We start from the raw sequence: 72,089 nt of genomic DNA, 5'->3' as shown, positions 1-72,089 counted from the left end.
AGAAGCTTCCTTAGGCAGTTATTTGCATAAGATTCCCCAAAATACCCTTTAAACCTCTGAAAACTACCCCTCCAACCCAAGTATAGGTCACACTGACCCGACTCAAATTGGTAGGGGTATGCAAACCCAAATTAAATCCCCACGTGGGCTTTCTGATTTTCGGAGTCCAATTAAAATCCATCAGGGATTCCAAACTCGAAAGACTGACCAAAATTTCCCTACAAGAAAACTTGGAACCCCTTCTTTAAAATGCAATCAAGCAAAGACAAAGATGAATGAGCTAATTAACAGGAAATCGACTAAATTAAGACCTAATTAAGTGATTTAATGAACCAGAAACTTAACCTGTTTAGCAAACTAAGAATTTCACAAAACGGAATTCACGAAGAAAAGGAGAGAAAAGAGAAAAATAACGAACGGAAGAACAAACTTGGACTCAGAAGATGAATTGAATTTTCGACCAAATTATTATAAGAAAACTAGTTTTAAGAAAGGGAAAGATGAGGATGATAGAAAGGAAACCGGAGAGGGAAAGGGACTCACCAAATCGAACCTCGAAACCTGATGGGGACAAAGAACTTAGCCAAACTTATGTCGATCCCTTGTTCTTTGTCAAGAACAACTGAATGACATCAGTTTCGCCGAGTCCAAACCTCAGAGTTTGAAAGAATAGTGCTCCCCGAACGTGCATGCTACCAGGCTCGATGAAAAATGACTTTGAACTTTTTTGGGGTTTGAACTCGGATTCAAGATTCGCGGAGCTCGGGGAAAATTTGAAGGAAAATAGTTGTGGATTTGGTATGAGGGGATCATGGGGGTTGTAGGGTGCTAGTTTGGGGCGGTTCGGGAACAATGCTTCCGGCGACAAACGGTGGAAATTAGGGCGTCGTCGCTAGGGTTTCGGTTGGGGACGATGGGGTCTGGGAAATGAGACGGGGGGGGGGGGGGGGGTACAGGGTTCAGACAATCTTATATCAAACGACCCCCAACTTTCTAGCCGTTAGATCAAGTAACCTCGACGGCTGGGATCACATTTGCACTAAACAGTGTTGTTTGGGAGGTGAGGTATGAGGACCGGGTAATGGGGCGGGTTTTGGGCCAGATCGAGACGGGTTAATGGGGAATGACTTGGGCCTGGGCGGATTCAAGGGTTTTGGGAGGGGAAATGGGATTGGGCTTAGGCATATTAGCCCAAAATCAAGGCAGCCTTTTTTATTTTAATTTCCTTTCTTCTTTTTTTTCCAATTTTTCAATTGTTTTCTTTTCTATCTTTTCTTCTCAAATTAATTTAAATCCTAAATTAACTCTTAAACTAAATTAATTTATCAAATTAAGCTAATTACTCAACATAGTATTTTCAATAATTAATTAAATCCTAAATTATAAGAAAAACTATAAAATTCAAAATTAAAAGTTAAAAATGCAAAATGAGCTATTTTTGTGCTTTTTCTCTATTTTTGTCAAACAAATTAATTTACTAATTAATCTAAAATATAAAATTAAGTCCTAAATGCAAATGCAATGTATTTTGTATTTTCATGAATCAAGCAAAATTAAACATGCACAAACAAATGCCAACAATTAACAAAATGCTACAAAAATCTACGAAATTGTAAATAATGGGAAAATTTATTTTTCTTGAATTTGTGGGAGTAATTCATATAGGGAAAAAATCACGTGCTCACAATAGCCGCCTCAGGAAACGGAGTACCTCCAATCAACCTCGATGGAGCTCCGGCCGTGGACCCAATCGATGTCAGCTCCCATATTGCCATTAAAGGTAATTTGGGCGTCGATCCTAAAAATAGCGTCCGCAGAGATGCTTGAACAACCGATCAGAATGCGTAAGGCAGTGAAGAAGGCGAGATTAGCCTTCGAATGATATTCGAAATGTTGCAGACTCAACAAGCTACAATAGAACAACTCTAAAATCAGAATCGTACACCAAGCAGGGTCGAGCTCGAGCCATCACAAGAAATTGTTCATATAGCCGAATCGATGCCAAAGAGATTGAATGGAGGAGAACCGGAGATCAATCCTGCTATCGTAAAGATGCTCGAGGAACTAACAAAGTGAATTGAGATAGGGGAAAAAGATCGAGGAAATGATAAGAAAGTGGAAACTTATAATTCCAAGGTCGACCAAATCCCGAGGGCACCACTGGTATTGAAAGGACTTGATTCTAAGAAGTTTGTCCAAAAATCTCCCCCCCCCCCCCCGAGTGCGGATCTAAAGCCAATCCCAAAGATGTTCCGTATGCCTGAGATTTTGAAGTATAACGGGATGACAAATACAAACGAACATGTCACCTCATATACTTGCGCCATTAAGGGAAATGACTTGGAAGATGACGAGATTGAATCTGTGTTGCTGAAGAAATTCAGGGAGACTCTATCGAAGGGTGCTATGATATGGTACCATAATTTACCACCTAACTCTATTGATTCATTTTGCTATGCTTGCAGATTCTTTTGTAAAGGCACACACCGGAGCCGTTAAGGTCGCTACTAGAAAGTCGGACCTCTTCAAGGTAAGACAGAAAGTCAACGAGATGCTTAGGGAATTCGTATCTCGATTCCAAATGGAGTGAATGGATTTGCCACCGGTAATCGACGATTAGGCTGTTCAATATTTTACTCAAGGTCTCAACTCTCGGAGTTCCGTAGCTTCGCAGCAATTGAAGCAGAATTTGATCGAATATCCAGCTATCATTTGGGCTGATGTACATAACCGGTGTCAGTTGAAGATCAGGGTCAAGGATGATCTACTAAGGCCTCCAATCGGTTCGATTTATCCTAACATGCCCGTGGACAGAGTTAAAAGGGACGTCGACCAGAAAACACAGTCAAACAGAGATTAATATCAACCATACGGTGGATCGAAGAAATAATGTCCTAGACGCAATCCCGTTCGAAATGATAGAAGAAATGATCAGTAACAAAGCTCATAATGGCTCATGAGCTAGAGTGATTTCGATAGAGATGTCGGGTCCAAAGAAGCACCGCGATTGTTAGAATATATCTTCAACGTAGATTTTTTCGCCATAGTATCGGCCATTGGACGTATCAAAGATACCAGGTAGCCCCGACCTCTGGAGACCGATCCTTCTAGAGAAATTCAAACCAAATATGCAAGTATCATGGTACCCATGGCCACAAAATAGAAGATTGCAGACAGCTAAGGGAGGAAATATCTCGATTGTTCAATGAAGGGCACCTTCGGGAATTCTTAAGTGATCGGGCGAAGAACCACTTCAAAAACAGGTATGCGAACAGATAGAACGAACAAGAAAAGCCATAGAACGTGATTCACATGATCGTTGGAGGGGTCGATGTTCCCCAAGGACCAATATTCAAATGCACCAAGGTGACAATCACAAGAGAAAAAGGGACTCGAGACTACTTACCTGAAGAGACCTTGTCTTTCAACGACGATGATACAGAAGGGATCGAACAAACTCACAATGACGCACTAGTAATATCTATCCTTATGAATGAAATTCAAGTTAAACATGTTCTGATTGATCAAGGTAGCTCAGCCAATATTATTCGATCGAGCGTCGTAGAACATCTCGGCCTACAAGATCAAATTGTGCCCGCAACCCGAGTACTTAACGGCTTCAATATAGCGAGTGAAACCACCAAAGGTGAGATTATTTTGCCAGTGAACATAGCCGGGACCATTCAGGAAACGAAGTTCCATGTAATCGAGGGTGGCATGAGGTACAACACCCTGCTCAGAAGGCCTTGGATCTATAACATGAGGGCAGTGCCCTCTACCCTTCACCAATTTCTGAAGTTCCCGACATCTGAGGGAATCAAAATAGTGTATGGGGAGCAGCCCGCCGTCAAGGGGATGTTCTCAATCAATGAGATGATACCAGTGTCAGCACTTTCTTCAGCAAAGGGATCAGATTCGAAGGGAAAACAGGAGGCTAAATAGCAACCACAGACATGTGATGACCCAAAAGGTCATCACTTATTTTAAAAGTAAATTTTACATTCTGAGGCCTCAAAAAACTTTTTCGGCATTACCTCAATTTGCGTGCGTAGTCCGGACGCGTAGCCGGAAAGCTATTATGTGAAAATCTGTGAAAAATGATGAATTTTGACTTTAAAATGGATTTAAGTTGACTTCGGTCAAAATTTTGAATAAACGGACCTGGACCCGTGATTTGACGGTCCCGGAGGGTCCGTAGGAAAATATGGGACTTGGGCGTATACCCGCAATTGAATTCCGAGGTCCCAAGCCCGAGAAATGAATTTTTAAAGAAAATTATTTTCTGGAATTATTTATGAGTTTTGGAAATGAAATGTGTTTAAAACTTGATGGTATCGGGCCCGTATTTTGGTTCTAGTGCATGGTACAAGTTTTATATGTGATTTAAGATAAGTCTGTGAATTTTGGTAAGAAATGGACTTGAAATGACGTGAATCGGATTGTCTTTGAGAAAAATTGGAAAATTTGAAGGTTTTAAGAAATTTCATGATTTTGATGTTAAATTCATAGTTGTTGATGTTATTTTTGTGATTTGAATGCACGAGCGAGTCTGTATGATGTTTTTAGGTTGGTGTGCATATTTAGTTTGGAGCCCCGAGGGCTCGGGTGAATTTTGGATAGGCCACGGGGTGGATTTTGGACTTGGAAAATTACAGGTTTTCAGCTGGTGTGATCAGGTTTGCAGGCTTTGCAAATGCGAGCTCGTACATGTGACAAACCTTCGCATTATGCGAAGAATGGACCTGGCAGCCTGAGTCGCAAATGCGACTGTTTTCTCGCAAATGTGATTTCGCATTTGCGAACGGTCTCTCGCAAATGCGATGATGACTGGAAAGCTGAGTAGATCGCAAATGCGAAAGTCCAATTTTCTGAGGGGTTCGCAATTGCGAACCCTGGTCGCAATTGCGACATCAGAGACCTGTAAATTCATAACTTAGACACATTTCAACCATTTTTCACACTCTTTCAAAACCAAAACACTCTTGGGCGATTTTTCAAAGACAACTCTTCTTCCAAATCGATTGTAAGTTAATTTTAACTCATTTCCTTCAATCATTAACATCTTTTAACATGATTTCAACTCAAAATCAATGATTTTCATGGGGGAAATTGGGTGTTTTGGGTAGAACCTAGGTTTTTCAAAAATTGGGGATTTGGACCTCAATTTGAGGTTCGATTTCAAAACAAATTATATATTTGAATTCGTTGGGGAATGGGTAATCAGATTTTGGTTCGAACCTTGGGTTTTGACCACGTGGGCTCGGGGGCGATTTTTGACTTTTTGGGCAAAACTTTAGAAAACTCATTTTCATGCATTAGAATTGATTCATTTAGCATTTATTGATGTAATTAAGTAACTTGTGGCTAGATACGAGCGAATTGGTGGTGGAATCAAGAGGTAAAGCGATAGTAGAGACTTGAATTGTGTTCGTGGCATCAAGGTAAGTATTTGGTCTAACCTTAGCTTTAGGGATTAGGAGTCGAGTCATATTTGCTATGTGGTATTTGTCGAGTACGACGTATAAGCATGGTGACGAGTATCTATACGTTGGTGTCCAGCATGCCCATGAGTCTTATATTGAGATTATTATGACTTCGTTGTATTATTCATGCTTTGATGATGATTTCTATTGTTGGGCAAAGTTTGTGGAAGTAATTGAGATATTTGAACATTGAGGAGCATTAGCTCAAGTTGTACAATGAAATGTAAAAGTATAATTGGTAATTGAACCTTTTGGAGCATTGGCTCAAGTTGTGAAGTGAGTTGTGAAGTAAAAATGAGAAAATAAGAGAATTATTACGTGGCCTCCCTTGTCGGGATATTGTTGCTTTTGATGTTGTCTCCCTTGCCGGGATGTTGATGTTTCTTTTGATGTTGTTCCCTTATCGGGACTTGATTGTTGAACTATTGTCCCCCTGTCGGGATTCTTATTGTAATTTCATTTATTTCCTTACCCTATTGTTTGTGATTGTTGTTGGGGTGAGGAATAGTGTTAAAGCACGAAGGGTGATGCCGTGTATTGTTTTGGTGAGAGAGTGTTAAAGCACGAAGGGTGATGTCGTGTATGATTTGTGAGGAAAGAGTAAAGCACGAAGGGTGATATCGTGCCGCACTATGTACAATTCCGTACCGATTATATTGATTATATGGTGAGGACGAGAGTAAAAGCATGAAGGGTGATGTCGTGCACATTTTCATTACTTGATTGTTTTGGTGAGGACGAGAGTAAAAGCACGAAGGTTAATGCCGTGCAATTATTGATTTCTGATTCTTTGTTGATATCTGAGATATGTTATTTCTTTCAATTACCTGTTGTCTTTTTATTCTAAATTGATAGTTCCCCCGCAGCATGTTACCCCTCCCATACTTGACTGTATATTATTGTTCTTCTTTTCCGTTGTATATAGTTAAATTGCACATGTTTATTTGGTAGTTTGGTCCTAGCCTCGTCACTACTTCACCGAGGTTAGGCTAGGCACTTACTAGCACATGGGGTCGATTGTGCTAATACTACACTCTGCATTGTGTGCAGATCCCGGAGAAGCAGCTTTTGGACCGTAGAAAGGGTGGCTGCCTTCAGTCCACGCGGAGATCTAAGGTAGTCCTGTAGGAGTCCGTAGGCCCTGGCGTCTCCCTCTATCCCTTTACTCCTGTTTCATTTACTTAGTTCAGAAACAATGTATCTTTTATCTTTCAGACTTTGTATGTAGTATTCTTAGATACATATTTTAGATAGTTTACTGCATTTCTTCCGTTTATCGAGGATCAAACAGTTGTATTAGATACATATTTCAGATAGTTTACTACATTTCTTCCGCTTATTATAATTTTCGTTGTCTACACATTATTGCTTTATAATTATTAAAGAATATAAAATTTGTAAAAAGGTGATTTGTTCAAATAGTCGGCTTGTCTAGCTCGCATTAGTAGGCACCATCACGACTCCCGAGGGTGAGAAATCCTAGTCGTGACAAGTTAGTATCAGAGCTCTAGGTTACATGGGTCTCACAATTCACAGACAAGCTTAGTAAAGTCTGAGGGATCGATACGGAGATGTCTGTATTTATCCCGCAGAAGCTACAGAGTTAGGAAAAACTTCACATTTATTCTTTCTTGTCGTGTGGTTTGGTTTCTCAATGCTAATTGAATTTCTACTCTGTTCTTTCGCATATGGCGAGAACACACGCTTCCTCATCCACTAACCAGTAGACCGAGCCCCCAGCTGCAGCTCCTACAAGGGGCAGAGGGCGAGGCCGAGGTATGGGCAGAGCTCATCCCAGAGCAGCAGCACCAGCGGCGGAGCCTCAGGTTGACTTTGATGATGAGGTTCCGGCCCCGACAGTTCTGATGGGCCCAACTCAGGTCCCAGAGGGGTTTATTGCTACCCTAGTACTCCAGGATGCTCTGGTCCATCTAATGGGCCTTATGGAGAGTGTCACCCGGACAGGCTTGCTTCCTATTGCCCCAGCCATCTCTCAGGCTGGAGGAAGAGCCCAGACTCCTGCTACTCGCACTTTGGAGCAGGTAGCTCCCCAGTTTCAGACTCCAGCAGTTCAGCCAGTTGGAGCAGTTCAACTAAGCGTGGTAGCTCAGACCGGTGATGGAGCAGTTATGTCTGCCGATGCTTTGTGGAGGTTGGACAAGTTCACCAAGCTCTTCACTACTACTTTCAGCGGTGCATCTTCTGAGGATCCCCAGGATTATCTAGACAATTGTCATGAGGTTCTCAGGAACATGGGGATAGTGGAGACCAATGGGGTCGATTTTGCTACTTTTCTCTTGTCTGGATCCGCCAAGACTTGGTGGAGAGATTATTGCTTGGCTAGACCAGCCGGATCACCAACTTTGACTTGGGAGCAGTTTACTCAGCTATTTCTGGAGAAGTTTCTCCTTATTACTCAGAGAGAGATCTATCGGAGGCAGTTTGAGCATCTCCAGCAGGGTTCTATGACTGTTACTCAGTATGAGACTAGATTCATCGACTTAGCCGACATGCTCTTATCATACTTCCTACCGAGAGAGAGAGAGAAGGTGGGGAGGTTCATTAAGGGACTTATTCAGCCGATTCGACTTCAGATGGCCAAGGAGATTAGGAGCGAGATTTCTTTCTAGGAGGCAGCCAATGTGGCCAGGAAAGTTGAGATGAATCTATCGCAGGGAGGTGGTCAGGGGTCTGACAAGAGGCTTCTTCATTCAGGCCGATTCAGTGGTACCTCATCTGGAGGCAGAGATTCGTATGGTAGAGGCCATCCTCCCAGGACTTTTCAGTCAGCACTTTAGGTTTCTCACGGTGCATAGGGTGGTCGTGGTTCCTATATGCAGTATTCTGATTAGGAGTCCTACAGTGCACCACCAGTTCCTATCAGTGCACCGCCGCTTCAATGTTTTTGGGGTGGTCATTTAGGTCGTCAGGGTCAGCAGTCTCAGTAGCCGAGGGCTTATTACACTTGTGGTGATATGGGTCACATTGCTAGGTTTTGCCCTCGAGCACCGAGTAGCTCTCAGCATTAGGGTTCCCGTGCCATGGTTCAAGCACCGAGCGTTCCACAGCCCGCCCATGCAGCTAGAGGTGGGGTAGAGGTTCTAGAGGTAGAGGTAGAGGTATTAGAGGTGGAGCTCGGGATGCTAGAGGTGGAGGCCAACCAGTAGTAGGCCGTCCCAGAGATATAGTTCAGGGTGGTGGGGCCCAACCCCGATGTTATGTTCTTCCAGCTAGGCCCGAGGCTGAGGCTTACGATGTAGTTATCACAGGTACGGTTCTGGTTTGTGGCAAAGATGCTTCAGTTTTATTTGATCCAGGGTCTACGTACTCCTATGTGTCATTTTATTTTGCACTGTATCTGGTCATGCCTAGTGATTTTTTGAGTGCTCTTGTTTATGTGTCTACACTGGTAGGTGATTCTATTATGGTAGATCGAGTCCATTATTCATGTATAGTTGTGATTGGGGGTCTTGAGACTCGTGTAGATTTGCTTTTTCTAGACATAGTTGATTTTGATGTCATATTGGGGATGGACTGGCTATCACCTTATCACGCTATCTTGGACTGTCATGCCAAGACTGTGACCTTAGCCTTGCTGGGTTTACCATGTTTAGAGTGGAGAGGGACTCCTCGTCATTCTACCTGCAGTGTTATCTCTTATATGAAGGCTCGACGTATGGTCGAGAAGGGATGTTTGGCCTATTTGGCCTATGTTCGTGACTCTAGAGCTGAGGTTCCTTCTATTGATTCTGTGCCCATTGTTCATGAGTTTCCTGAGGTATTCCCTTCAGACCTGTTGGGTTTGCCACCCGACAAGGATATTGACTTTTGCATTGATTTGGCTTCGAACACTCAGCCCATTTCTATCTCGTTGTATCGTATGGCCCCGCATGAGTTGAAAGAGTTGAAGGAGATGTTACAAGACTTGCTTGAAAAAGGTTTCATTAGACCTAGAGGTGTTAATCGGGTCGGGCTGACCCGCTAACAACCCGGTTCAACCCGGGTCAGCCCGTTACTGTGCATATTTTTTCGGGTTGGGACGGGTTGGACGGGGGGCGGGCTAGTAACATTAAGTTTTCGCCAAACGGGTACCCGAACCCGCCACAACCCGTTAAGCCCTTAACGGGCCTCAGCCCGCGACAGCCCGCTAAACCGCCTAATTTCAAAAATGACGTTGGCCAACGGCCAAATCTGTCAAAAACAGCCAAAATTTGGTATTTTATTTATATTTAGCCCCCCCCCCTTTATAATTTGTAAATTGCAATTGAATCCTTTTAAAAAACTATAAATACTCCCTTTCTTTTTCATTATTCCTCACAATTATCTCTCAATTCTCTCAAATTATCTCTCAATTCTCTCTTGATAATATTCTCAATTGCTCATTATTTCAAGCTTTCAAGTTTCAACTTACAAGTTTCATACTTTCATTACAAAAGTATTATTATTATAAATTTCTAATTCAATTATTCAAGTGAAGTGTGACATTAATTATCAAGTTATCAAATATCAATTGAAGATTTGAAGTTTGAGTTTCTACTTTCTCGTTTCTATATCAAATTTAGTGCGGCATTCGGAATCCCGGTACACTCGTTCCATCCTTTTCTCTTTATTATTTAGAATTATTATTTGAATTTTTTGTTTTAAATTAGATAATGGATTTACTTAGAGCGGCAAAAAAAGCTTGCACTAGTAAAGGTGGTAGTAAGAAAATTCCAAAAGAGTAAGAGGTGGTTCTTCTAGTAGTGCAACAAATGTTTTTGAAAGTTCACCCGAAAACGTAAATGTAGATTATGAGCTACTTCAAGAAAATTTTGGTATTGATGATGATTTAGATGATATTTTAGATGATATTCAATCACCCGATAATCTTGAAACACCACCACCTACACCCGGTAATGCTAGTCAAAATATTAGAGGTGGAAGTGTAAGTAAGTCTCCTTTGCCTATTAAGAAGAATAGAAGATTAAGAAGTAAGTGTTAGAATTTTTTTGATAGACTTGAAAATGAGAAAGATTATGTAAAATGTAAAATATGTAATGAAGTTTATAAACACGAACCCGGTAAGAATGGGGGAACGAGTCAACTTCGTAGGCACATGGAAGAAATTCATCCTATTGATTGGGGAGTAGGCGATGAAGCTGGGCAACCAAAACTTAACCCGATCACTGGGGGGTTAATGGTTAAATACGATATTAAAAAAGGTCGAGAAGAATTAGCTAAAATGATTGTTTTAGGTTGTTTACCTTTTAGTTTTGCTTCTTCACCATATCTTGTTACTTATATTCAAAGAATTTATAACCCTATGTTTAAAGGTATTCCTAGAAGTACTTGTAGATCTGATATCCTTAGGCTTTATGGACAATATCAGACATATATACGTTATTTGTTCGCTAGTCTTTCTTGTAAAGTTTCTCTTACTTCTGATATTGGTCGTGCTGTAAATGGAAATGATTATTTAACTGTTACATACCATTTGATAGATGATAATTTTTGTATGCAAAAATGTATTATTTCTTTTAAATATGATGAAGATCAAAGTCATACCGGTGCATTTATAAGTGCTACTATCCATGAAGTTGCTTTATTTTATAATCTTTCTGAAAAAGTTTTGTGTATGTCATTTGATAATGCTTCTAACAACACTTCTGCTATTACATTACTAAAATTGCATCTACGCCCACCACTTCCTGAAATATTTCATATTAGATGTGCATATCATATTTATAACTTGATTGTGAAGAGTGGCCTTGACTTATTTCACAATGACATCACTTTAGTTAGAAGAGCTGTTGGTGTAATTCAAGGAGATAATAGAAGTGCTAGATTAAATGCATTTAAGGAAAAATATGTACACTATGGACTAAAACCAAGACTCATGCCTGAAGAAATAGTTACTAGGTGGAAAAGAAAAATATAAGATAGTTTAAAAAAAATGAAAGTCCGACCCGCCAGAACCCGCTAGGCCCGAACCCGTACGGGCCCTATAGAACCCAAAAAATCCCAGCCCGCCACCAGCCCGTTAACTTCAGGACACTAACAACCCGCACGTAACCATAACGGGCTGACCATTTTTGTGTCCAGCCCGTCCCATCCCGCCCGATAAATACCTATAATTAGACCTAGTGTTTCGCCTTGGGGTGCGCCAGTATTGTTTGTTAAGAAGAAGGACAGATCGATGAGAATGTGTATTGATTATCGGCAGTTGAACAAGGTTACAATCAATAACAAGTTTTCGTTGCTGAGGATTTGTTTAATCAGCTTCAGGGTGCCAAGATATTTTTGAAGATTGACTTGAGATTCGGCTACCATCAGTTGAGGATTAGGGCATCCGATGTCTCTAAGACAACTTTCCGCACTCGGTACGGGTATTATGAGTTCCTGGTGATGTCATTCGGGTTGACAAATGCCCCAACAACTTTTATGGATTTGATGAACCAAGTGTTCAGGCTTTAGTTGGATTCTTTTGTGATAGTCTTCATTGATGATATTTTGATCTATTCCCGTAGCCGGGAGGAGCACGAGCATCATCTTAGAGTGGTTCTTCAGACTTTGAGAGATAGTCAGTTGTATGCTAAGTTTTCGAAGTGTGAGTTCTGGCTGAGTTCAGTTGCATTCCTTTGGGTCATGTTGTATTTGTAGAGGGTATTCAGGTTGATCCAAAGAAGATTGAGGCAGTCAAGAACTGGCCCAGACCAGCATCAACTACAGAGATCCGGAGTTTCTTGGGATTGGCAGGCTACTATCGTCGGTTTGTGGAGGGGTTTACATCTATCGCAGCCCCAATGACCAGGTTGACCCGGAAGGGTGCCCAGTTTAGATGGTTGGACGAGTGTGAGGCGAGATTTCAGAAGCTCAAGACAGCTCTGACTATGGCATCAGTGTTGGTTTTGTCCACAGGTTTAGGGCCTTATACATTTTATTGTGATGCATCTCATATTGGACTGGGTACGGTGTTGAAGCAGGATGTCAAGGTCATTGCCTATGCTTCACGGTAGTTAAAGATTCATGAGAAGAACTATCCGGTTCATGATTTGGAGTTAGCAGCCATCGCTCAAGCGTTGAAGATTTGGAGGCATTATCTGTATGGCGTGGAATGTGAGGTGTTCACGGATCACAAGAGTCTGCAGTATTTGTTCAAGCAGAATGAGCTAAATTTGAGGCAGAGAAGGTGGTTTAATCTATTAAAGGACTATGATATCACCATCTTATATCATCTGGGAAAGGCCAATGTGGTGGCCGATGCTTTGAGTAGGAAGTCAACCAGTATGGGCAGTCTTGCTTATATTCCGGTCGGTGAGAGACTGCTTGCCTTGGATGTTCAGGATTTGGCCAATCAGTTTGTAAGGTTGGATGTTTCTAAGCCCAGCCGTATGTTAGCTTGCACAGTCGCTCGTTTTTCTTTATTGGAGCGCATTCGTGATCGGCAGTATGATGATCCCCATTTGTGTGTCCTTAGAGACACGGTGCAGCACGGAGGTGCCAAGTAGGTTACTTTAGGTAATGATGGATTTTTGAGATTTTAGGGTCAAATTTGTATACCTAATGTGGATGGGCTTCGAGAGTTGATTTTAGAGGAGGCCCATAGTTCTCGGTACTCTATTCATCAGGGCGCCGCGAAGATGTATTAGGATTTGCGACAACATTATTAGTGGATAAGAATGAAGAAGGACATTGTTGCATATGTGGCTCGGTGTTTGAATTGTCAGCTGTTTAAGTACGAGCATCAGAGACCTGGTGGTTTTTTCCAGAAGATTGAGATTCCTGAGTGGAAGTGGGAGCATATCACTATGGACTTCGTTGTTGGACTCCCACAGATTCATAGGAAGTTCAATGCAGTGTAGGTTATTGTTGATAGGCTAACCAAGTCAACACATTTCATTCCTGTGGCAGTCTCCTACTATTCCGAGAGGTTAGCTGAGATATATATCCGGGAGATTGTTCGTCTTCAGGGTGTGCCCGAGTCTATCATTTCGGATCGAGGTACGCAGTTAACCTCCCATTTCTGGAAAGCAGTTCACCGAGAGCTGGGCATACGGGTTGAGTTGAGCACAACATTTCATCCTCAGACGGACGGGCACTCCGAGCGGACTATTCAGATTTTGGAGGATATGCTCCTAGCTTGTGTCATTGACTTTGGAGGCTCGTGGGATCAATTTTTTCCTTTAGTAGAGTTTGCCTACAACAACAGCTACCAGTCGAGTATCCAGATGGCTCCATATGAGAATTTGTATGGTAGGCGGTGTCGATCGCCGGTTGGATGGTTTGAGCAGGGGAAGGCTCGGTTGATGGGTACGGATCTGGTTCAAGATGCCTTGGAGAAGGTCAGGATTATTCAGGATAGGCTTCATACAGCTCAGTCCAGGCAAAAGAGTTATGCCGACCGCAAGGTTCGTGATTTGGCATTCATAGTCGGTGAGCGGGTATTGCTTCTAGTGTTGCCTATGAAGGGCGTGAGATTTGGGAAGAAGGGCAAGCTTAGCCCTAGGTTCATTGGCACGTTTGAGATTCTTGATCGAGTGGGAGAGGTGGCTTATAGACTTGCGTTGCCGCCAAGCTTAGCGGTCGTGCATCCAGTGTTTCATGTATCCATGCTTCGAAAGTATCACGGTGATCCATCCCACGTGTTAGATTTTAGCACTGTTCAGTTGGACAAGGACTTGTCTTATGAGGAAGAGCCGGTAGCTATTCTAGACCGGTAGGTTCGTCAGTTGAGATCGAAAAGTTTTCCTTCTGTTTGTGTTCAGTGGAGAGATCAGCCCACTAAGGCATCGACCTGGGAGTCCGAGTCTGATATGCAAAGCCGTTATCCCTATCTTTTCTCTGACTCAGGTGCTTCCTTCTTCTGTCCGTTCGAGGACGAACGGTTGTTTTAGAGGTGGAGGATGTGATGACCCAAAAGGTCATCACTTGTTTTAAAAGTAAATTCTGCATTCCGAGGCCTCAAAAACTTTTATTGGCATCACCTCGATTTGCGTGCACAATCTGGGCACGTAGCCGGAAAGCTATTATGTGAAAATCTGTGAAAAATGATGAATTTTGACTTTAAAATGGATTTAAGTTGACTTCGGTCAACATTTTAGGTAAACGGACCCGGACTAGTGATTTGACGGTCCTAGATGGTCCATAGAAAAATATGGGACTTCGGCCTATGCCCGGAATCGAATTTCGAGGTCCCAAGCCCGAGAAATGAATTTTTAAGAAAATTATTTTCTGAGATTATTTATGAATTTTGGAAATGAATTGTGTTTAAAACTTGATGGTATCGGGCCCGTATTTTGGTTCCGGCGCCCGATACAGGTCTTATATGTGATTTAAGATAAGTATGTGAATTTTGGTAAGAAACAGACTTGAAATGACGTGAATCGGATCGTTTTTGATAAAAATTGAAAAATTTGAAGTTCTTAAGAAATTTCATGATTTTAATGCTAAATTCATAGTTGTTGATGTTATTTTAGTGATTTGAATGCACGAGCGAGTCCGTATGATTTTTTAGGTTGGTGTGCATATTTGGTTTGGAGCCCCGAGGGCTCAGGTGAGTTTTGGATAGGCCACAGAGTGAATTTTGGACTTGGAAAATTGCAGGTTTTCAGCTTGTGTGATCAGGTCTGCAGGCTTCGCAAATGCGAAGAATGGACCTGGCAGCCTGAGTCGCAAATGCGACTGTTTTCTCGCAAATGCGATTTCGCATTTGCAAACGGTCTCTCGCAAATGCGATGATGACTGGAAAGCTGAGTGGATCGCAAATGCAAAAGTCCAATTTTTTGAGGGGTTCGCAATTGCGAACCCTGGTCGCAATTGCGACATCAGATACCTGTAAATTCATAACTTAGACGCATTTCAATCATTTTTCACATTCTTTCAAAACAAAAATACTCTTTGGCGATTTTTCAAAGACAACTCTTCTTCCAAATCGATTGTAAGTCAATTTTAAACCAATTCCTTCAATCATTAACATCTTTTCACATGATTTCAACTCAAAATCAAAGATTTTCATGGGGGAAATTGGGTGTTTTTGGTAGAATCTAGGTTTTTCAAAAATTGGGGATTTGGACCTCAATTTGAGGTTCGATTTCAAAACAAATTATATATATAAGTTCGTGGGGGAATGGGCAATCGGGTTTTGGTTCGAACCTCGGGTTTTGACCACGTGGGCCCAGGGCGATTTTTGACTTTTTGGGCAAAACTTTAGAAAACTCATTTCATGTATTAGAATTGATTCATTTAGCATTTATTGATGTAATTAAGTAACTTGTGGCTAGATACGAGCGAATTGGTGGTGGAATCAAGAGGTAAAGCGATAGTAGAGACTTGAATTGTGTTTGTGGTATCGAGGTAAGTGTTTTGTCTAACCTTAGCTTGAGGGATTAAGAGTCGAGTCTTATTTGCTATGTGGTATTTGTCAAGTACGACATATAGGCATGGTGACCAGTATCTATATGTTGGTGTCAAGCATGCCCGTGAGTCTTAATTGTGATTATTATGACTTCGTTGTATTATTCATGATTTGATGATGATTTCTATTGTTGGGCAAATGTTGTGGAAGTAACTGAGACATTTGAACATTGAGGAGCGTTAGCTCAAGTTGTACAATGAAATGTGAAAGTATAAGTAGTAATTGAACCTTTTGGAGCATTGGCTCAAGTTGTGAAGTGAGTTATGAAGTAAAAGTGAGAAAAAGAAGAGAACTATTACGTGGCCTCCCTTACCGGGATATTGTTGTTTTTGATGTTATCTCCCTTGTCGGGATGTTGATGTTTCTTTTGATGTTGTTCCCTTGCCGGGACTTTATTGTTGAACTATTGTTTCCTTGCCGGAATTCTTATTGTAATTTCATTTATTCCCTTGCGCTATTATTTGTGATTGTTGTTGGGGTGAGGAAGAGTGTTAAAACACGAAGGGTGATGCCGTGTATTGTTTTGGTGAGAGAGTGTTAAAGCACGAAGGATGATGCCGTATATGATTTGTGAGGAAAGAGTAAAGCATGAAGGGTGATGCCGTGATGCACTATATACAATTCTGTACCGATTATATTGATTATATGGTGAGGATGAGAGTAAAAGCACGAAGGGTGATGCCGTGCACATTTTCATTACTTGATTGTTTTGGTGAGGACGAGAGTAAAAGCACGAAGGGTGATGCCGTGCACTTATTGATTTCTGATTCTTTGTTGATATCTGAGATATGTTATTTCTTTCAATTACCTGTTGTCTTTCTATTCTAAATTAATAGTTCCCCCGCAGCATGTTACCCTCCCATACTTGATTGTATATTATTGTTCGTCTTTTCCGCTGTATATAGTTAAATTGCACAGGTTTATTTGGTAGTATAGTCCTTGCCTCGTCACTACTTCACCGAGGTTAGGCTAGGCACTTACCAGCACATGGGGTCGATTGTGCTGATACTACACTCTGCATTGTGTGCAGATCCATTTTAGACACACCCACATAAAACTCTCTCTCTAAACGGTAACACCCAACGGTCAGATTCGAAGGCAATGTTCACCGCCGACTACATAGGAAAATTTCCCGGTCCTCCCCCAACTCCACCGGACCCTACTAACATGCAAAATTCCTCTTTCCCTCCGCTAGCTCATCGAAATATATCTACAAATCAAACAAACAATTCCCAAAAAGGGAGTAGCTCCAAGTACTGAATCCTTCCTGGCAGAAACTATTCCCCTGAACTTTGCATCAAGACTTGGAGGCTCTAGCAACAATGGAACCTCAACTAAGAAAAAAATCCAACTCAGGCATAGACCATATGAAATTGTCGATGGGAAGTCGGTGGTAAGTTTTACAAAGGAGGAACATGATATGTTAGTAGAGACATGCCGACTCACTATTGTAGGCAAATTCCCAAGAACCATACCCTCTATTGAAAGGGTGCGCTCTGAATTTACTCGAATGATCCCTCTTAAAGGAGCAGTCAAAATAGGTGCGTACAGTTTGAAGAATTTTTTTCATTGACTTTGATTCAGAAGAAGACCATCGAAACGTTTATGGAAGGACCTTTCTAATAATTGGTGGAATGCAAATAAAATTGCAAAAGTGGACCACTGATTTCAAACCTGAAGTAGAAACGACTATAGCCCCGGTATGGATTAACCTACTAGATTTACGGTGGCATTTCTTTGAATGGGCAGCTTTATGTAGAATTGTGGAGCTAATTGGTATTCCTATTATCACTGACAAGGTAACTCTATCAAAGACTAGGCCAATTAGTGCAAAAATTAAAGTTGAAATTGATATAACAAGACCTTTGCTTCAAGAGATTTGGATAGATATTCTCAATGAGAAAGGACAAAAAGAAATTGTTCTTCAAAAAGTGGAATATGAATCTATACCAGAATATTGCAACCACTGCAAAATGCAAGGTCATAGTGACCTTAAGTGTGGAATTCTTCATCCTGAGCTGAGACAAAATGTTAACAAAGTTAACGAGAGGAAAGATATAGATCCTAGTCAAAAAGAGAAGGAGAAGAGAGAACTGGGGGGAGTTGTGCTAGTGAAATGCAAGTCGACAATAAATCTAAAACAAATATTAGTAACAAGCTTAAAGATTCAACTTCCATGAATGTGAAAAATATAGAGGATGAGGAAGGTTGGACTACTGTGTCTAATGGTAGGGGAAAGAAGAAAGGCAAAAATAACAATAGCAATGTTCAGCCCACCATGATGTTAGCTGAAAGTCAGAAGGTCCCAAACAAGCCACAAAATGAGGGCACAGAAAGAAATGAATCTTGGCCAATCCAAGGTCCAATCAAATCGAGATGGTTACTGAAGTGATGGATCATACAAAGAACTCTAACTCCATCGACATCCCTCAAGGTAGTAAAGATAATCATGAAAAGCAAAAGAAGGTTGAATCAATAAAGAATGGCAATAATAAAGAAATCAATAAGAGCATATCAATCAGACTTCAAAAAATGACGTTCACTTCTATGGGAATTGAGAGTGTCGATCAGATGAGACAGAGAAATACTATGGTGAACAAAGCAGGAAGCCAACCTAAACAAGGAGTTTCAGGAAAATCAAAATCTCCAAGAAGAACAATTTTGTTGAAAAAGTGAAACATCCTGATGAAATAGAGACAACACGTAAGAAAAGGAGATTTAATAGAGATGATGCTAAGGAAGACAAAGCCAAGCTCACAGATCAAGATCAAGGATTAGATCACAGTAAGAGTGTAGAAGGTCAGAAGATGTTGAATCTTGAAATGTGGAAGCTTTCTAAACCTCCAGATCTGGAGATACATCCTAATATAGAGGAAGATCTAAAGAAGGGAAAGGATCAGACTAACAATACAGATCTTATTCATCTCCCTAACGCTATAACAAATTTTTCCAGGGAATTTGATATAAGGAACGAGACCCACAAATCAGAGAAAGAAGACAAAGAGAAGGTAAATGATGATTATTCTCATTATGAGACAGAATCTGAGGAAGAAGTTGAGGAAACTCAATTCCAACCTAGGAAGGAGTCTATCTCAGATACTGAATTAGAAAGTTCAAAAGGTATACATACTACATTGCATGAAGATGTGGATATGTAAATAAGTCAAGACCATCATACCTTAGCAAACAACAACAACCTATCCCCAAGAGGGCTTTACATTGGAAAATAGAGGGCTTAATACTATGAAGAACAATGCCAACTGAAGGAAATCATAGCTCTATCACCTTTTGCCTACAATGATTAACACAATCTCTTGGAATATATGGAGCGTTAAATCCCAAAGTGCTTTTGAACGACTCAAGACTCTTAAAAATCAATACAAGGTTAGTTTTATTGGACTGCAAGAACCTTTTATGAATGCAGACCAAATAGAAAGATACATAAGACAAATTGGGATGCATGGTTGGCACTCAAATGTTAATAACAAAATATGATTTTTTTGGTCCAATGATTTTGAAGTTGACATAGTGACTGACTCTGAGCAATATGTCACTTGCAGACTACATCACATAATTTCTACTACAGTGCTTCATATTACAACTATTTACGCAAAATGTAGAACTTTGTTAAGAAAAGATTTATGGGGTAAGCTAAATGTTATGTCTAATGTCCTGAGAGGCCCCTGGGCTATCATGAGCGATTTTAATATTATAGTTGATCCTGAAGAGAAAATGGGGAACTCCTTATAGAATTGATAAAAGTTTTGACTTTATTTCTTGTATGAGAGATTGTGGTATGCAAGATGCTGGCTTTACTGGAAACATTTTTACATGGTGTAATAATAGAGATGCCCCTAATACTATTTGGAAGAGGCTAGACAGGTTTCTACATAATTGTGAATGGTTTGATCTGTATAGCAGAACCACTATCACTCATTTGGCAAGGGCCTATTCTGACCATTCGCCTCCACTCATTCAATTTGGTAATGGCAATGAGAGCAATATTAAGTACTTTAAGTTTCTAAACTTGTGGATTGAACATGCAGAATTTCAGGATGTGGTAAAAAATATCTGGGAAGAGGAATATCTAGGAAACCCTATGTGGACCCTACATCAAAAGCTTAAGAAGGTTTCTACTAGATTAAGTTCTTGGTCACGGGAAACGTATGGGGATATTTTTGAGGATCCTAAAAGACTGAAAAAACAAATTGAATTCCTTGAACAATTGCTGGTGGAAGACAATAATGAGGATAATCGAATTAATCTTAATAAAGCCAAGGCTGAGTATACTTAATATCTGAAGTTTCAAGACAACATCCTGAGGCAGAAAGCTAGAGTAGACTGGCTGACTGATGGAGACTCTAATACTTCTTATTTTCATGGGGTTATTAAAGATAGAAGAAGAAGGTTGAGCATCAATAAAATTAAGAATAAATTTAACCAATGGGTGGAAGGCACTAAAGAAGTCTCCGAAGCTACAATTAGATATTTCAAAGGCATTTTTTGCCGGACTCCGGAGTATAATGATTTTTATGATCTGGAAAGTGTTGTTCCTATGGTCTCAGCGGATAACAATCAGTTTTTAGAGAACATGCCCTCTGAAGAAGAGATGAAGGAGTGTGTTTTCTCCATGAATCCTAATAGTACTCCAGGTCCTGATGGTTACACAGCGAAGTTTTTCCAAGCCACTTGGACATTTATAGGTTCCGATGTGACTAGAGTCATACAAGCTTTTTTTTGTGGTGCTAATATTCCTAAATACTTTACGCATACATGCATAGTGATGTTTCCCAAGGTTAATTCACCGCAATAATTCACTGATATAAGACCTATTAGTCTATGTAATATTATTAGCAAAATTTTTGCTAAACTATTGAGCTCTAGACTAAATAAAGTGCTTCATAATCTTATCAGTAGGAACCAGAGTGGGTTTGTAAAAGAAAGGTCCATTACTGAAAATATTCTTTTAACTCAAGAGATTATTCAAGACATTGGTAAACCAAATACCAATGGTAATGTGGTTATGAAATTAGATATGGCCAAAGCCTATGATAGAGTTTCATGGCCATATTTATGTATTTTAATGAGGAAGATGGGGTTTAAGGAAAGGTAGATCGATATGATCTTCAGGAACATATCAGGAAATTGGTATTCTTTAATAGTCAATGGTATAATACATGGGTTCTTTAAATTAGAGAGAGGTCTTAGACAAGGGGATCCTTTATCTCCATCTTTATTTGTTCTATCTGCTGAGTTTTTATCTAATAAATTGAATTCTATTGCTTGTAGAGAGGATTTCAAAGGCTTCTATATGAATAAAAGAGGTCCTTTGATTAACCACCTAGCATTTGCTGATAATATTATTTTATTTTCTAGTGGGTGCAGGAATTCTCTTAACATGCTCATGGAGACTCTAGCTACATATGAGGCGGTGTCTGGACAATTAATCAACAAAAACAAGTCTTGAGTGATACTAGCTCCTACTACACAACCTGAAGAAATAACTAGAGTGGAAGAAATCACTACCATGAAAAATAAAACTCTTCCTTTTAAATATCTGGGATGTCCCATATATGTGGGAAAGAAGAAGATCTCCATCTTTTCTGATGTGATTACTAAAGTACTAAATAGGATTGATGGTTGGCATGCTAAATTTCTTTCTATTGGTGGCAGCGCAATTTTGATCAAACATGTATTAACATCACTCTCAATGCATATGTTAACGGCTATTCACCCACCAATAGGAGTCCTCCACCAAATAGAGAATGATGGAGAGATTTTCTGGAGCGGCACAGCTGAGAAGAAAAAATGCCATTGGGTAGCATGGGATAAATTATGCATTCCATACTCTGAAGGAGGTGTTGGTTTCAGGAAACTAGAAAATACATGTAATGCTTTTACAACTAAACTATGGTGGAATTTGAGAACAAGTCAGTCATTATGGAAGGAATTCCTTATGGCTAAATATTGTCAAATGTCGCACCCTCTGGTGAAGCAATGTTATTCAGGGCAATCACAATCATGGAATTTCATGTGCAAGATTAAAAGGAGAGTGGATCACTATATTTTGTGGAAAGTGCAAAAAGGTGATATATCTATGTGGTATGACAATTGGACCAACTTAGGACCTCTAAGTGACTTTCTACCTGAAGGAATTAAGCCAAAGAACCTCAAGATATGTGAGATTTTAATTGAAGGGCAATAGTGTTGGAATGGTTGGGACATTTACCTACCAGAGAGTGTTAAGAACACCATAAGTAGCCTAAATATTCAATTGATCATGGAAGGAATGGACATGCCAGTGTGGACAGAAGATACTAAAGGCATTTTTTCCATTTCCTCAGCTTGGCAAATCCTCCGGAACAAGAAGAGTAAAACATGGGTGGATACTATGACTTGGCAGAAAAAGGTACCATTCAAGATAAACTTTATAATGTGGACAGCTCTAAGGGACAGGATACCTATGGATAATAGAGTAACAAGATTTCGTTTTGCCATTCCATCCAGATGCTTATGCTGCAAAATACCTGGCATTAAAGATATAGAACATTTATTTTGTGGTGGCAACTTTGCACAAGAACTATGAAAAATACTATGTAACCCTCTAGGTATTCCATACACTAACATATCCTATAGACAGGTTCTGATCAATTGGTGGAGCAAAAAATATTTAAATCCTGTCTCAACTATGATTGCTAACCATTTACCAGCTGTGGCTTCTTGGGATATATGGAGGTCCAAATGCAATGCAAAATACAATACTGAAAGGACTAGTATTAAGAGATCCTTATCCTTAATAGCCTTCACTATTTCTCATCTAGTAATGGCTCAATTTAGTAGCGTCCATTTGAATACAACTTGGGATAACATATCTCAATTACTTGGAAGCACTATTTTTTTCAAGAAAATCTCCCTAGTGAACTGGATAAAACCTGCAGCTAGTTATGTGAAAATTAACTCTGATGGAAGTTGCAAAGATGGCATTTATGGAGGGGGAGGAGCGATTAGGAACAATGATGGCCATCTAATTTGTGCATACACCCTCCCTTTGGGGCCTGGAACGAGTAACTGGGCAGAAGCACGAGCTCTGTTATTTGGTATTAATTGGTGTATTACTAACATGTTGAATTATTTTATAGCTGAAAGTGATTCAAAAATTTTCGTAGACTGTGTAAATGGATTCTACAAAAGTCCTTGGCGAATATTTCAGGAAGTGGAAGAATTAAGAAGACATAAAGAATAAAATGGGTTTGTCTTGACACACTGCTTCAGGGAAGTTAACTATGCTGCTGACAGGATGGAAACATTGAGCTATAATCTCTGTCAAAATGAAATCTTTCACAACTTTACGTCCCTTCCAAGTCACATTAGAGGGATCCTTAATGTTGATAGATGGAATCTGCCTAATTTTCATATATCGAACAAGAAAAATACTGACATTGTTTCCGATCCGCCTTGATTGAAAGTAGTGCGTCTGGCGGTAATCCTTAAACACTTCCTTTGTATAAAAAGATAGAATTATCTATCTTTCAAACTTTTCTTAGGGAGTTGATAGGTTTTGGCTTCTCCCACAACCCAATGTAATATGTTGTCGAAGATGAATAAAATACCTATTTGTCGTTAAAAAAATTATGTGCAGATCCCGGAGCAGCAGCTTTTGGACCGTAGATTGGGTGGCTGCCTTCAGTCCACGCGGAGATTCAAGGTAGTCCTGCAGGTATCCGCAGGCCCTGGCGTCTCCCTCTCTCCCTTTACTCCTATTTTATTTACTTAGTTCAGAAACAATATATCTTTTATCTTTCAGACTTTGTATGTAGTATTTTTAGATCGTCTGTGAAACTGTGACACCAGTTCTGGGTGGTCGAAGCTCAAACAGTTGTACTAGATACATATTTCAAATAGTTTACTGCATTTCTTCCGCTTATTGTAATTTTCGTTGTCTATACGTTATTGCTTTTATAATTATTAAAGAATATAAAATTTGTAAAAAGGTGATGTGTTTAAATAGTCGGTTTGCGTAGCTCGCATTAGTAGGCACCATCACGACTCTCGAGGGTGAAAAATTCGAATCGTGACAAGACACCAGCCTCGACCCAACCAGAGATGTGGGGGACCGATGAGGACGACGACTATAGGATACCTCGATCTTTCATAGTTCCCAATGACTCTGACGCCACCAAAACAATGGCCGAAGAGCTAGAACAAGTCGTACTGACCAAACATCAGCCCGAACGAAAGGTATACCTGGGCACGGGGCTAACGCCCGAGCTCAGGAAAAACTTATTCCTTTCCTTACAGGACCAGGAAAAGACTTCGTTCGGCACCTACTGTTATAATGTAATGCCATTCGTACTAAAAAATGCTGGTGCAACATATCAACGCCTAGTAAATCGATTGTTCGAAGAACAAATAGGAAAATATATGGAAGTTTATATTGATGACATGCTAGTTAACTCTGTGCGGAGCATAGGACCATTTAAAGCATTTGCAGGGAACCTTCGATATACTGATGAAGTACAAAATGAAGCTCAACCCGGAAAAGTGTGTATTCGGGGTTGTCTCGGGCAAATTCCTTGGCTTTATGGTGTCCAATCGAGGGATTGAAATCAACCCCGATAAAATCAAAGCTATCGAAGACATCACGGTCGTGGATAATGTAAAGGTCGTGCAAAGGTTAACGGGGCACATAGCCGCCCTAGGGCGATTCATCTCGAGGTCCTCAGATAGGAGTCACTGATTCTTCTCACTACTTAAGAAGATGAGCAATTTTGCATGGACTCCGGAATTCCAACAGGCCTTGGAGGAACTAAAGCAGTATCTATCTAGCCCGCCACTACTTAATACCCCGAAACTGGACAAACAACTTTACTTGTACTTGGCAGTCTCGGAGATAGCGGTAAGTAGAGTCCTGGTCCGAGAAGAACAAGGTACGCAATTCCCTATCTATTATGTTAGTCAAAACCTTAGGTGAGGCTGAGACTAGATATCCACACTTAGAAAAATTAGCGTTTGCCTTAGTAAGCGCCTCTAGGACACTAAAGTCTTACTTCCAATGCCATCCAATATATGTTGTGACAACTTATCCTCTTCGAAATATTTTGCACAAACCCGAACTGTCGGACTTGTTGGCCAAATGGTCCATCGAAATCAATGGGTACGATATTGAGTATCAACCCCGAACTGCCATAAAGTCTCAAATCTTAGTAGACTTCGTGGCTAATTTTTCACTGGCCCTCGTACCCGAGGTTGAAAAGGAACTACTGATGAAATCTGGTACATCTTCGGGAGTCTTGACCCTCTTTTTGTATGGTGCTTCGAATGTGAAGATGTCCGGACTAGGCATCGTACTAAAATCACCCACGGGTAATGTAGTTATAAAATCTATTAGAACTACGAAATGGACTAACAATGAGGCCGAATATGAGGCCATTATTGCAGGTCTCGAACTAGCTAAGAGTTTGGGAGCAGAGGACATAAAGGCCAAGTATGATTCCCTCCTCGTGGTAAACCAAGTTAACAGGACTTTTGAAGTCCGAGAAGACCGAATGCAAAGATACTTGGAAAAACTACAGATAACTCTACATCAGTTTAAGGAGTGGACCTTGCAGCATGTACCTCAAGAACAGAACAACGAGGTCGACGCTCTTGCCAATCTAGGCTCATCGGTCGAAGACGACGAACTCAACTCCGGGATTGTCGTACAACTCATGAGGTCGGTGATCGAAGAAGGCCACCCAGAGATAAATTCCACGAGTTTGACGTGGAATTGGAGAAACAAGTATATAGAATACTTAAAGAACGGAAAGCTCCCATCGGATCCAAAGGAATCAATAGCTTTACGCACAAAGACAGCACAGTTCACTTTGTCCAAAAACGGAATGTTGTTTAGAAGGACTTTCGATGGACCAGTGGAAATATGTTTGGGACCGGGAGATACTGCTTACGTCCTACAGGAAGTTCACGAAGGCACTTGTGGAAATCATTCTGGTGCCGAATCATTGGTCTACAAAGTAATCAGAATAGGATACTACTGGACCGATATGGAGAAGGACGCAAAGGAGTTCGTTCGAAAATGCGATGAATGACAAAGATATGCACCAATGATTCACCAGCCCGAAGAGCATCTCTATTCGGTCTTATCCCTATGGTCGTTTATGAAGTGGAGAATAGACATCGTTGACCCTCTCCCATCGGCCCCAGGTAAAACTCAATTTATTTTATTTATGACTGATTATTTTTCTAAGTGGGTTAAAATATAGGCTTTCGAGAAAGTCAGAGAAAAAGAAGTCATAGACTTCATCTGGGACCACATCATATGTCAATTGAGGATGCCCTCCGAGATCGTATGTGATAATGGAAAGAAATTCATCAGCAACAAAGTGACTAAATTTCTCGAGGATCACAAGATCAAGAGAATCTTATCGACGCCTTATTATCTCAGCGGAAACGGCAGGCCAAATCGACCTACAAAACCATCATTCGGAACCTTAAGAAGAGATTGATCGATGCCAAAAGGAAGTGGAGAAAGATATTGCCCGAGATTCTATGGGCGTACCGCACAACGTCAAAATCTAGTACCGAAGCAACACCGTTCTCATTAGTTTATGGCGCTGAGCCTTAATCCCTATTGAAGTCGAAGAACCCATATGCAACAGAAAGTCAAATAACGAGGCCATGAATACGAGCCTAAAATTATTGGACGAAAGATGTGAAGCTGCCCTCGTCTGATTGGCTGGTCAAAAATAGCGAATTAAAAGGTACTACAATCGAAGAGCCAATCTTCGACATTTTAACTTCAGAGATTTAGTGCTAAGAAAGGTCACCCTCAACACCCAAAATCCAAATGAAGGGAAGTTGAGTTCGAACTGGGAAGGACCATACTAGGTTATTGAAATCATTGGGAAATGGTCCTACAAGCTCGGTACAATGAATGGCGAACAATTATCGAGCAATTGGAACTTATCGCACCTAAAACGATACTACTGCTAAGGTACGACGTTCTCCATTTTCATGTATATTTGAAACTAACTCCTGCAGGTGTTCAATTAGAAATAACAATGGACTCCTTAACGCGAAGATTGTAGGTCTAAAATCACGCGTTGCACTCTTTTTCCCTTAGACCGATTTTGTCCCAAAAGGTTTTCCGGCGAGGTTTTTTAACGAGGCAATCATTGATCCTGCTAACTTAGAACGAGCCAACAGTATCCGAGGCTTCTTTACAATCAACCTCAAATACTGGAGAACATTACCCTCGAATGCAAACTTTGTTGCGAGGAAATTACTTCATGGCATCAGGGCCTCGACAGGAAAATTTGTAAGGGTCAAACGGTCAAACGAACAATGCTCCGTAATTTGCCTGAGCCCTAGCACAAAACATGTATGCATGTATAATAAATTATAAAGAGAAGTATTTTTTCTTGCCAATATCTCATGCCTTAGAAATTTTTTTCTACTTTATAAATTCATACACTCGATCTATTATGTAAACAGGCTCAAGGGCCAACAATAACCAGAGCTCGGACAATTACCCCCTTGCTCGGGGACTGCCGCCCAAAAAATAAATGAGATCGAATCATTAAAACTTTGAGATCATAAGACAATTTAGGCAATTCTCGATCTTTATAGGCCACGGCCACCCCACTCGACTGACACTTCGGGAAAGCTCGAAGTAAAACGGGAAAATAAGCCCAAGGGGTAAATCCTGAATTAAAGAGGCTAAAGCCAAATTAACACGGCTCAGAAACGTCCGAATTTCATAACAAAGCAGGCCTACGAATTCTTTCACAACCGGTTCTAAAAGGCTACCCTAGACCAAATCTTAGTACTTAAGATATTTTCGAGAAAAAACGTCGATAAATATCAAACTCCGATAATGCCTTAACCCATAAAGGCAGTAAAAGCAAGATTTTGTTCGAACCCTCGAACACGACTTTATTATTTCATGCTAAGGCATTACAACCTTTGCGAACATGAATGACAAAGTAAAGGAAAAAAAATCATAAAAGCCAAAAAGGGTATAAAGCCTTATATATGTTAAAAAGATCGTTCTACAAAGGCCAGATCAGTCAAATACAAATACCTAAGGGCTACTCTCACTTCGAGATCGAATTATTACTCTTACTCGACTACTGAGCTTAAGGGCTACTTCAACTCGAGTTCGAATAAATTCTCACTCAGGGATTGTTCTTCGAGCCTAATGGCCACCTGATTTCAATTTCGAGATAACATTCTCACTCGAACATCAAACTCAAAGATTACCTTATTCTGAGTCTAGATAAATGATTCTACTCGGATCCGATTTATCGAAAACTGCCTCAGGTCAAGTTCGAATATTTGATCTGGGACTATTGAATACAACTATATAACTTTGTATTAAGGTACTTTGACACTTGCATAAAATAACTAAAGGACAACGGATTCGGGAGCCATGGAAAGAAAAAAGCTTTTGACATATCAAAGTTTTTTTACAAGGGCTACATGGCCCGATCAAAAATTTCTTTACAAAGGTTGATTGGCCTCAAAGCAAAAGCAAAAATTACTGGCCTAAGCAGTACGGTCCTTATCGGATGAAGCTTCTTTGCCCTTAGAATATTCTCCACTAGATCCACTCACATTCTCGGAATCCTCGTAGATAAATGCTAACTTCTGAGCCGTTGCTTCCTCAGCCTTGGCGATCTCGAGTTCAGCAGATATATCGAAACTTGAGCAAGGACCCTATCGAGAGCCTCCCTTCGATCTTGCTACTTCGAATGATCCACCATGCCCTTAGCATGCTGGAGGGTGGCTTCGGCATCGACTTTGTATTGTGTCGCAGTAGCCTCGGCCTTAGTATTTGCTGGGGCCGCTTAAGATCTGGCAACCCTGAGCTCTTTGGCCAAACTGGCTAAATTGGATTCGAGCTCCTCTACCTTCTTAACTTGGACCGGGGCATTATCTCTTGCAGATCGAAGTTGTGACTTGGCTAAATCTAACTCTACTTGAATGGTTTCCTTTTGTGCAGCCAAAATGTCCATATATCCCTTAAACTCTTCACCCTCGGCTCGTACTCTATCTATTTGCTCTTAGAGGCCCTTAATATGTTCGAGCCTCTGTCGAACTTGTAGAATTAGATTGTTAGTTGTTATCTCTGACTCGTCCTCACTATCATAAAGAACTCAGAATACCTGCTCGGCCATCTCAGCATGCTCATCTCGAGCCGCCACCAAGTCTACCAGAAGTTTCTCTCTAAGAAGCTTGTAAATATTACATTTCTCAGTGAGGCCCTGGACCTAGGCCTTGAATTCCTCTCGGATTCGAAGAAAGGCCTCATGATGCAATATCGAAGCCTACAAGAAAGGAAAAAAATGTTAGAGATATCTACAATTCAAAGTCATAAAAAGATAATGGCCCTTGAACTTACCCGATTCAGAGCATGCTGGGCTGGCCTCGTTGAACAAGCAAGTAACTTCCACTGCATCCATCTTGGCTTGGTCCTCTTCAGTGATCAAGCATCGGAGATAGCTAGCCACCTATACATGGGTAGAGAAAACTTAAGCATCCTCTGGGATCGAGATGATAAGTGTCCGCTTACATTCGGGATCAACGCTGGGGGTCGTGAATTTGTTGGTCAGTTTAAAGCTCGAGGAAGCCTCATTCAAGCTCTTCCTCGGTACGTCCAAGTTACCCAAACTGGTGACATCTTCCACTTCAGAAAAATAGCCACCGAAAAGATCTTCTGCTTCGTAGACCTCTACGTCGTGGCGAGTCTCCATCGCCTGGGCGTCCTTGATTGCCGTATCAAAGAACGAAGGCAGCGAGAAGAAATCTCCAATCTCCATTGTTCCAAGTGAATCTTTTGGAGCTCTGCCTTCATCACGGGAAACATCAGGCATGGTTTCTATGCCAACCACGACCGCCTCCTCGGTATCCCTCCTACCTCGAGTTGAGGGATCTTAGAATCTTTCCGGCTCGGGCTCATCAGGTCAGGGCAAAGCAGTTTCGGCTTCCATCTGTCCAACTATTCTTTGAATCTCGGTGCCAGCTCGCGCATGAGTCACCAATCCAGAGTTTTCTTATTCTCCGTATTCATCTTCGGTCTCATCCATTATCTGTTGGACGTACTCCAGAGTTATATGGATGACATTCCCCTTAGGCTTACAGGGCCTCTTGGCCGACCTTTTCTTTTTCGGGACTGGAAAACTTTGAGCCTCCTTTCATTTCTTCTCTTTGCCCTACTTCGGGGCAAATAAGGAAAGAAGTGCCTCTTCTTCAATAGAGGGGGGCCTCATTGGTACATACATCCTGAGGCCTATAAAATGAAAAAAAATGAGTAAGTACAATAACAAAGCCCGAATGAAAACCTTTCAAAGGAAAGAAGATTACTGTGGTTACGGTTCTCCCATTGACCCCTCGATAACTCCATCCAGGCACGTTCGGAGTAAGATTTTTGCGGTACTAATCCCTCGACCCATTGCCTCAGGGCGGGGATCACTTCCAGCATAACGACTACAGTTGTAACACAAAAAACTTAGATGAGGGGAAGACAAGAAGTAAAACGGCAAAAATAAATATTCAAAGGCAAAGCAGTACTTACGCTTCATATTCCACTTTTCAAAGAACGACATGTCTTCGGCAGGGATTAGATTAGAAGTCTTTATTCGAACAAATATGCCCATCCATCCCCGGTCTCAGGTCTCGTCTATGCTCGAGAATGGGGGTTTGGTGGCTCGGCGCTAAAGATTGATCATGCCTCCACGATAAAACTGGGGGCTGTAGAGGTGCATGAGGTGAGTGAGGGTAAAAGGATGCCCCTCAATCTTGCTTGCAAGGAATCAGAGGAGGATCACAATCCTCCAAAACGACGGATGAATTTGGTCCAGAGTGACATCGTACCTCTTTAAAAAGGCAACGATGATAGGGTCTAAGGGACCTATCGTGAAGGGGTAAGTATAGACACTCAGATACCTCTCAACGTAAGTTGTTATAGATTCCTCGAGGCTAGGAACTACTACATCCTTGCCTGCCCATTTGCACTCATTTTTCACCTTCTCGAGGAGACCTTCTGTACTCGTACATATTTACCTTAACATCAGTTCACATCGACCAGGTGTCGAGGGTGTATTCTTCACCTTGAAATCAGCAGCAGTGGCACACTTCGTCGAAACGAAGTCCTCGACGGGATGTTTTGCCCCCTGCTGCGGCGCTGGCGGACTTTGATAAAGAGGTGGTTTCCTTGTGCAGAACGATTTTTGAAATTTTAGCCATTCTTATAAGTAGAGAAGGATGAAACGGGGGAAGAACGTTTGGTGTTTTACAATGAAACAAGTTAAAAGTTTCAGAGATCTGGAAATACAGAGCTCTGAAGAAGGCAAAGATTTTGAAGATTAGAGTGAAGGAGATTTGTTGGTAAAGTTTGAAAGATAAAGAAAGATGCACTTATAGGTTGAAGTCGACGGTTCAATACCGGTAGTGGTCGGTCGGCAACTAACGCACCTTAAATGCCTGGGAATCGAACCGACGGGACATTTCGGTCACCTCTGCCGCTTACGCCACAATGCTTACGTCATGATAAACTAAGGGGAAGTTTGAAGACTCAATTCATTTCTTGTCATTGTACTCCAAAAAAACGAGGAGACTATGTGTATGGTCAAAACCGGACTTGCCTAATTTTGTACGACTAACCGAAATCGGGAAGAAAGATCAAGGCTCGACCTCGGTTATATTGGAACGTGGTACGGAGATGGATTGGTAAGCTCGTGGATCAATGGTCAATCAAGATCGAGACCCGCCGCGATCGAGATCGAAGCGAGAAAGAGATCGAGCAAGATCGAAGGAAGCCTGCTACGTCGAATAACAGAAAGCCGAGATATCCGTGATCGGGCAAAGATCGTAGCGAAAATCTCGGCACGTATCGAATCAGGACCAGTTATTTAGCCTATCACGGGATTTGCTTCTGTATTTAGAATTGTACCATAAATAGGATTTCTCTAGTAAAGAGGATTCTAATTATTATAAATTCACGCATAACAAGGCAGTATACTATATTTTTCTCTTGCAAGCTCTGTTGTTTATACTTTTCAATAGCATACTTAGTTAGTTCGAGACGTTTTAGCTCGAGGATCACAATTGTTCATCATAGTGGTTTGCTCCTGTTAATTTCTAATATTAATTCTTATATTTATCAGTTTGTGCCAAATAAAATCACATATCCTTAAAACTACATATAAGTTTAATTGTTATCCAATTTTAAGGGTAAACAGTTAGCTTATCGATAACTACAGTAAACAAGTTTGAGGTTAGAACCGATCCTCGATGTAAATCCCCGTTTTTGATAAGCTCATTTGTAGCTTCTTCTATTGCTTTAGTGACAACTCCTTCATTAATTAAGAAATGAAAAAAAATTATTCCAATTTAGTGTTACATTAACAAAAAACATTGTCGACATTAATAATTAATAATTAAATAATACTATTTTATTTATTTGTTTTGTTTTACATTACTTTCTTATTAATCCATTTTGAAAAATAACATCTTTATATATTTATTTTACGCTTCATAACATATATATGAACTATACAATCATAAGCTAGAAAACAAAAAGTAGAAGATGTGTCTTTTTTGGGATCATTCATAGAGTATATTGTGCTTGAAATGATGACCCCACATGAGTTTTCTTCTTTAAGTTTTGGTGTTGAATTTTGGTCGAAGCCCATATATAAGATCTGCAGTCCGAGCTGGTGAGTGAGCCTGTAAATCTTTCCTTTGCTAATATATTATAATAGTCGTTTTTTTGTGTTATTTCTCACTTTTTTTTGGTAAAAGAGTTCAAATTAACCTGTACCTTTGACTTATTTCTTGGGATACCACTTATGTCACTATGTTTACTAATGCTTAAACCAATGGAAAAAAAAACTTAATATTTTTGTCTTTAATGAGATTTAAAATTAAGATCTCATGATTTTTCACTCATAATTGTTGCTCACTTTGACCCACAAAACATTACATTATTGATTTCTTTAAGTTTTTGGTTTCAAAATTAAAGTTTTGACATGTTCCTGTCTTATTCCTTCTACTATTCTTAATTCTTAAATAAATCTATTTATCACTCCTCTCTTTGAAATTTGAATTGGACTTTCTTTGAACCTTTTTCAAATGATTACGTGCACTCGTGGTTATGCTTCCCTTTTATATTGCTTATTGATAATCTATAGCCAAAAGCATAATTGTTTGGAACATTTCAATCCCGTATTTTTAAAATCTTTTTTACTTTCTATGGGAAAATGAACACCCCACCCCGGCACCCCCTTCCCACATAAAGTGTAAAGTACAGTATGGCAAAAAAAAAACACATTAAAAACCATGATAAATCTAAAAGAGTGACTTCATTTTTGGTATGATATTAATTGGGAATAAAAAGTACCGTAAATACCACCAGAAATATTTTTTTTTCTTAAAAGCGAATCAGCTTATCTGGAAAATAAATGTACACCATCTTAATTTGCTATACTGTTTCTCAAAATATATTATCCTACTTTTTACTATGCTGTCCCAAAAAATATATTCATTTTCCTAACATATATATAGAGAGAGAGCGCACTAGCTTAAAGTATAAGAGCAAATACGTAATGTTTAGGCTTTAGCTAACAATAATGGTATAAATGATCCAAACTAAAATGAAAGTAAAAATTAAGATATTTTGTATGAAAGAGATTTATTTTAAATCCTTTTCCCTTTAATTTATTTGCTGACTTTGTCTTGTACAATAAGAAGGGTCACGTGATGAGATGCCAATATGAAGTCACAAAATCAAAGTTCTTATTTAAAATGCCAATAAAGCACACGTCTAGTTTTTTCTTTTTCTTTTTTGGACACACGACACACGTCTAGATAATCACCCTACCAAATGGACCAAATCCAAAGTCCAGCACTATGATATAAATAGTTTTCACAAATTCCTTTCATCTTCCTTTGCCTTTTCTTCTTCAAATTCTCTTCATTTTCATTTCAATCTCCCCATTTTTTTCTGCCATTATAGTGCTGCATGCATGTTTTCTTGAATAATATAATATGGTACATTTTCTTGTTTCATGCATCTTTTATTTTTATTATGACTCTCCACCTAGTCCTTGAAAAATAATCCCAAAAAACAAAATCTGGGCTGAGGTGGAGCCAAATTTAAAGTTTATGGGTTCAAGAGTCTAGATGTTTTAAATTAATAATTTATATATATTGAATAATTTTTTTAAAAGACAAATATAGAGTTTGGATCAAAGTAGTTCAGCCGAACCCACACATTAATCTCTAGCTCCGCCAATGTTTCTGGGTGACTCAATAGTCTAGATTATTTTCATGGGGTTCTTAGAAAAATTCAAGAAAAGGGTATTAGTCTATTACATTTTTCTTCAATGTGTTAGTGGTTACTATTTACCTGGTAGTTTTCCACACAAACATGAGGTGGGTGATCAGTTATCTGTAAAATTGAATTCCTTAACCTCAATTAACACATAAATACCTTATGGATATTATAGTTAATTACCTTTCTGTAAACCTTTAGAAGGTGTGAAAGATAGTTCTGAATGAGAGTAAAATCTGTTTGTGCCATTATCACCTAATGAATTCAAGATTCTGAAAGAAAGGATTGATAATATGTTTCAGATTAATCTGAATCTTGATAACCTTCCTGCTATTCGATATATGAAAAAAGATGATATTTTTCTTTGGTGGGCTGATTATCCTGTTGGTGTTAAGGTTGATAAATCATATAATGTGTTTAACCATTTAAAATTTACTGTATTGGTTCATAAGTATGAAAAGTACGATGCCCGCTGTGATTGGGGCAGAGTTGATTACAACTGATGACAGGTCTAACACAGATGCACCAGGGTATATGGTAGTTGGATTTGAAGTTGTTCACTGTAGTTTTCAACATGACATAAATTTGCTGAAGAATTTAACACCATATGCTAAATATTCGTCGAAATTAATTGTGATCTTGAAGCAGTAGGACAGATGATTAAGGTTAGGGATTTGATTTTAGCTATGATGAGTGATATTAAGTGGCCATCAAGATGGGATGCATAATTAGAAATGGAAGGCTCAAAAGTTCATTGGTTTTCGATTCTGGATTCGTTGATGGTCATCACTTTTCTAGCAGGAATTGTTTTTATTATTTTCTTGATGAGGACAATTCGAGGAGATCTAGCACGATACAAAGATTTTGATAAAGAGGCGCAAGCACATATGGATGGAAACTTGTTGTTGGCGACGTGTCTGAACTACTTTGTGTGGCGGTTGGAGATGGGTGTCGAATTCTGGAATTCTATTTTTCTATATGTTCTTAGGAATTATTGCAGGATATGTTGCTGTTTGGAGGTTGACATTGGAGGGCCTACGGAGCGGTAGAGGTAGGTCAAAGAAAAGATGGGGACAGTTGATTAGGCAAGACATGGTGCAACTTCAGCTGACCGAAGACATGACCCCTTGACAGGAAGGTATGAAGTCAAGGATTAGGATAGTAGAGCAGGTATTCTAGAGTGTTCATAATAATAGTAATGGCACACAGTCTCGCTTTTTGTTGGTAGTAGGTTTATATGACTAACCATTGTTTTCTTTCATTGTTGATCATCCTACTATCTTGTTGTTTTATATGGCTTTTTGGTACAGTCCCTTTTTGTCTATATTTTTATTAATGTGGTGCTTATGCTTTTCTGAGGCGAGTGTCTATTGGAAACAACCTCTCTATTCTCACAAGGCAGGGGTAAGGTGTGCGTACACACTACCTTCCCCCGACCCTATAATGTGGGATAATACTGGTTATGTTGTTGTTGTTGTATGTTGCTGTTTGCCTTTTGAAAACAATGAATTGTGGTGACACTAAGGGATGGTTTTCTATTTCCTGGAAAGTTTCTTGCTTTTCTTATACTAACTATTCTGAATTTCCTCTTATGGGGAAGTCATAGTACTGGTGCAATTCCTATCTCTACTTGCATTATCCTGCTGTTATTCTGGTTTTGCATATCAGTACCTTTACACTCATAGATGGACTAATTGGGACTAGGGGCTCTAAATGGACGGGTCGGGTCTAAAATGGGTAATGGAAAATGGATAAATTATCCGATCCGACCCATATTTAATATGGATAAAAAACGGGTTAACCGGTGGATAATATGAGTCACCATATTATCCATAACTTCTTGCATATGATCACTATTGGGAGAATTCTTAGTCTCTATACCTTGAGGAACCCCCAATTTGAGATTTTACAAATGTAAATGTTAGACCAATTGATTATCAATTGGTTACCCATATGATTCTTATCTATATTTGACTCGTTTTTAAAAAGTTCATTATCCAACCCATTTTTAGTGGATAATATGGGTGGTTAACTGTTTTCTTTTAAATATTTTGGCACCCCTAATTGGGACAAAGCACCATATCTCGAGTACCCTATTCGTAGCAATCAAATTTCAGCAAATAGATTTCCAACTTGGTTGCTTGTAATCGTAGCAGGAACCCTTCTTTCTATTTGGAACTCTCTTCATTGAGCTATATTTCATCATGTCTAGCTTATGGCTCGGTCGTGTTTCCTATGTTTTCAGGTTTCTTTTGGTAGTATTGATCCTGTTGATAGTAGTATGTGCTCAAGTGTCTTTTATGCATCTTTGTGTTGAAGATTGGAGATGGTGGTGGAAATTATTCTTTGCATCTGGTTCAGTTGCTATCTTCACTTTCTGCAGAATATCTTGAAGATCAATTGGAAACTATTTAAGTAACTTAGCTGCAGAATTTGATAGTTTTGTAGTACTACTTTTCATTTTTCCTGCAGCCGAGGGTCTTCGGAAACAACCTCTATATCTCCACACGGTAGGGTAACGTCTGCCTACACACTACCCTCCTGAAATCTCACTTGTGTAATTATACTGGGTATGTATGTATGTATGTTGTTGGTGGTGTTGTACTACTTTTTGAATTCAACAAACTTCTATCATCCAAGATAGTACCTCATATAATTCAAAGACAATAAGTTATTGTTATAGAGAAACTAAATTCTGAGATTGTGTACGAAATGAGTTACAAACTTGCATTGGGATTTTGCAGGCACAAAAACTGGCTTTCTTAGAAAACATTTCTTGCATACTTTATTGTATGGTCGGTCTGTTTAGTTATTGGTGAAATGTTTGCTTTTTTGGTACTCCCTTGTTGCATTGAAAGGGACTAAGAGATTAGGAATTTTTCTATGGAGTAGATGCCCAAGTGGAGACCATAATTGAATCTTGATCATAAAAACCTCTACTCCTATTATTTAAATGTACATCAAAATTTAAACCTTATACCAAACTCCACTCATGTTGTTACTAATTTTAGAATCATACATTATTTATGTTAGTCAACTTTTAGAAACTAATTGTTAATTTCAAGTTATTCCACCAACTAACTTTCCAAAATACCCCTCATTTTCCACACCTTACTTCCCATAACAAACTTGAATTTTTTTAGGTACATCTTCAATTCTAATTCAAAAGCTGCTTTAATTTCTAGGCTTTTATTAATTATATGTAGAGAGAAAATATGAATTATGCTTCGTATGATATTTAACGTTGATGTTTTACAACGCATTTGTAGAAAGTTCCTGTGGTGTTTACAACGCTAAAATGGAAAATCCGTTGGGCCTTTTTGTCAAAATTTTAACAATTCTTGCCTGCACATAAATAGGCTCCACTAGCTGCACTGGGTTTCCAGCAGATTTATGGTGTTATTTACGAGAATTTGTTCAATGCAAGATCAGAACTTCTATTATCTCTTATAAAGTGGAAATTTTTGTGAAGATTATTTTTTTCTCTTACAAATGCAGCAGTATCAGGACTATTGATGATATTTATTCGCGGACGCCTTTATTTCGAATAAATCCAATCTCCAGTGAGACGAGACATACCAACTAGTTGGGGTTGGGGTTGAAGTTGAAGTGTGGCATAACTGTTATTTAGAGAACACTTAATTTGCCTTGAAAGTAGTGGTACTGGTTTCAAATGGAATCGGAAGCATAAGTGTGACATTTGGTTTACGCCAATACCTACATTCCACCTGCCAAATATTTCTTTCCCTCTTTTATACAACCAATCTTGGTGTAACTGAGGACCAAAATACAGCATTTCCTACACACCACCATAGGTCCATAGCAAACATTAGACAGCAGCACCCATAGCAACTGGCCAGAAACCTGGATAGTGACAGGAGATAAAGGAATACAGCAACAATGCATTGCCGAACGATCAGTCTATTTTTTAGCACTCGAAACCTGTATTGTCCGCAACCACATTCAGAAAATGACAATGTCAACAATGGATGACCTACCTACTCACCCAAAGCCAAAAAGAGAGTAAGTAGGTCAAAATGAAGCACTAGTATTAGTACCCGCGCGCTGCGCGGATACTACTAAAGAATATCAAATATAGCCCCCAAGTAAAGTTGTAGTCCTCAATTTACCCATATGAATAATGCTTAATGACCACAAATACAGTCAAAAGATCCATAACCAAATGCGAGTTACCTCAGACGTATGAAAGAAGAATATTGCCTGTTTCAGGTGGAAGTTTCATAAAATTAAAACCAACCACAAGACTAACACCTGCAACTGCAGTGAAAAAGGATAAGAGATCCTGACATACATCAACGTCAATGTACCAAAATCCTGTTCATGAACTCCAACTCTACACCAAAGCGAATTCATTCAGAACTGTTCATTCACTCCAGACTTACAACAAAGTCAATACGTCGAATGACATTTCCTCCCAAAAGAAGCGTAAGCACACAAAGGGAATACGAAAGGACATAATGATGCATGACGATTCTAAAGGTGGACAAAAAGCTTCACATAGAGCACGAAGAAAGTAGTCCAAGAACAGATCTGCACTGGATTGGGACTCCTTAGGAGACATGAGGTCCTTAGAAGTTCAGTTCAGATAGAAGCTATGTACAGCCTGCAATTTACTCTAATCAACAACAAACAAGTATTTCGGAACGCACAATATACTAATGACAGTGTATCAATACATGCAACTAGGTAAGATAGAGGGATCACTGTGCCTCTCGAAGCTCAAACTTGCTGAAATAGGGAATGTTCTTGGCGACGAAGTCTCAGAATGAGCATACCAGAACCTCAGCAAATATTGAAGATCAGTTCCACATGCTTCTGCTTATGCATCCAGTTCTGTTGTAAGGATATTACTACCAGAGACTAATAGCCATATCAATACGCTCACCTCCAAGATTATCTTTACCAACATACGATACATCCAAACGATGCAAGCAAGGACCAGTTGAGCTCCATATCCCCAATTTGCCAAATCTTGGACGATCTTATGCTCCTCAGCAATTTGCAGTATCGGTAGATGACTAGGTGTATACAGAAAGTTATACAAGAAAAACAAATATCACCAAAAAGATGGTCTTAGCACTGCCAGATTGAAAGCCACTCATTCCCTCATCGCACACAGCACAAACGGAAACTTTCATGACCTCTAGGGAAGACCACCACAAGTGACCACCATGTCCAACTACGCCAAATGTAGATGATCCTGTAATATAAGCACTCTGTCTGAATCACACATTGTAAGATTATAATCCTTTTAGACTATATTAGAAAACGATGGGATATAAGTAGATTGCAATGCTTATCCTGCATCTGAAGAACCAGACTAGCAGTAAGTAGATTGCAATGCTTATCCTATATCTGATGAACCAGATCAGCTCCATCTGCTACCAATGAAGGCTTTAATTTAAAAAAGACGCTGCGACAAGAAACAGCTGGCAAAAGTAGCACCAATAACGCAATGCATTAAAGATAAAAGCAAAAGGCACCATCGATTTCAAAAGGAAAATGGCCAAAACTTACCCCATGTACTATCCAACATTTCGGAACTTTGCGCTCCGTTCCACTTTGGTCTAATATTACTGCTACCATTAGGAATAGTCTCATTTTTGTCCATGACCCCTAAAGTTGCTCCTCCAACCCGAGAGTAATATAACCCATACTCGAAGTGGAGAGGTAAATTTGGAACTTCATTTCGAAGAATTTGGACCTGTGGATTCCACCCATCTCATGTTGGAGCTCCGTTAATAGCAACAGCAAATACGAGATAACTTGCCAGCTGCGAAGGTATGAATGGACCACAAGTCTAACTCAGGGCAAACATGAGCAATTTCACAAAGTGTAGGCGCAATTTAGAACCCAGAAAGAAGAAAAAGGATCACCGACAACATAATATGCAAAATCAACAAAATGAAAGAAGAAGCGAGTAAGCAAAGGATAACAAAGATTAAAAATATCAGATACAAATTGCAGAAAATAATTTGAGAGTGGCAAGAACTATCAAAAACGATGAAGACCAAATTATCTAGAAGAAAAACACTTCATAGAAACTATTCAAGGAAAGAGATGAGCTCACACTTGGTTTCAGAAGAAACAACCAATTGGCAGACATATGAGGTGGGAGGAGACGTTCACTAATGTGTCCATGAGTAAGATTCACATGAGGAAAGGAAAAGGCAACGAAAGAACTGGAGAATAAAAAGTCATCTTCGTCTTAAGGGGCAAAAAGACCTTTTAGCACACTTCGCTAAATGAGCCTAATATGGGGATAACTGGCTAAAGGAGCACCGATCCGGGGAACTGATCCCATCCCCGATGTGCTATCAGGCATCTCCAGGCAAAACTGATATGTAGTTGATAACATCAAATCTTCGGTGCCTACATCACTAACCATTTTCTCTTCGTTCATCCCACTTCAAAATCTTGACCTTCCCTATAGCGAGACAGAACAGAACAAGTTAGCCAACCCACTACCATCCTCCACTCGACTTTGCTGCCTTTGATAGCTCTTAGGATTACGATTCAATTCCCATAAAAAAAGCTCGCCAGACCCTTCGATAGTTAGATAGCAGAAACAACAAACAGAACAAAGAAGATTAATCTATAGCTAGCATATGGTCACAGATCTGAAAGAGTGGAGGATATATAGGGTTTACAAAGAAATAATAGTGTCAAAAGCAGAAAGGAAATTAAGCAGCAGATACAGGATAGTTTGGGATTCTGTAAACTCGCATTAAGTGAGAGTAAAGAGAATCCCGACCTAACATCACATTATTACTGCCTCGGACGCCCTTTCTTCTTTCCCCAGACTGGAGCAATCTCTCCGCAGACTGGCGCGTGATACCCCTCCTCCTTTGAATGGAATCGGACAAATAAATACCTTCTCTTCTATTTCTGGATTTACCTTCCAATGCTTGAAGATGGAAACTATGAAGAGACCAACTACATAAGCAACATAAATTTGGGGGGGACGGCAATTCCATGTTCCACATGTTTCCTTCTGTTAACACATGATATATTAATCCATATTCTATTCCTCCTGAATCCATTCCCAAATCTCTCAAATCCGCACTAAACATAGCCTCAATCTACAGTCACTCGCCATCTAACAGAAAGTATGTTTGTCCTGGAAGACAAACATCATGCATTGAGGCACAATTCTGCTTTCCAACGGAAAAAAAATATATCTTGCCTTCTGTTCAAGGGTAAGAAACATTCATCATATGCATTCAATGACCTCAAGGTAACAGTTAGAATGTAGAACGATCCTAACATCAGAAATACAGTTGGAAGGTCATTAATTTGTATGACGACAAACAAATTCACATTTTAGCAGCAGCATCTAATTGGCCTAAAACACAAACAAGACGCACAGAATCGCATGTCAGATACAGACAATCGATACAATGACAAAACAATCTAATACAGAAGCAGAAGGATACAATAGCATCACAAAGCACCATAAATAAATGCTGTATCTGACGTCCGTTTCAGCGGTATGTCTTATCCTGACTCTTTAAAAGTATATCATTCGGAAGGGCTCACAACTGAACCATGTTTTACGGTAGGATCTTATTTTAATTTTTGTCCTGTCAGATAGAATGTCCTATGTTTTGATATTTTTGTTCAGCTAAGACATGTATTATCCTTCGTATAATTCTTATATATTGTGGGCATATGGTAGTTAATTGCTAAGAAAAATAATGTTTGCTTTCTGGAAGGCTCATCATCAAAAGCACTCAATGACATATAATATAATAATTATAATGTAGAACAATCCTTACATCAGGCGACACAGTTGGGAAGTCAATAATTCTTGAAACGTAATACAAATTCACAATTTTGCAGCAGCATCTAACGGGCCTAAAACATAAACAAGATGCACCGAATTTCACATCGGATACAGACAATCAATACAATAACCAAACAGTGTAAAACAGAAGCAGAAGGATACAATAGCGTCATAAAGCACCAGAAATGCTGCATTCATACTAGAAAGATTTTTGCCTTTCGTCAAGGGCAACGTGAGCATCCAATCACATCAAAGACGAGAACTGACCTGCAATGCTCGTACGTACAGCTCTTAAGACAGAAAGTCATAAATCATACGAGCTCGTCTTAATTTATATAACCATCCACAATGGAAATATATTCTCATCATATTAGCCAATCATGCAAGTCAACCTTCAGAAGGAAGGAACTGATCAGTCTTTTATGTTTTCTATCTTCCTTTTAACTTATGGTTAGGAGAGAGGGTTTTGGGGGGTCAGGGCAAGGATGTCTCGATGCTCAGATTCTGATAATACAGAAGCATGCTGTTGGTAAACCCTACTTATACAGATAATACGGAAGCATACAGTTGACAAAACCCTAATTCCAAATAAAAGCAGATTCAAAAGGAATTAACTGAGCAAAATTCAATACAATCAGAAATACTAACTAAAGAACAAGTACAACAACAATGGGTATTATCCCACACCGTGGGGTCTGGAGAGAGTAGTGTCTACGCACACCTTACCCCTACCCTGTGAGGATAGAGAGGTTGTTTCCAATAGACCCTCGGCTCAGGAAAGCATAACTAAAGAACAAGTCAAGACACAAAATCACATAGAATAATATATTCAAGTTTAATAGCCTGTTTCGCCAAACTTCTTTTTGCCCAAAGTGCTTTTTTATTGCCAAAAGCACTTTTGGCCAAAAATTGAGGTGTTTGGCCAAGCTTTTGGGAGGAAAAAAAGTGCTTTTGAGGAGAAGCAGAAGCAGTTATGGAGAAAGCAGAAAAAAGTAGCTTCTCTTCAAAAGCACTTTTTTGAGAAGCACTTTTGAAAAAAATATACTTAGAAGCAATTTTTTAAAGCTTGGTCATACACTAATTGATACACTAATTGCTGCTCAGAAGTGCTTTTCAAACTAATTAGCAAAACAGAAACTGTTTCTCACCAAAAATACTTTTGAAGAAAAGCACTTCTCAAAATAAGCTGATTTTTGCAGCTTGGCCAAATGGGCTTATAAGTCAAAAACTCAAAGTGGAAGAGCTATAACCAAAAGGGGTCGAGGTGCTAACACTTGCTGACACTTGAGGAAATTACCCGGGGGAAGTCATGCAGCCATGATAGTTTTTCCCTTCTTTTGTTCCCTTTGCTTTTCTTAGACCCTTCCTTTTGCCCATTAGAGCTCTACTCTTCATTCTATCCATGTATATGTATTCTCTCGAAAACCAGAACAGCAGTATAATATCTGATAGTTCTAGACTCCTTTTGCCCCGCAAATGTAGGCCAACCCTCGGCTACGACACATCCCAGCATTATCTGCTATCATGAAGAATGCATGAGGAAAGCAATGTGTGGACTGGTGACACGGAAGTATATTTGGGTGGTAACGTTCAGAGGTTCATGGGGGAAACCAATGAGATAAAGAACTGTTCGTCGTTTTTGATCAAATAAAGTGCGATAAAGTGTACTTTTCAATATAAGGAGAAACATATGTTCAATGCAACAGTGTTTCTGAAAGTACTTTGCAAAACTACAAACCAAGAGAACCTGGCAAACTACACCGAGAACTAAAGCAGAAATGGAGACACTGGAGAGTAAGAGATGAGCAGAAATCAATGGAGACACTACCTATTGACCATCTAGATAGTGCTGTTCTACCTTGTTACTCTGGATGGAGATGAAACATGAAATACACTCAAAAGCACAATCAGCTTAATTAAGCACGCAAAATTGACAGGGCGCAGTTATTTGTTACACAACGACTGAACAATCGCCAAGGTCCCATCTTACAGAAAAAGAGAAAGAAACAAAAAATAAACAGAAAGTCTTCAATTCCCAGCCATAAGAATTACTCAGAATAGAGCAGATTTTGAAACCAAGCAAAAACTGTGTGACACTAAAAATATAAACTTTCTCATTACTGCTTCATGAAACATAAACTATGAAGATAAAAATAAAACCAAAGAGACAACATAAGATACATAAGGGTATTACAGCGCTTTTAATGGCTCTAAGCCACTACCCTACTGAAATTAGACCTACTGACCCTAAAATAAGAACAACAAAGGCTTAAACGAAAGACCCAAACTTCTGAATGGAATCGGACAAATAAATACCTTATCTTCTATTTCTGGATTTACCTTCCAATGCTTGAAGATGGAAACTATGAAGAGACCAACTACATAAGCAACATAAATTTTGGGGGGACAGCAATTCCACATTCCAAATCCTCATGTTGAACATGTTTCCTTCTGTTACCACATGATATATTAATCCATATTCTATTCCTCCTGAATCCATTCCCAAATCTCTCAAATCCGCATTAAATGCATTGCCATCCAACAGATGATATACATAGCCTCAACCTACAATCACTCGCCATCTAACAGAAAGTATTTTTGTCCTGAAATACAAACATCATGCACTGAGCCACAATTCTGCTTTCCAACGGGGAAAAAAAAAAGATCTTTGCTTTCTGTTCAAGGGTAAGAAACAATCATCATAAGCATTCAATGACCTCAAAGATAACAATTAAAATGTAGAACGATCCTAACATCAGAAACACGGTTGGAAGGCCATTAATTTGTATGACGTCAAACAAATTCACATTTTAGCAGCAGCATTTAATTGGCCTAAAACACAAACAAGACTCACAGAATCGCATGTCAGATACAGACAATCGATACAATGACAAAACAGCGTAATACAGAAGCAGAAGGATACAATAGCATCACATAGCACCATAAATAAATGCTGTACCCGACGTCCGTTTCAGTGGTATGTCTTATCCTGACTCTTTAAAAGTATATCATTCGGAAGGGCTCACAAATGAACCATGTTTTACGGTAGGATCTTATTTTAATTTTTGTCCTGTCAGATAGAATGTCCTATGTTTTGATATTTTTGTTCAGCTAAGACATGTATTATCCTTCGTATAATTCTTATATATTGTGGGCATATGGTAATTAATTGCTAAGAAAAATAATGTTTGCTTTCTGGGAGGCTCGTAAACTTTCATCAAAAGCACTCAATGACATATAAGATAATAATTATAATGTAGAACAATCCTTACATCAGACACAATTGGGAAGTCAATAATTCTGAAAACGTAATACAAATTCACAATTTTGCAGCAGCATCTAACGGGCCTAAAACACAATCAAGATGCACCGAACTGCACATCGGATACAGACAATCAATACAGTAACCAAACAGTGTAAAACAGAATCGGAAGGATACAATAGCGTCATAAAGCACCAGAAATGCTGCATTCATAGAAGAAAGATTTTTGCCTTTCGTCAAGGGCATCGTGAGCATCCAATCACATCAAAGACAAGAAGTGACCTGCAATGCTCGTCCGTACAGCTCTTAAGACAGAAAGTCAAAATATATTCTGATCAGTCTTTTATGTTTTCTATCTTTCCTTTTAAATTATGGTTAGGAGAGAGGGTTTTGGGGGGTCGGGGCAAGGATGTCTCAATGCTCAGATTCTGATAATACAGAAGCGTGCTGTCGGTAAACCTTACTTATACAGATAATACGGAAGCATACAGTTGATAAAACCCTAATTCCAAATAAAAGCAGATTCAAAAGGAAGTAACTGAGCAAAATTCAATACAATCAGAAATACTAACTAAAGAACAAGTCAAGACACAAAATCACATTGAATATTATATTCAAGTTTAAGCCAAAAACTCAAAGTGGAAGAGGTATAACCAAAAGGGGTTGAGGTGGTGACACTTGAGGAAATTACCTGGGGGAAGTCATGCAGCCATGATAGTTTTTCCCTTTGCTTTTCTTAGACCCTTCCTTTTGCCCATTAGAGCTCTGCTCTTCATTCTATCCATCTATTTCTCTCGAAAACCAGAACAGCAGTATAATATATGATTGTTCTAGACTCCTTTTGCCCCGCAAATGTAGGCCAACCCTTGGCTACCACACATCCCAGCATTATCTGCTATCATGAAGAATGCATGAGGAAAGCAATGTGTGGACTGGTGACACAGAAGTTTATTTGGGGGGTAAGGTTCAGAGGTTCATGGGGGATAGCAATGAGATAAAGAACTGTTCTTTGTTTTTTGATCAAGTAAAGTGCCATAAAGTGTACTTTTCAATGTAAGGAGAAACATATGTTCAATGCAACAGTGTATCTGAAAGTAGTTTGCAAAACTCAAACCAAGAGAACTAAAGCAAATTTAACAATATAACTAAAAATACTTGAAGCTTGAAGTAGGTTACCCATGAAATGGAGTAAGAGATGAGCAGAACTCAATGGAGACACTACCTATTAACCATCTAGATAGTGATGTTCTACCTTGTTACTCTGGATGGAGATGAAACAAGAAACACACTCAAAAACACAATCAATTTCATTAAGCACGCAAAATTGACTGAGCGCAGTTATTTGTTACACAACGACTACCGTGAAAATATAAACAATCGCCAAGGTCCCCTAACTTACAGAAAAAAAGAAACAAATAAAAAATAAACAGAAAGTCTTCAATTCCCAGCCATAAGAATTACTCAGAATTAGAGCAAATTTCGAAACCAAGCAAAAGTGTGTGACACAAAAAATATAAAATTTCTCATTACTGCTTCATGAAACATAAACTATAAAGATAAAGACATAAATAAAAACAAAGAGACACAACATAAGATACAGAAGGGTATTACAGAGCTTTTAATTGCTCTAAGCCACTACCCTACTGAAATTAGACCTACTGACCCTAAAATAAGAACAACAAAGGCTTAAACGAAAGACTCAAACTTCTGACCAGACTATACAAGTTACTAGTATATTCTAAATCAACCCAAAACAGCAACCTAAGCTAGATCTACTTTTCTGCTATAACGGAAGGTACAATAAAGGAACTTAAACAAGGAAATTTGACAAATTGCTTTGCCAACTCGTCCTTCCCCTTGAAAAAATAAGGGAAGTTTTCGCGAGCCGGGAGCAAAACACAAACTTCTTATTCAAAGACTTAAACCCCCATCACCATCAACACCACCATCACTTTACCATCCCAGGATCATCACCATAACTGCAACAAACAAAGCTCAAGTTTTATTGTTCAACTACTCCCACCGTTCATGACAGATCGAGCCTGAGAAGACGCCTCAAGTCACTAGTAGCATCGTTGGTACTCTCACTTTTCTTCTTGTTGAAGAAAGCCGGCACAGGCAAAGAGCTCGGAGGCGGTGAAGTTACAAAAGCCGATCCAGCATAAAAATCACCGATCCTTATCTGCTTCGGCACCATATTCGGCTCTGGACCAAGCCGATCTGTAGTCGACAACACCAAATCTTCAACTACTCCACCACTCACCTTTCTGTTATCGTCCTTCAAAGGCACCGGCTTGGTCAACGCTTCACCACGTTTCAGAATCTTCACCTCGCCCATCACCATAGGGCGGTTTTTAGCAGGAGGAGAACTCGATAGGTTAGCCGATCCATTCTTTTGTGGACTTCGCTTTCTTCGGTTGTTATTCTTAGGGTTAGGGTTAGGGTTAGGGTTTGGTAAAGGGTTAGAATTGGAATTACGTCGAGATCTCATAGGCTGTACATAGCTATGACGATAACTTAAACGCTGTTTAAGGACATCTTGTGGTTGAAGAACGGCAACCCCGGCCATCGGAAAAACTAGTTACAATCGGAAAAAACTTAGATCTGAGAAATTGCAAAAGAAGACAAATCTAAAGAGAATACGAACAAATCTGTGAGAAAAAAAGGAGAAGAATTTCTATTGCTATAAATAGATACAGAGAAACAGATCAAATGGAAAGAAGAGAAGAAAGCTTTGTTCATGGAATTGGAATGGGGAAGGGGAGGGGTTATAAAGGAATCAAAGGCGGTCTTGAAAAAAGAAAAAAGAAAAAAGGAAAATAAATCAAATGTGGGAATGACGTGGCAGTAGTGGACAGGTTGGTTTTGGGGCACATTCGCATGTATCGGCGCGTGCAATTTTCTCTCCTTTTTTTGAGTTGAATTGGGACAAATTACTTTTATTTTTTTTCCATTTCTGGATTTACCTTCCTATGCTAGGAATTGGAAAGTAGGAAATAAAGGTTATAACATGGGAATGGGACTTATTTCACTTTTTTTTCCTTAGGAATAGGAATATGAAAGGACAAAAGATAGTTTTATTTAATTCTCTAGTAAAATCACTTTTAATTCTCCTTCATTTTGGTTTTTCACCTATGTTTGAGTAAATAATACACCCTCTTTAAAACAAAAGGTTTGTAGTTGGGATTGGGACAAGAAATAATCTTTCAATTTTTATGTACAAAATCTCTAACTAATTACAACGACGGAAAATTGAATTATTTGAAATGTAATTTCTTTTATAAAAACGTTGGCCGATGGAATTGCATTATACTAAAATAAAAATATATGGGTTTGATTGAAACAAAAATAATTAAGTGCTCAAATAAATTTTTTAAAGATATTTATTTGTGTTTTCTATTCTCTTTCAAATTACAATGATTGTTATATTCTTTGGATTCAATGTAATTGGATCGAAATTCTATCAAGCAATATTTGAATTTTTATTTATACATCACGAAGTAGAAGTATTGACGAATGCATGACAAATAAAAAATAACAACACAAATTAGGCATTATATTACTTTGACATTTATTTAACAAAATTATATTTTTATTACATAAAATTTTGTTTAAAACTCTCTTTACAAAGCAAAGTTTATTCAAGCTTTGATGATATAATATGATGATCTAATATAATGTCACTTTTTTCAATAATGCTTTTCATTAAGTATACTGTGCATATAAGTCAAGTAGTATGATATCAGAAAATAATTTATGTTGTAATAAAACAAGAGGTTCACTTTAATAAAACTAGTATAATTATCAAAAATGGAAGATCCTTCCCTTGTCTTAACTCTTCAAAATATAAGTTTACATTGAAGCTGAATGTACAAATACTAGTTAAAGTTGTAGGACAGAAATTAGAGTATTAAATCTTTGTCTGAATCATATTATAAATTTCTGATAGGGCAAAAGTTTCAATTTAGTTGTAAAATTGAATTTTGTTTAGGAAAAAAGAAGAAAAAGGAAAGGAAAGGAAAAGCAAAAGAGGGCATAGAGTAGAAAGGATAGGAAGCTCAGCTAAAGTGTTGATAAGGTCTCTTGGGATTAATGCTGCTCGGTGGGCCGGGCCTGAACCGGACCGGACCGGGCCCGCGGTCCTAACGGGCCTGGTGGGCCTGGTGGGCCGGTCCTGGGTGGGCCGGTCTTGGTGGGCCTCTGAGCCCGTCACGGGCTGGTCTCCATGGTTGAGCCCACGAGCCCGGGACCGTTTGGCCCGGGACCGGCAGGCGGGCCTGGGCCGGTCCTGGCGGGCCTGGCGGGCCCAACGGCTATTTTAAAAAAAAAAAAAAAAAAAAAAAAATCAAACGGCCATATTTAAAATCTAGCCGTTTGGGCTGAAAATATGACCGTTTTTTAAGTTAAAAAAATGGCCATTTGGCCCCCAAACTTTATTTTAACCCCAAACTTTATATAATTACACTTTTCCCCATTTCTCAACTATAAATACCCCCTCATTCTTTCATTTTTATTCACCAATTCATCAATATCTCTCAATATCTCTCAATCTCTCTCAATCTCTCTACTACAATTACTTAATTTATTGTTGAAATTTCGTGAAAAATTGTGAAGTTGTTGAATTGAAGTTTTCAAGTGTTCAACGATTTTCAATTTTCAAGAAGTTGTTCGGCAATCCGGTAAACTCGTTTCAACTCTTACGTTTTTATAATATATTTTTGTGTGGTTTAGTTTGCATAATTATAATTAATATGGCATTTACTTTGAAAAAAATGTTTGGTAAAGGAAAAGATAAAACCGGTGAAAGTAGTGGCCAACCAACTACCCTTCCCCCGGCTCCCCGACCTAGAAAAGATAAGCAAGTTGAAAGTAGTCGCCAACCTAGACGTCCTCCTCCTTCCGTAATTCTTGATAGTGATCACCCTTGTTTTCAATTTACCGATAGTGAATTTTATCATAATGTTGCACCAGGTGATAGATTAGATGATGAAATTATGAATGCTCTTTATCCTAATGAAACCATCTTAGAAAATAATGAGGAAAATGAGGATGATGATGAAACTCAAGCACCGGATTTAGATGATACACCTACTAGTCCTCTTAATAACCCAAGTGATGCACCGGTCGACCCACCTGTAGAAACTCCTACTTTTAATAGAGAACCTGCTAAACGCTTAGAAACATCATTAGTTTGGAATTCAATTGGGTTCATTATATTAGAAGAGTGTTTAATCCTACTTATAAAGGTTGGCCTCGCGCAACAGTTAAGAGTGATATTTATAAATTCAAACATGAATATGAACAATATTTGCGTTATTTATTTACTCATATACCTAATCGGATTTCTATTACTACTGATATTGGTAGAAGTGGTAATGATTGTGATTACCTAACTGTTACAAGTCATTGGATAGATGAAGAATGGATAATGCAAAAACGCATAATTGCATATAGAATAATTAATTCGCGTCACACAGGTAAATTTATAGCTAACACTGTTGCAGATATTTGTAGATATTTTTGCTTTAGCGATAAAATAATGGCAATTTCAATGGATAATGCTTCTAGTAACACCAGTGCTATAGGCATGCTTACAACAACACTAAATCCTGCATTTACTAATATTTTCCATGTTAGATGTATTTGTCATATTTATCATTTAATTGTCGGTGATGGTATGCGAATATTAAACATAGAAATTGAAAAGGTTAGAATGGCTCTTAATTGGCTTTTTTATTCAAACCGTAGAAGTAGACTTAGAGAGTATTTTAAAAAATGTGATGAATATGGCCTTAGAGAAAGAAAGGTTCCTAAACCTTGCCCGACTAGATGGAATTGTATGTACGAAAGTTTAGTAGTAGCATATGAATATAGAAACCCAATTAATGCAACGTTTAATTCTCGGGTAGGTGGTGAAGATGATGATGAAATGCTTACCACTCAAGATTGGACTAATGTTAAAATTCTTTTAGATTTTTTAGAACATTTTCAAATTGCAACAAATGCATTTTCTGGGCAATATTATCCTACTATTTCAAACTGTTTAGTTTATATTGCAGCACTATCTGATTTGTTTGTTGAATTTAGTGAGGGTGGGGATATTTATGAACTTGCTATAAATGAAATGAAACAAAAGTTTAAAAAATATTTTTTCCTATCCCTCCTATTTATGGTCTTGCTGCAATGCTAAATCCTACAATGAAATTGGGAGGTCCTCATTTTTGGTATTCAAATATTTATAAGGCTTTAGATCTTTCAAATGAGGAAATTGCGACACTTGCAGATGCAAAAGCTTCAATTAAGATTAACGCTCAAACAGTTTATAATGCTTATCAACTTGCCTTAGAGCATGCTAGGCCAACTATTCCAACCCCTACTTCGTCTAGCTCACAATCCTCTAAAAGAGTTGCGGGCTTAAAAGCTCTTAAATCTTGGACGGAGTTCAGGGGTCTCAAGGTGAAAATTATGATGAAACTTCACATCTAAATGAGCTTCAAGTTTATTTGTCTCAGGGACTTGAAAAGGAGAATCCAGACGGCTCTTTTGATCTTTTGGAATGGTGGAAGGCAAGGGAAAAACATTTTCCTGTTCTTGCAAGGATGGCTCGGGATATTTTATCAATTCAAGCTTCAACTGTTGCATCAGAGAGCGCTTTCAGTCAAGCAAGACTGCAAATAGGTGATCATAGAGCGTCTATGAGGGATAGCTTGGAAAAATCAGTATTGTTTAGAGATTGGATCCGCTCGGAAAGAAGAAACTTTGGAATTGCAGAAGCACAACCGGCGATAGATGAAGCTTATGAAGAAATGATAGCGGAACTTACGGAGGATTCGGCTTCGCCCGGAAGTGGTGATGAACAAGCTTCTTTTCCACCACCACCAACGCAACCTCCTCCGAACCTTGAAGGATTTATGAGATTTGTTAGAGATAATACATAGAATAATATGTAACTTGTATTTTGGCACATCTTCCTTAGTTTTTTCCTTCTAATGGTGGTATTAGTACCTTGTTGTGCTCATTCCATTGGGGGAAGGATGACTAAGAAAGATATGTCATTTTTTGGTAATAAAATTTATTGCTTCTACCCATGAGCTTCTTTTCGCAATATTTCTTTGTCTATACTTAGAATTATTTATATGCTACAATATATACATAATATACAATATATATACTACAAGAAAATATATTTATAAGATACAATATATACATAAGATACAATATATATACTACAAGAAAATATATAAGAGAATATATATACATAAGATACAATATAATATACTACAAGAAAATATATTATGCTACAATATATACATAATATACAATATATATACTACAAGAAAATATATAAGAGAATATATATACATAAGATACAATATAATATACTACAAGAAAATATATTATGCTACAATATATACATAATATACAATATATATACTACAAGAAAATATATTTATAAGCTACAATATATACATAAGATACAATATATATACTACAAGAAAATATATAAGAGAATATATATACATAAGATACAATATAATATACTACAAGCAAATATATAAGAGAATATATATACATAAGATACAATATAATATACTACAAGCAAATATATTATGCTACAATATATACATAATATACAATATATATACTACAAGAAAATATATTTATAAGCTACAATATATACATAATATACAATATATATACTACAAGAAAATATATAAGAGAATATATATACATAAGATACAATATATATACTACAAGAAAATATATTATGCTACAATATATACATAATATACAATATATATACTACAAGAAAATATATAAGAGAATATATATACATAAGATACAATATAATATACTACAAGAAAATATATTATGCTACAATATATACATAATATACAATATATATACTACAAGAAAATATATTTATAAGCTACAATATATACATAAGATACAATATATATACTAAAAGAAAATATATAAGAGAATATATATACATAAGATACAATATAATATCAAGAAGTGATATTTATGCATGACAATTTAGTGTTTTACTATTGTTTTGTTATTTTCTTTTTCGTCAAGCACTTTAATAATTAGATATACATATATACTACATATTAATATAGCCATGATACTACAAGAAATTGTCTTTAAAAAAAAAAAAAAAACCCGCTAGGCCCGCGAAGCCCACGAGCCCGGCCCGTTAAGCACAGGACCATGTGGGCTTAGGCCCGTCACGGGCCGGTTCCACCCATTAGGCCCACGAAGACCGGGACCGCCAGGCCCGGGACCGCCAGAGCCCGGGACCACGAAGCCCGGGACCGCGAGGCCCGGCCCGTTAGGCCCACTAAGGCCCGGGCCCGGGACAAAATACAGCCCTACTTGGGATTCCGCTGTTTCCCACCCACTCTTTCATTATCATAAATAAAATCACCTTTCTCTTCAATTATTCATTCTTCCGTTCCTTCCCAACAACCCTTCTTTGTTTTCATTTCCATAAATTAAAATAGAATAACAAATATTGCAAATAGTTATTAATATTTATATTAAGAGAGGCTATTTATGTCATGGGTCTATCAATTCGAACACCATTAAACAGGGATTATAAATGAAAAGGAAAGACATTAACGTTGGGCCAACTCTACATTACAGTAAAAGAATCTGGTCGACCAAACCTTTAATTTCCAAGAAAGCGATCTAACACTAACTTAATTAACTACTCTATAAGGAAGCATCAATATATGAGAATAACGTTTGTTTTAGACGTCCTAACACGAGGATATGTGAAAGCTTTTTAACCTAACCATACACTAACACTATGTTTAGAAAGTCACCTTGGAAATCTATTTAGCCAAGTAATTACTTGGTCAGCATGGAATTGGGTATAATTGGAGGGGTGTAATTACACTCTCCAATTCTCAAAGGAGAGGTAAGAATTGGTGGTAATTATACTATATAATTACAAGGTTGCTTTTTAGTTTCTTTCATTTTTGTTTTTATTTTTATTTTTATTTATTTTCTTTATAACTTTTTATTTCTATTTTTTAATTTTTTAATTTTTTAATTTTATTTTTACCTTTTAATTTCTTTTGAAATTTTAAAATATATTTTTCTTTGTACATTGTTTATCTTTTATTTCTCTATCTTTACTTCTTGTGATTCCATGTAATTGCTTATATTTTATTTTTTATTTATTTTATTATTTTATTTCTTGAAACTACACCTCCTAATATTAGAAATAATGAGTCATTGGCAAACTTGGCATATAATGAGTGATGCAATTAAAGTGGAATTTCGTTGTTGAATGTGGTTATAAATTTATCATGTTTCTTAATTTTAAGTTGCAATGGAACTTACTATTATTATGTTGGAATTTGACATATGTTAAACTTTTTTTTTTTTTTGAATTTTGAAATTGTGTTATATTCATGGTTCTAATTTACTTGTTTTAGTAGTATTGGCTCACATTGCATATTGTTCATTTTTTTAGTTAGAATTGATAGATTAGTTTTGTGAAACATTTGAATAATGTTACTACATTATATTTAAAAATATTAACTTATTTTATCAAACATGAATTCCATGATGTTCTTATAAAATGTATATTTTTAGTTTTTGTAAGTTTCTAAACTAAATATTATTAACTTAATTTAAAATATATATATAAATTATTTTTATAATATTAGTTATAAATATATGATTACTAATTAATGTATATTCAAGAAAAAATATACATCTTAAATACCAAATATAATATCATTTATACTTATAAAAATTTATAGCCATATATTTATTATATTAACTCTTAAGTTTCGTAATTATTTAATTTGAAATTTAATCTAACTGTATAATTACACTTGCGCAACCAAACAGTAAACATGTAATTGTACAAACAAACAGGTTGTCGTAATTACACAATTGTGTAATTATTGAGTTGTGTAATTACTACCCTTGTAATTACACCAATTCCAATTGCAGGGTGGCTTTCCAAACATACTATAATTTATTTTTAATATAAACTTAGACAAATTACCTTAATTTAGGACTGAATTAAAAAAGGTAGATCGGTACAGTACACCCTCCTCGCTATGTATAGATTTGGAGAAGGACGAGATGATAAGAGTGACATCGTGACATAACTTTATTAGTTACTTTATAAAAGTTAAAAATTTGATTGGGTAAGAATAGGTGGAGCTTGGTCGTGTTGTCTTGTACCATTCAAACAAGTTGGTTTCTTCTTCCTTCCGTTGAACCAACCGCGTCATCATGGAAGAGAACACCGCTCTTGACCACTTCCTCGACTTCAAAAATATATTATAGTGTAGTATATTTAGTTGCAGCCTTTGCCATTCGTGGGGTCCACCCCAACACGTTAAATACATGAACCAGGCCTAACACAAAGCTAAATACATTATTGTACATTCATTATTTCATTGGCGTTGTTTTATTATATTATTATTACTATAAAATAAATTTTTTAATAACTACTGTAATATATATATATATATATATATATGATTGATTAGCATATGTAATTATTTTTGATTGACCGATTAAAATATATAACTTACCATTAAATTAAGGGTTCAGATCTGTTATAATCCTATACCGGATTGGTTGGAGGTAATTTGTTTCATTATATAGTTTTGGTCAATCATCATGTCTTGAGTTAGCTTTTGGAGTTGAGTTAAACATAATTCATTTTTTATCAAAATCTAATATTTATTGTTATTTTAATAGATTTTTATATTTGTTTATTTATATATACAGTGCACGGTGATACGTAGAGAATTTTGTGTATGAAGTATCGGTTTATTACTATCCCTTATTTGAGTATTATTCGTACTACAATTTTATGTTGTTTCAAATTAATATTTCTTTTTAAATTAAAATTTCATAAATTAAGCCCCCTCATTTTCTTTCTCGTTTGCATTTTCTCTATCCAAACTAATACAGTCAAAATTTGAATGACTCCATTCAATCGCTAACAGACAAGATGACTCAAAACAAGATCACTACTAACAGACAAAACTACCTCGACCTTCCTTAGAATGTTTTTGTAACTCATATGTTGCACTTGCATATAATTAAATTTTGAGTTTTCAATATTTCATTACTATTTATCATCTGAAGTGGCAATTTACACGTGTAGTTAGCTTAAAATTACAAGGTGGTTTTCACATTGTGTAATTTTTTATATGACCAGGTCTATTATTTAAGTTAGTACTTAGTGTAATTCAAAGGAAAGTAAAAATAGTACGGGCAAGTCAGTTTTTAGATTGGTCATTCAAAAATAGTCAGCATTTACAAAGTCATTGAAAAATAGTCATTATTTTGTTGTAACACGGAAAGTTCCAACGTAATATACTGGAGATATGCACATGCGTATGAACTTCCAACATATTATATTGGACCGGTATATTATATTGGAATTCCAGTATATTATGCTGGAGTATTTTTCGAATTTTGAACAATGTTTTCGTTCAAATTTATCTTTACATAAAAAATGACTAAATTTCGATTAATTTTAAAACTGTGACTATTTTTTGAATGATCACTTGTAAATTTGGTTATTTTTTAATTTGCCCCGAAGGGAAAACATTGAGCCACTTAAAATTATTTTATTTTATTTTATTTTTTTAAAAAAGGAAACCTAGTATTAAAAGAAAGCTACTTAGCTGTGTCTGAGTTGTAATGTTTGGAATTTTATGACCACGTCGCCAACACCAAATGGGACTAGCTTTTTTGTCAACAGACTTTCTGGGCAAAAAGTTATCAATCGGCCCACATTTATTTTTATTAAATTTCATTGTACAGCCATAGCCCTTCTTTTTATGGAAGATAAAATCCTCAAAAAGATCGATTGTACAACGCCGAACATAGTTGTTTTCTGGGACCTGTTTGGAAAGAAAGGAAAGTGAAGAAAGTATACTCCGTATTTTCTTTGGAAGGCCGAACCATGAGATTAAGGCTGGGAATATATCGGATAAAATTGATAATCTGAATCGTTAATTGTTTATTGGATTATCGGTATCGGATTATTGGATAGACGGTTGGATAACGGTTTAGAATGTTTTCGCTATTGGTTTATCGGTTCGGGTCTCGATTTGCCAATTTTATGTATGGGTTAACCGATAACCCAATAAGAATTATGACTTTACCCTTAAGTATATACATTAATAGGGCTTCAATGCATTCTCTCTTATTCTTTCTCAGCCGCACTCTTCAGTTGCTTCATCTTCATTCTTCATAGACCTTATTAGTTACTCATAGCGTAAGTCTTTAGTCTTATACATTAGGCTTTTAATTTTTATAACAAAATTCATCTTCATATTGGTATTTTTGACTGTTAATAATTCTTTATTTTCTCATTTTCGTTTCTTAATTTTATGAGCTCACGTTGTGCAACCTATACCTACTACAAATTTCTTTTTGCACTTATCAATTTTCAATCGACAATCTTTGTCAATTTCAGGTATATTTTTAAACATTATTCTTCTATACAGTAGCTTGGACAACAAGACAATATTTTCTTCCCTTCTAGGTGTTTTTCATTTGTGTTAGTATTGCCCATGCATAGATCAAGGTTTTGCTCTATGGTTTTTTTTTTCAGGTAAGGCATTTGACAAACAACATCTAGTTTATCTTAGACTGTCAGTACTATATGTTTGGACTTGTTAATTTTAAGGTGAAATTGCTACTATTTTGTATTATTATTAATGTGTTTGGATAACTGTTGTTGAAGAATTAATACTATTCCAGTTGTGGCCACTGGACATAAAGCAGAAATGGTGCAGTATACTATATGTGAATTCTTCTCTTTTTTGCTTAACTCCGGTAAATTGTCTTCTCTTTTTTGGTTAAATTTAGATTGAGTTATCTTATCGGGTAAACCGATAATCGAACTGATAATGATCGATAATCGATTAACCGATAACCGATAACGGATATCTTATCAGTTCGGTTATCGGTTTATCAAATTTGTAAACCGATAACCGATATGCTAAACCGATAATATTCATAACCAAACCAAACCAACCGATGCTCACCCCTAGATGAGATAGTCATAATATTTTGTAACCAGAGGAAATATATTTCGATATATATTCTATTTAATGCAAATATAAAGTGACTCGAGTTTATAAAGTTTTATATGTTTTTTCCTTTTTAGTTCATTGAACCAAGATGGTCCGAAATGGATGCATTTCAGGAAAGCAAGTCAGCATATCCAACAAGAAAATGGTGCTCAAACAGCACCCACCACCTTCGATCAGTGGCTGCAACGAATTTTGTGGCCTAAAGCCAAAATAATTATAAATACAGCATTATAGAAAATAACTGCACCCAATATCTAAGTAAACCGTTTCCATTTTAAAAGTTCAAAATGGCAGCACCCAATTTTTAAGGAAATCGTTTTCATTCTCACTTATATTTTGTAAAAAAATTATAAATTTTCTCTCTTTCCATAAACCAACAATTACCAAAATTCTCAAAGATTTTTTCCTTTATTTCGCTCATTTATGCCATCTTCTTCTACAAGGATATTTTCTTCAACCACACACTAAAGTGAAACTAGAATGATAAAATATAACATTAATTTAATATACTTAGAATAGTGCTGTAATTTATAAACTATAAAATACCATGTGTATATTAGAATACTAGAATTTTCTTGTAATTCATACACTATTACCATTATTACACACACACACACATAATTATATACTATTATAATACTATGTATATATGTATTCCATGTATACTTTATTATCCACTATTATTAATATTAATACATAATGAATATATACAATGGTTGAAGAAGTAATAATAAAATATGACATTAATATATTTTTACTTGATATATTATTTGGTTGACTTATACAGTTATACATGTTTACATGGAGTATAATTATCTATTATAATTTGTACATAGTTATATTATAAATTTATACATAATTTATTAAGCGTATATTATCGCAACTATAAGGTTTTATTCTAACCTTCTGTATGTATATTAATTATAATTATATATGTTATATTTCAGATTTGTTAATTTTATTTTACTATAAATAAGAACGAACAAATTATGCAATGTGAGAAATAATTAAGTACAAGTCTTTTTTGAATAGTATAACTTGATTACCTTTTCTTAAGGAAATAAATACTTTAAATACGTGGTTATGGGTGCTTTGAATAATTGTTTAAAGCTTGTTGTTAGGGAATATAATTATTTAGTTGCCGTGTTTGTAAAATCTCAATTGGTGTTATGTTCTTGAAATATTTTCTTAAATTTTGCCTATTTATGTTTTTCTCTCCCCTTATATCTTCATAAAAGCCCAACGTCTGATAATGTTAGGCTCACATCACGGTTTCGAACTCTCCCGTAGACAAAATTATGATATTTAAGTGGAAAAGGTAAAGGGTTGGCCCATTATCTATCGAGTACGAATCTTGCACTAATGCCTCGAGAAATTCTTAGTTAAAAAAAAACTTTAGTCTTGATGTATGAATAAAGCAACTACGACAAAAAGAAGAAGAAGCTAATTCAAAGAATTTAAGTTGAAATTAAAACTCAAAATTATGAAAACATAAAGAGAACAAAGAGTGTACATTAACAAAAGAAAAATTAGAATTGATGCAAAGATAATTATACTATTTAATTTTATATGAGAGAAAATTTATCGTTATTTAGTCACTCAATAGGAACATCAATCTGAATTTTTTATGTTAGTAATATTTGTATAAATTTGATATTATATATAATACTTATACAATATTTTATAATTTTGGGCCCCTAATATTTGGGGGGCCTAAGACAAGAGCTTTATCTGCCTTACCTTATAGTCGCCCTATCTCCAGTGAGTTACCAGGTGAGCAAAAGTGGAGGACTCCTTGGGAGGAACTAAAAAAAAAAACTAGTATATATATACATACTCTTCTCTGCCTTTATAAGGTAGGGATAAAATCTACATGTACATTATCCTTCCTAGACTCAACTTGTAGGATTACATTCAGGAGAGTGAACCCCATTTGCCGAAAATTTTTATTGTACATATAAGACAAAATTTGTTTTGTGTTTTTATATATTATATTTTGAATCCCCTCGACACAATCCAAAAGCATAACTTAGTGGTCAAAGGGATTCAAAACCTTTGTGAGGTTTGCTTAAGTTTCACTGGCATAGTCTCTTTTAATTTTTTTTAACTTTTTATTTTTTTGAACCCTTTTAGCAGACTGATTATACTGGATTTGTTATTATTGTATATAGGGAAACTATCAGCTATATCCATTTATAAGTAGCTCATTACAAAAATTGGCCAATTTATAAAATATTATTAATATTAGCCAATTAGCTATTTGTAGCAAAAAAAATGTCAAATTTTTTAATATCATTTGAGTGAGTATTATTAGAATAGATTGGGTACATCTTAAGGAGAATCTCAGTTTTGGGATGATTTGGTAAAGTTTTGAGGTGGTTTGAATTGAAAATTCGAAGTAAAAACTGAATATGAAAACAATAATGTGTGTATCACACTGTATATCATTTGCGTATCACATATGTATCATATTTTTATCAATTATGTATAACATGTATATTCATGTATACATGCGTGATACATGTTTGATACAAGTGTCGCAAATTATGAATTTTGATACAAAACCAGGCCAAATCACCTCCAATCTTCTTTAAGTTTTGTATATATATATATATCAATAAATTTCAACTATACCCATTCAAAAAGTTCCCGTTTTGCTTAGATTTCTGGAATATTGTGTATGTGTGTGTGTATCTATATATGTATGTATTTCATCACCTTATTTGCTACCTTATCCATGAAATTTCCTTTCCGTCTTGCATCTAATGTTGTTAATCGCGCTTAAAAATATGGAAGGTAATTTTTGCATGTGATTCTTTGAGAGAAAGAACATTATTTATTTGGTTTTTCAATTTTTATATGTGCTTGCCTAGTTTTGATAAATTTATAATTAATGGCTAGAGATTGATAAGTTGTGACTTATTTGGAACATTTGTGTAGGTTTATGCAAACAACTTATATCTGTTAACAAATGCATGTTTGGCTCGGACTGATAAATGTATTTGATTATTTCAATGAATAATGGTTGGATAAATATTTCTCAATAGCAAGACATATAGTTGGATTGACCAAAAGAATTTTAATAAAAGATAACTCATAGTACTTGAATTGTCTCGAAACATTACACCAAAAAGCCCATAACTTGTTATCTGTGAATTTGATAGACCTCTACTCTACTAAACGACATTGCCTATGCTGGGCTTTCCGCGTGCAACTTGCCTAACATATGAGAAAACTACACAATAAGCCATGGGTGTAATTATATATATATATATATATATATTGGTGTAATTATTTTTTGCCAATCGGGCAAATGTGCAACTTGGGAAAAATATATTGTAGTAGTGGGCTTTCAACATTTTAAGTCATAGCCCAACCCATATGTAGAGAGCCAGAAGCGTAAAAATTGCATGGGGCGCCCTATTTGGTCGCCCACATTTAACCTATACCCATTTTTTAAAAAACTTTTAACTTGTAGCCACTTTTTAAATAACTTCAGCCCCCTTTCTCCTCCTCCTTCTCCTCTTTCGTTTTCTTCTTCTTTTTCTTTTTTCTGCTGCTGTTGGTGCTGCTATGGAACTTCAGTTCATGGGATGATTGTCATAAATATGTTTATCAGATTATTTAAAAATAAATTATAAACAAATTATTTAAAGCGGCACCTAGATGATTAACTGAACAACCCTTAATTAGTTCTGTGAGAGAAAAAGAAATGAGCTGAACCTGAACTTCAAGTCTCTTTCAACTATGGAAGTTCCTTCCTCATCACTGCTTTCTGGACGTTCTAAGCTCTCTTATTTCATATTGTTATCTTTGTAATAAGAAATAAGAGAAATATTCAAATGTGTTGTTACGCTGTTTGCAGGGTTTGTACTTGGTGTCTATGCGTGTATTTGTATCCAATGTCGTGTTTCTATAAGCAAACGTAGACTAGTGATGAACTAAATAACTGAAGTTCGCCAGTTCCAAAACAAAAACTTCAGCTCTAGAGCTGAACTTCAGGCCCTACTACTAGAATGTTGAAGTTTTGCGTGATTGCCTTTGCTATTTCAGCCCCGTATGCTGAAGTTATGCGAAAAAGCGGGTACATTTGCAATTTTTTTTGCAAAGCGAACACAAGTTAAAACGTGACACAAAAAGCGGGTATAGATGTAAATGTCCCAACTTGACTGAGGCAGTGGGGTAAAATTTGCATGAGGCACCTTATTTGGTCGCCCACATTTAACCTATACCCATTTTTTAAAAAAGTTTTAACTTGTACCCACTTTTTAAATAACTCCAGCTCTGTTTCTCCTCCTCATTCTTCTGCTGTTGTTGGTGATGCTATGAAACTTCAGTTCATGGGGATGATTGCCATAAGTATGTTTATCAGATTATTTAATAATAAATTATAAATAACTTTCTAAATAGGGGCGGACCTAGTGCATAGATTATGGGTTCCCCGGAACCTAGTAACTCTTGTGTAGACCATGTATTTATATTTAGAAATTCACTAAATATTGGTAAATATCTGAATGTGAACCTAGTTATTATTGCATATTAATCTGAAATTACGGTAGGAACCCATAAGCCTCAAATCCTAGATCCGTCTCTGTTTCTAAAGTAAGTCAATTGATGATAGGCTATAATTACGTATTTTAGTCGCTTATTACACTCAAATTTACTGCACTTTAATTGAGTTCGAGCTTTAATCGCTAGTGTCTTGCACTAATTGTATGTTTTATGCCTTATAGGAGTGATTCCGAGCTATGTAGATGTTATGAAATGAATTCAAGTGATTTGAAGCTTTGAAGTCTGAGTAAAAGCTCGAGAAATTAAGTCAAGATCGTGTTCGGGGGTTAACGGATGATAGTTAGAAAAAACGAAGAATCGAGTAGGCATATTGCGCACTATCTAATAAAATGCACATAACTTTTTTCTCAAAACTCCATTTGGGCTTCACAATATATGGTTAGAAATCTAACTCAAAGGACTACAACTTTTATATTTTACGTTTTTCCAAATACCAAACGAAAAAGGGTGAAAAGTGAGCGTCAATAGCGTGGTCGTGCTTGTCAGGCGGAATAGTGGGCAACATGCGCGGCCATTAGCGCGGTCACGAGCGCAGCCACGCTAGTCAAACCCGGGAAAAGTGTTTTTTTTTTCATTTAGGAGAAGGCATAATTTTTTGGGCCCGACCCTACTTGGTATATATACATGGAAAAATGGTATTTTGATGAGGTTGGACATACTTTTGACACATATTCGACCTAAGGAGGCAGAGACACAATAGGAGCAAGACGGGGAATTCTTCTACGAGTTTTTCTTTCCTCTTCCTATTTTTCATTGTTGGTTATGACTTTTAGTATTGTAGTTTTACATACTATTATGAATAGCTAATTTGTTATCTAGGGTTTTGATGGAACCTTTTGTAGGATAAATTCTTGTTTTGTTTTTATATAATTGAGCCGTAGTATTTTCTCTATTTGTTCAACTATATTATTCTTGTGGTTGATTGAAGGGCCCTCAATTAGCTGTGCCTATATAATATGTATTACTGGGGAGAGAGTGCATATTTAGGTAGTTGTTGAACAATATCACTCCCGACGTATGTGAGGAATCAATAACCAAGGGTTTAAATGTGGGATTAGGGATAACGAAACCTTGGGTGCGATCTAAGTGAGCTGTAATTAAAGCCAGCTAGCGTAACTCGGGAGAGTATGTCTAGTAAATTGTCATAATTACTTGGGAGAGAATTACAGCACGCAGAGTGCTTATGATCGGTAGAGAATACTTAGGCGAAATTGTAGAAGACATAGCGGGAAGAATTCCGACAATTGGGGAAATTATAACTCTAAACATCCTTAATCTTTTCTCCAACATGTAGTATCTTTAGTGTTAATTTATTATTTTAATTTATTAGTTAGTTAGTTAAACACAAGAATCTTAATATCTATAAGTTAGGAATTGTTCAAGCTTGTATTCTTGGTGATAGTGAACAACTGTAGCTAAGCCGTAGTTCTCTATGGGATTCGACTCCGGACTTGTAAACCGAATTATATTTGCAGCGACAGCTTAGTCCTTTTTATAAGACATAGTTGGGCGTGCTCATATGTACATGTATGTTAATTCACATTCTATTATTTTTTTTGGATTCAGCTTTGTACATTATCAATGCATTTTAACCTGTTGTGCTAAATCATTTATCTAGTTTTTTAAGTTACTAATTCTACTTATGATAAACTTATTATATGTACAAAAAAACAATTGCATGGTAGCATAAAACATGCTAAGTTTAGCAAATATAGAACAAAACTTCAGCTAAAACATGCTGAAGTTTAGCAAATAGAGAACAAAACTTCAGTTACTATAATGCTTAAGTCCAACAATTACAAACAAAAACTTCAGCAAATAGAGAACAAAACTTTAGCTACTATGCTTAAGTTCAACAATTACAAACAAAAACTTCAACAAATAGAGAACAAAACTTCAGCTACTATGCTTAAGTGCAACAATTACAAACAAAAACTTCAGCATACTTGGTTCAACAATTTTTGCTACTTCAGGCTCGTCTACTAGAATGCTGAAGTTTGCGTGATTGTCTTTGCTACTTCATGCCCGTACGCTGAAGTTACGCGAAAAAATGGGTACATTTTTTTTTTTTTGCAAAGCGGGTATAAGTTAAAACGTAACCCCAAAAACGAATATAGATACAAATGCCCCGACAGTGGACTGGTTCCAGTGACGAGGGGAAAAATCTTATTTTGTGAAGCGAGTTGTAAGATTTTCAGAGAGATTATGGAGTTGTAAATATTCTAGCGACATCTAAGTTAGTAAATAATAATTATGGTCAGGCTAGGGGTCGAAATATTAGCTACTAAAATTATTAGGTTTTGCCAAACCTGCTTCCTTCACTTTATTACTCACTTTAATAGTATCCTAATCTTAAAATTTTATTTAAAATTTATAAATCATTAATTTAGAATTTTGTTATTGAAAAGACTAAAATTCTGAATCCATAAACTTCTAATTTTTACTATAATTGATGATGGATCACTAAATATACCATTAACTCTTCCTTTTTTTTTTCTTTCAAATTTGCGATAATCGAGTAACATGGGTTGTGGTCCAGTGGGGTTGCTTAAGAAATTCAAGCATGTCCCGAGAATTAAATTCAAGAAATGATGTTGACAGAGATGTACTTTTTAATCAATCAAAATGTTAGCGCACATGATTCAACTATGTGTTAGGCTTGGGACGACAATTCTCTAGTTAAAATAGGCGCATTTCAAGTTTCAAGGTACATATTTTTGCTTGTTGAGAAATAGGTGAGAAGGACATAGAAGAGAAATAACCATCAGTAGCTAGAAAATGTAAGTAATCCATCCGCTTCACTTTTACTTGTCTATTACTATTAACTTTACATATTCTTTAAAAAATAATAAATAAAGTACATAATTTACGATGATATCCATAATAATTGGTATATAGTCTTAATGAATTTGAGAAATGAATAATTAATGCTAAGGGCAAAACAAAAAAAATAAATTATTTTTCTCTTAATATGCGAAAAGTGACAAGTAAAAATAAAAATTTATTTTTAAAATACTTGACAACTAAAAGTGATCGGAAGGAGTATTTTCTTTATTCATTCTAAATAAAATTAGACACTTCGTGTTATATAGACGGATTTAGGATTTTTAGAATATACATGCACCACTTATAAAAAGATAAAAAGTAGTAAGTTTTTAGTGAGTATTAATCCCTTACAGATCATGGGGACCAACAAATAATAATAAATTAATTCTAGAAATATCTTAAAAAAAATACGTACAGTCAGACCTCTCTATAACAACATCCTTATATAACAACACTTTACTATAAAAGTCAAGCTTTTCCGGCAGAGGCGGATCTAAGATTTAAGTTTTATGGGTTCAACCTGTAAAGTTTTTACCATTGAACCTATTGTATTTTTAAAGTTATGGGTTCATATTCCTATATATTATATTGTAATGTTAGTGAATTTTTACATATAAATTTATGCTCCGCGCCAAAAGTATCAGGTTCAGTTGAACCCGGTACTGATGCCTTGCATCCGCTCCTGTTTTCCGGAACCAATTTTTGTGTTATGTTGTAATATACGTTCTCTATAACAGCATTTCCCTATAACATCCAAAAATATTTAAAACAAACGAACATATTATAGAGAGGATTGAATATAATTCGTCAAAAAGATTATAGGTTCACGTATCCAGTAATTTTGGCCTAATTTCCCCTGTTTGTGTACCTAGTTAATTTGGTGCATGTACAACACTTCAATTAACCACAAAAAAAAAAAACGAAGAAGAAGGAAGGAATTGCGCGCTTTACATGGATGTTAATTAATATCATGCAGTATTCTAATTATTCCTTTATTTTTATAATAGTTTCATTTGGTTGAGAAGGAAGTCTCATAAGATAATATTTTTACGAAAATATCGTACTTACTACTTTTGTTTGCGGGGATACACTTATAAATACTGAATGAAGGGAAATATAAGACAAAATGATTTTAATATTTAATAAAGCTGAACATTATATTAAATTTGAAGAAAAAGCAGATTAATGCATGCAACGTATTCCCCATGCAGTAGCCGGTCACACCACACAACCTAACCATCTCTTTGTCGTCTTGAATATTGAATTATATGAATATAAATTAAATAATAGAAAGATCCCCAATCCCCAAGTAAGCTTTCTTTAATTACTTGTACACTGGGATTTTATTAGTAGTACTCCAAGGGATCGTTTGGTTGGAATAGGGTTTATGTCGATATAAGTTGTACCGAGATAAGTTATGTTGGGATAAATTATGCTGAGATTGTTATTTATTAACTGTTTGATATGTTGTATTAAAAATGACAATTGTATAATTTCTAAGAAGAATGTATAAGTTATACCGATGCCCCATCCTAACACCGGGATAACTTGTACACTGAGATTTTATTAGTAGCAGTAGAGAAAAAAATACCCCCCAAAAAAAGGAAAAGAAAAAGAAAACAAAAAAGAGATAGAAAGAGACAAGCCAAAATAATTCTAAGTTTGAGGGCTTTGTACATGTAGTATAATAATCCATACTCTGATCTTTTAAAGACTTTAAATGTGAATGATGTACCTATAATCTACCTAACATGTGAGCTACTGTCTGATTTTATTTTCTACATATTAAGCAAACTGTCATGTCATCTTGTAATTCAAGCTTACAAGTAATTAAATACCTAAAATGATGAATTTGTTATGAGTTGGGAGAAATTTGAGCATATCTTTTCTTTCAGACTGCACTTAATTTAATACTAAAAGGGTAATAAGAGAAATCTCTAAAATTCTCCTATGATTTAAAAACTTAGTTGTAACTACAATTTAGCTCTCAAACCTCAATGCTTGCTTGAAAAATATGAACAGTAAAAATATATGAAATCAGTAATAGGGGGAGGGGAGATCGACGAAGATGTTACACACCGTATTTGGGTAGGATGGATGAAGTGGAGATTAGCATATGGAGTATTGTGTGATAAGAGAGTGTCACTGATACTCAAAGGTAAGTTCTATAAAGCGTTGGTTAGGCCGGCCATGATGTATGGGGCTGAGTGTTGGCCGGTTAAGAAATCACATATCCAGAAGATGGAAGTAGCGGAAATGAGGATGTTGAGGTGGATGTGCGGGCACACTAGGATGGATAAGATTAGGAATGTTGATATTCGGGAGAAGGTATATGTGGCTCCCATTGATGACAAGATGCGGGAAGTAAGGCTCAGATGGTTCGGGCATGTTCAGAGGAGAAGCCCGGATGCTCCGGTAAGGAGGTGCGAACGTCTGGTTGTGGAGGGCACGGAGAGAGGTAGAGGGCGACCTAAGAAGTATTGGGGGGAGGTGATTAGGCAGGATATGACGAGGCTTCAGATTTCCGAGGACATGGCACTTGATAGGAACATGTGGAGGTCGAGTATTAGGGTTGCAGGTTAGGAGATAGTTGAGTCTTGTCTTATACCATATCTTTGTGAGACTAGTTTGGTAGGGATACTATTTTGCTTTTGCTTTTGCCTTGCTTTGGATCATTTTTCTTGATTTTTGTTTCTATTTGTCATATTTGTTTCATATTATTTCGGTGGTATTACTAATATTGTTTTCTTTTATCTTTTTGTCTTCTTGAGCCGAGGGTCTTTTGGAAACAGCCTCTCTACTCCTTTGAGGTAGGGTAAGATCTGCGTACACACTACCCTCCTCAGACCCCACTAGTGAAATTTCACTGGGTTGTTATTGTTGTTGTTGTTGTTGTTGTAATTACTTAACGAGTTGCTCTTTGATTCGAAGTTCAGAGTTCAGACTTGTGCAAAATAAGGTGACAAGAGAGGTTTTTCTTGCATGCCAATTCATCACATGGTGTAGATAGTGTAACTAGGTTTTATTGAGATTACCTTGGATGGTTGTTACGTATCGTTTCATAATGTATCGTATCGTAACGTATTGTATTGTACTGTATCGTTTAATAAATATAATGTTTGGATAGATTGTGTCGTTTGCCATCGTTTCATGATATCACGCACCAGTATTATGAAGAATAAACTTGCAATATTATAAAGAAAAATTATGATGCAAGGTAAAATTACTATATAAAAAGATAGGGTAAATGATAAAATAAAATAATTTAATAATAATAAAGGGTGAGATTGAGAGAAAACGACAAGGTAACGACGCGACCACATCAAATCGGTCGTTACATAAAGTGGCACATTTCGTCGTTATGTAACGACGGATTTAACGATACGATACAATAAAATTTAAGTAACAATCAAAATAAACATTGTATTTAAAGTAACAATATGATACGATACAATGCGTAACAACCATCCAAACAAGCTGTTAGAGAGACTTAGAAATGAATAAAACAAGCTCTCTTGTGCCATTCACAAAGTTTAGAGATTTACAATTCAAATTTTCACATCTTATTCGAGAGTGTTGTGTGTGGAGAAGGCACAGAAGATTGTGGTTCTGTTTGGAGTATTTATTTTTGAGTTTTTTCATTAATTAAACATCAATAGAAAAAAGTAAAACAACCAAATATATGATGGATTTTTCTTAGAAAATTTGAAAGAAACAAAAATGCATTGGGTCCAAAGACAGCTAAGATTTGGTAGGTGAATTAGATGGACTAATTACTCATCCCTTTTTAGTACAATACTACTACTCCTATTTAGCCTTATCCTTATTGAGCATATAATATCTAACTCCTATCTAGAATTAATATTAATATGCAACTCTTTCTTCTCTTGCACTTTACTCATCCGCAAAGTTAGGCATTTTTTTGTCCGCATTAAAAATTACAAGAATTTTATCATCTTTAAATATTCATGATTTCAAAAAGTTGAATAAATAAAGAAATGTAGAGTATACAACTTTTAAAAAGGAATTGTAATTAGATGGTATAACTCGTACAAATAATATCTCTAATTAGACACTTGTGCTTTTGGAGGATTAGCACTTCGCTGCACCATTTGCTTTCATTTCCTTGGTAATACTTATATATTTTGCTAATATCCCTACTTTTATACCAACTTCTAACCTCCAAATAATGGGATTTAAAAGGGGTTTTTTTCGGGTGAAATTAAAAAATAGCCAGATATATAAGTGGTAATTAAAAAATAACCACAGTTTCAAAAGTAATCGAAATTTAGCCACTTTTCATGTAAAGATAAATATGAACAAAAATACTGTTCAAAATCTGAAAAAATATTCCAGCATAATATGCTGGAGTTCGAATATTTTACATGTGAACTTCCAGCATAACATGTTGAAATTTCATAATGTGCTAGAGTTCCAACATAATATGCTGGAAGTTCATACAAAGGTGCTCCAATCTCTAGTATATTATGCTGGAACTTTCCGTGTTGCAGCAAAATAATGACTATTTTTCGATGACTTTGCAAATATTGACTATTTTTCAATTACTAGTCAGAAAACTGGCTAACTCGTGCTATTTTAACACTTTTTCCGCTTTTAGCCTACGCATAAACTATTTACATTTGACAGCCGAAAAATGTATAAATTTTTATACATAACATACAAAATGTATATATAAAATATACATTTTTCGACTATTATTTTGAGGGCGACTATACAATGTTATTTTTTCATTTAAAAGAGGTTTGAATCTGCTTAAGAATTTTCTTACTAATTGTTAGTGGCCCTACAATTAATAAAAAGTTATTGTGATTCATGGACCCAAGTTCGGGTGATTTTGAAAAATCATAGTGTATTAATGAGATAATGACACTTGAAAGTTGAAATCAGAAGTCTTCGGGACCTTGAGAATCTTTATTTTGATTATAAGGGGTCGTTTGGTAGGCTGCATAAGAATAGTGTGGAATAATGTGTATTAGTCATGCATGTATTAGTAATGCAAGCATTACTAGTTATTGTCACACCTCCTTTTTCACCTACACCCCGCAAGAAGGGGCGTAGAAGGGAGTTTTTTCAATTAAAGGACAATCGAAACGAGATTTATTTATTTATTTCAGAGTCGCCACTTGGGAGATTTAGGGTGTCCCAAGTCACCGGTTTTAATCCCGAATCAAGGAAAGAAATTGACTCTAAATTATAGTCTGCGCACCAGATATCCGGATAAGGAATTCTGTTAACACGGGAGAAGGTGTTAGGCATTCCCGAGTTCCGTGGTTCTAGCACGGTCGCTCAACTGTTATATCCGGCTTATTTATCTGATTTTACCAATTATGTACTTAGTGCAAATTATGATTCTTTTACCGCTTCTATTATTATTATTGTTATTTTTACAAAAAATTGCAACGTCGTGAAAACGTATCTCGAACCTCGTCACAATCAATGTACCCGAGGCTATCGATACGTCTCGACTCCGTTGAGATTTGGATTTGGGTTACATAAATGCACACCCGTATTTAAGGAAATAATTTTATTAAGGACGCGCCCTAAGCGACTAACGTAGTGTTATTTTTGGGCGAGGCCATGAAATTTTGCTAAATGGCTCGTCTCGGAATCTAAGCAACTTCACAAATACGTATAGAGGGCCCCGCAGCTTGTGCATTTTTTGCTTGGCGAGGCTCGTCTCATTTGTTATTTTTGTTTTAAAGAATTGCAACGTCATGGAAATGCATTTCGAACCACGTCACAATCAATGCACTCGTGATTGATCGACGCATTTCGACTTCGTTAGGATTTGGATTTGGTTTACATAAATGCACACCCGTATTTAAGAAGGTAAGATTAATTAAGGCGCATCCTAAAGAGACTAACGCATTGTTATTTTGGGAACAGGCCGTGAAAATTCACTAAACGGCCAACTCCGAGGTCTAACCAATTATTGTATATGTTTATTGAGGGCCCCGCGATTTGTAATTTATTTGGCGAGGCGCGCCTCATTTTATTTTAAAGGTCATCCTATAGTGACTATGTTTTCTATTTCGTTTGTCTCTAAAATAAATGAAGAAAAGGTCCTACTTTATTTACATATTTACGAGTTATTATAGTTAAGTTTCGAACATGATTCGTTAAATCTAAAATGAACGTAGTAAGGGCAGTCTGTTTGACAGTTATGGGCCCACGTCAGACGTATAAGGGGTAAAACCGGACCTGGGCCATCCTACTTCAAATTAGGCTTAGTTAATGGTTTCTACACATATTCATAATTTGCCAAACTAAAAAATGGTGTCATTTGGTTAACAAATT

At 37.0% G+C, this 72,089-nt stretch overlaps 1 protein-coding gene, 1 long non-coding RNA gene and 1 pseudogene across 5 annotated transcripts; 2 read left to right on the top strand and 1 right to left on the bottom strand.

The window, feature by feature from the left end:
* The first annotated feature begins 19,657 nt into the window (after nt 1–19,657).
* Nucleotides 19,658–20,170, top strand: LOC142162598 (uncharacterized). Its single transcript, XM_075218850.1, has one exon. The coding sequence runs from the start codon at nt 19,658–19,660 to the stop codon at nt 20,168–20,170; it is 513 nt and encodes a 170-aa protein (XP_075074951.1).
* A 13,624-nt stretch (nt 20,171–33,794) lies between these two features.
* LOC142179519 (transmembrane 9 superfamily member 11-like) lies at nt 33,795–36,979 on the top strand (annotated as a pseudogene).
* Nucleotides 36,980–37,849: 870 nt separating this feature from the next.
* On the bottom strand, nt 37,850–48,035 carry LOC107803825 (uncharacterized). Of its 4 annotated transcripts, none has more exons than XR_012707883.1 (4): nt 45,968–48,035; nt 43,312–44,617; nt 39,746–41,348; nt 37,850–39,657 (listed from the first exon to the last, which is right to left on the bottom strand). It is a non-coding gene; the product is annotated as an uncharacterized LOC107803825 (long non-coding RNA). The 4 variants fall into 4 exon arrangements; XR_012707880.1 differs by having other exon boundaries at nt 37,850–40,001; nt 41,127–41,348; nt 45,968–48,034; XR_012707882.1 differs by having other exon boundaries at nt 37,850–41,348; nt 45,968–46,168; nt 46,453–48,033.
* Nucleotides 48,036–72,089: the final 24,054 nt, after the last annotated feature.

The sequence above is a fragment of the Nicotiana tabacum genome, chromosome 1 (genome assembly GCF_000715075.1).
Source record: "Nicotiana tabacum cultivar K326 chromosome 1, ASM71507v2, whole genome shotgun sequence".
In the NCBI taxonomy this organism is placed as follows: domain Eukaryota; kingdom Viridiplantae; phylum Streptophyta; class Magnoliopsida; order Solanales; family Solanaceae; genus Nicotiana; species Nicotiana tabacum.
This window is presented reverse-complemented; position numbering and strand designations above follow the sequence as displayed.

Bases quoted from the DNA above. Each gene is read 5' to 3' on its own strand.
- LOC142162598 (XM_075218850.1), top strand. From the start codon at position 19,658: ATGAGAGATTGTGGTATGCAAGATGCTGGCTTTACTGGAAACATTTTT.